This window comes from Choloepus didactylus, chromosome 5 (assembly GCF_015220235.1).
Source record: "Choloepus didactylus isolate mChoDid1 chromosome 5, mChoDid1.pri, whole genome shotgun sequence".
Classification (NCBI taxonomy): Eukaryota; Metazoa; Chordata; class Mammalia; order Pilosa; family Megalonychidae; genus Choloepus; species Choloepus didactylus.
Window position 1 is genome coordinate 118943833 of NC_051311.1, and position 72089 is coordinate 119015921.

Here is a 72089-nt window from a genome sequence, read left to right on the forward strand (position 1 = left end):
ACAGTAAGCTAAGCATTTAGAAGTTATATATCAGTCTATTTGACTATCTAGTTAACTAGATCTATATATTTCTGAAATACATGATTTACTCGTTTCACAAAGGCATCTAAAATATAGTTTGTACCAGTTGCTAACACTCCTCTAAAAATACTCCCCCCTTCCTCCCTTTGCCTCTAAAATTCATGCTCTTATTTACCATGCCAGAGCCTTATTCTGAAAGATTATACTCCCCGACAGCACAATCATTTGGGGGTTTCTTCTTGGCAGATGCCCAGAAATAATCTATTTTCCTTCTGTTTCGCTAGCCTGTTTCCTCTCTCCCTGTTCCTTTGTTAAAAGGAAAAGCTGAGAAGGTCATTTCTATGCCAGGGCATTGCTCTAGATCCAGGGATCAAGTGGGCCACTTGTACAGCACAAGTGACAGTTCTGATGGTGAGCAGAAGTACCATTTTGTAGTTGAAGCAGCCACCCCAGATGCATTTCAAGGCATGGCTATCATGAATGCAGATGCTGGCAAAATTAAAAGGAGCACCCATTCAAGGAACAGTCCAGATAATTGTTCTCCACAGTAGCATAATAGGTCCTGTAACAAGAGTCCAATCCCAATTAATAATTTTTGTGGTCCTACATTTTTACATAGTAAGCATATCAGCAAGCTACACCTCTCCTATGTAACTATACTGTTTTTTCTCCATATTGCATTCTATTATATCCAAGATCTCACTAAATACCAACATAAAAAGTTTTGCTTTTTTTTAATAGCATATAATGTGTTTAGGATTCAGAAAGCCTGTGAAAAATCACACTTTTCTCTGTAATTTCATGGATGCTTACAATACATAATGCTACAGTAATTCTCCAAGGTACTTTTCAAAGACTGCCAAGAATAAATGTGTTTTATGTATTGTTAACCATTCTACAGGCAGCAAGATCCTGGAGTGTGATATTGGCTTTTCATTGTTGCTCAAACCAGTAGCAACCCGCATATGATAAAACATCAGGAAAACAATAAGGAGTCTTTCAACAAATTATAACCTAACATAAATGCTACTGAGCCAGCTTTATGCATGAGGTAATTTGTTATTTTAACACAATAGAGCCACATAAGGAATCCTGACTAGATGAATACCAAATAATATTTATTTGAGAAACAATGGTAAATTTTCTGGATTATAAACAAATGGGATTCCCTTTGTAATTATCATTTCAGTCTAATATTATTCAATGGAAATGCTATAGGTCCTAGGAAAAATGTAGAAATATAATCTTGCCTTAAATATTGGAAGAAGGCTTTCTAGAGGAAAAATCACCATACCATTCATATTAAATTAATAAAATGAAATCATGATTATAGTGTTTAAATTTAAACAATTACAATCAAGGAATTAAAATGGAACTTTGTAAAGTCATTATATGAAACTTACCACCTTTTTGTCAGTGCCTATACCTAAAGCTATTAAAGTGTCTACTTTATTTCCTCTGAAAAATAGATGAATACTTGGGCCCCCAAGGCAGCATCCAGCTTTGCTAATTGTATGCATATGTTCTGGAAGCAGAACCATCATATAATATTGTCTACCATAACTTACAATGTAACCAATCAAGGCTATGTACCTAGAGTCATATGAAGAGAGATTAATGATTCTGGGTCTCTGGAAATCATGGTAATGTGGAAAAAGATAATAGCCCAAATGGTTTTATTGTCTTTCCTACAGCCAGCACAATTTCACATGAGCTCTGCTGAATAAGCTAGCCAAATTCACAGATGAGTCACATTTACAGATTGAATAGGCATGAAAATCTAAGGTACAATGAGACAATGACATACGTCATTTAATCATTTAAAATGTTCCTTATTCAAAGTAAAAGTGGTCTAACGAAGCCAAAGAGTGAGGTGCCATCTGGCTCTAAAGATGTAGGATCTTTTGGAAAAAAAAAAAAATATGAACATTGAAATAAGGTAGGACACATAGGAAAACAAAGGTGTTTAGAAGAATGAAACATAAATGATGCATGTAACTGACTGTAAATAAAATATAGTTAGTTATATTTTTATTTAAATTTTAGGGCCCCTAAAGTAGAATTCTATTTAGTTAATCTATCAGATGATTTGAAAATATGCACTAAATTTTGATATAATAAAAATAATATAATTAATATAGTTGATATTACTATAATATTAATATTATATAGAAATATTTAATGTTATATATACATGAAAAGTCTAGGGAAATACTAAGAACAAGAAAAACAACCCTACAAAATTTAGATCAATCTAAAAATATATATATAAACAAATTTGCTCCCTTCTCTCTTCCCCAATAAAATAAATTTATATTACAAATCCCTTATTAATAAATTTCAAATAATTAGTGATGTGTTCTGTCCAGTCTAATTTTCTTTCAAGGAATATTGTGCCAAATATTGGAAAATGGTATATTTTTAATATGGCAGAATTTCATGAAAGCACGATTTGTTGTCACATGGTTTAAACTATACTCCATAAATTTCTCATAACTTTTTAATATTATTTTAAGAAATATATAAGCAACTGGAAATAAAGCATAACCAAATATATTTTCTGAATACAGTTGCATTATTACAGGACTGATGGTATTTTCTACTGCAAAACAGCGCAGATGTTAAACTAAAATATCTTTTCCCTGTAAAAAGATCTACTCTACTCTGTCCTAATGAGACACAGCCGGATTGTATTACATTTTGTGAACTTATCCTGAAGTGTGCAGATACATCATCCAACCCACAAGAGAAATGTTAAAGCAATACTGGGAAATCACAAAACATAATTGCTAATCTTCACTTCTTTTAAAAGAATCTTTCGCTTAATACTGATTGAAAGGAATTCTCAAAGGGTACTAAATTTACTGAATATTGCAAAAGGTAATCATTCATATTCATTTTGAATACACTTGAATTCTCCAACAAGTGTTGGTGTCATTTTGTGAAAGTTTACTTTAGATGGATGTTTATTGCATTGTCAATTAAATTTCTGCCCTTCAATCCCTAAATCTCATTACCTCATTTATAGAAAGAAATAAAATCCAAACAAACAATTAGAATTGAAAGGCAGATTGGTAGATTATTGCCGCATCAGAGGAATATACTCCCCCAAACAATAATCATTCACACTTCTGAAATTTTCTTGAGTACACTTTCAAGATTGGCCTCTTCAAATTTAATGGCACATTTGGGAAAATTTAGTTTTTATGATAACTTTTCTTCCCATTTTTGGTAAAAATATATAGAGAGATATAAATATAGATATTGGTATATATGTCTGAGGGAAGAATTTAGAGAGAGAAAAATATACATAATATGAGCCCCAATGGGCCTTTAAAGCAGAAATCGACACTGAACTTCTTTAGACTCTTAGGATATGATATGCAATATCAAAACACTAACCAGCAATTGGGAGATTTAACCCTCATTGTATATTAAAAGGCACTAGTATGTACCTACCAAACACAAAAATGGGGAGAAATCATCAAGGGACAGACTAAGTGCATTCTAAGTATTATTAGCTAGAAGGAAAGAAACACTGTTACACAGAGAAGACAGAAAATACACTCAGTACAAAACATTGTTTGAGACCATGACACTTCTAATAATGTAAGAGATGGTTTATGCCTTTCTCTTCCAAAACCTGCCTCAGGGGAGTATAAAACCTCAGTGGACAAATATGTGAAAACAATTTGCTGTGAAAGCAATAACTAAACTTAAGTGTTAAACTTACACATATATAAAAGAAAAAACAACTCTAGCAACACTGATATCTGAGATACATTTAAAATGGTCTATAAAGTATTTCATATTTTCACATCTGATAGAAGCTGTTACCTCATAATCTCCATTTGTGGAGATCTCAAAAGAACTCTTTCTACTATCTCAGTTGTTGGCCAGAAGTTGGCACCACATTCATTCATCTTTTTCATTTATTCACTATTCAATATATATGTTTAGGGAATGCGCTATGTGCTTTATCTCAATGCTTGGTATTAAAAAACATGTATTTGTGTTTAATACAATCCCTGCCTTCAAAGATTTCAAAGCTTTGGGGAAATAGATAGATAAACCCATAAAATGTATTAAGGAAATTATATGACAATTGGTTTTTGGAACAAATTAGAAAGTAGGAAAGGATACCATATTCTTACCTATGAATCAGCAGCAGATTATTCTAAGAAAAGGACACTTGAGATAAGATCTGAATGATGAGGAAGAAGGAAAGCCATTAAAACCATGAGGAATATCCTATGCAAATATAGTAAGGGGGGCTGTTCATGAATTTCAAAGCATAATATACATGAGAAAAGTATGAATATCAAAATAGATAAACTATGAATTTTCAGAAAGTGAACACATCCAAGTTACTACCACACAAATCTTTTTTTCTTAATTTTTTTATTTTACTTTACTTTTTGGATTTGGGTAGACCATGTATTGTCTCTCCCTGGTTCTTGTCCCCTAGATCTCTTGCACTCTGTTTTCTACTCTTTATCATTTCCCTTCATACTTTATTCTAGAAATCCTCTAATAACCTATATTTCTGTCTCTTAAATTCTCCATCTACTTAATATTGAATTATAGTGTTTGTATTTTCATTTCTATAGCATATGATCTTGGGTAGATAAAGGTGCCTTAAAGAGAGCACAAGAAGCACCAATTGTGAATTGAAAAATGGACCACATTACATTTAATAACTTCTGCTAATCAAAAGACTATAAAATGAAAGTGAAATGGCAAACTATAGAAAGAAAGAAAATATTTGCTCTATATATCCAACAAAGAACTCTTATTCAGAACTCTAACAAATCAGGGAAATGCAAATTAAAAGCACAATAAGGTGCTGTTACTCATATATCAGAATAGCTAAACTTAAAAAGACAAACAATATCAAATTTTGGAAGGATATGAAGCTCATGCAATGTTGGTTTGAATGTAAATTTGTACAGTCGTACTAGAAAACTCTATCAACCATGAACATAGGAATATGACCCAACAATTAATTCTACTCCTAGGTACATATTTAGTATAAATATGTACATATATGTGCCAAAAGACATATAAAAGAATGTCTCCCATAGAACTGTTTTTTTGGCCAACTCTGACAAACCAGCCAATGGCCACTAATATTAGAATGGATATATAAACTTTTGATCATTATGCAGTGGAACGCTACAATAGTAATAAAAATGTTCCAAGCTACTGCTACATGGATACATATGGACTAATGTCACAAAATAATTTGGAGCAAAAGACAACATAGCAAAAAAGTAAAAACTACATGACTGTATTCATATAAATTTCAACAACAAACACATTTATGGTGTTATAGGTCAGAACAGTGATTATCATGAGATATGATTTGATTGGGAGGGAGCATGAGGGGTACTCCTAGGGTGCTGGTTAGATACTATTTCTTCATATGGGTGATCATTAGGTATGTATGTTTACTTTATGAATATTCATTGATCTGAGTACTGATGATGGGTGTACTCTACTGCATAGATAAGTATAGATACAGGTAATTTGTAGGGAAATTGGTCAGATGTTGAGGGAGATAATACCTCATTCCATATTCTTCTCTGAAGTAGCAGATTAGGTCATATATTGAAAAAGAAGGGGATAGAGTTTGAATGTTGAGTGCTTGAGCAATATAGTGACAATTTGCCATAAAGATTATGAAAAACAATATTTAAAAACTAATGCTAGAAACACTGAAATATTACTACCAATCTTTCCTGTTTATGTAAGTTTTTCAATTTTACATGGTTTTAAGGATTCTATTTTCAGTGGAAGGACTTTTCCAGAGCTCTCTGATCAATAAGAGGCAATCCAATACAAGAAGAATAAAAATTCAAGAAAGAATAATGAACAAAAAGATGACAAGAAATGGAGTGGAGATTTGAAGCAAATATTTTACTTTTATTTAGTGTTCAAAAATTAAAAGGCTGTAAAGCATGGATGCCAGTAAATGGCCTTAAATCTCTCAGTGTTGATAAGCATTCTTTTCTGCCGAAATTAGCTGAGGCCCCCCAGGAGTATCTGTTCTGGTATCATAGATGCAGAATTGGATGCCATGAGAGTTTTAAAATGGTGGGAAAGAACTCGCTCTGGGCAAAAGTTATTCAAAGTATCGTGAGTGTTGAGATTGAGAAAGGCCCTGCTTAAGGATCAGTTCCCAAAAATTTTGAGGACTGAGCATGTTGTTTAAAAAAGAGACACATGCTTTGGAATCAAAGCCAAACAGCTCTTGAAATAAAAATAAAAATATATGCATTGGCATTTTCCCCAGAAACCTATTACAAGCATTATAATAGTCTCATTCACAGACACTGATCCAATCATTTAATTAAATAATCTGAGTGCCTATTATATGTCAGCTACTATTCTATGTCTTTGAGATAGAGAAGTAAACTATATGTCAAGAATTCCTGCCTTCTTATGACTGATATTATAGTAAAGAAACAAACAATAAACAAAATAAGTAAGTAAAATATTCTATATGTTAGATAATGGTAATTACCATGGAAAAATCTTAAAGGTTAGAAATTCCAACTATTGGGGGATTGCAAATTTACATAGAGAAGGTTTCCTTGAGAAGGTGACATTTCAATAAAAGGAGTAGGGGTACTGTTCTGGTTTGCTAATGCTGCCATTGTATAAAATACCAGAAATGGATTGGCTTTTATAAAAGGGGTCTTATTTGGCTACAAAATTACAGACCCAAGGCCATAAAAGTGTCCAAACTAAGGCATCAATAATAGGGTACCTTCACTGAAGAACGGGCAATGGTGTCTGGAACACTTCTGTCAGCTGGGAAAGCACATGGCTGGCATCTTCTTCCTTTGCTCCCAGGTTGTGTCTCAAAATGGCGTTCTCCAAAATGTTGCTCTTGGGAATTTTGTCCTCTCTTAGCGTCTCTGGAGCAAATTCTAGGCTAGCAACTCCAAAGAGTCAGCAAAAGTCTGCTTTCAAAGACCATCTCCAAAATGTCTCTCTCAGCTGTTACACTGAGCTCCTTGTCTCTGAGCTCTAATAGGGCTCTAGTAAACTAATCAAGACCCACGCTGAATGGGCAGCACCACACCTCCATGGAAATAGTCTACTCAAAAGTATCATCTACAGTTAGGTGAATCACACCTCCATGGAAACAACCTAATCCAAATATCCCACAAGATTGGATTAAAAGATCACGGCTCTGTGGGGGACATAATATATACAAACTGGCATAGGAGCTAACAATGAAGGTATCTCCAGGAAAATGAATTCTGGGTAGAAAGAACAGCAAGATCACTTGCCCCAATGCAAGAGCGTTTCAGGCATTTTTGAAGAGGGAGGAAACCAGTGTGGCTTGCGTTGAATGACCAAGGGGAAGAACAGCCATAGATGAGGTCATAGAAGTATTGGAGTCTAATTCATGAGGGCCTCGTAGGACCTCATAAGCACTTTGGTTCTTACTCAGCATGATGGGAAACTGTTATAAGGGTTTGAGCAAGGAATGAAAATACTGATTTTTATTAGAACTTGCATGCAACAGGCTCAGTATTTGATGAATCAGACACAATAGTCTACCTGTTTTCAGTTCACTGTTTCCTTCAGAATATGAAAAACTAGAGTTTCTCCACCTTAGGTGTTTCAAACGCCTACTAAATTTTATTATATGTTTTTAAAATCCAAATACTGTTTATAGTGGGCATTGAATTGTCATCCCAGCATTCATTCCTCAAACCCTGATCAGAACCTAGATTTTGTTTAGGAATCCATCTTTCTCCCATGTCATAATGTGACTCAGGGAAAGAAAATGTAGCTACTGGGTAATTACCAAAATAGCCAAAACAATCATGATAAACCCATAAACCACACTACTCCTGAGTAATCCAGGAACCCAGGATTAAGCCAATAAATGCAAGACATTTTTCCTAATAAATTTTACTGATACAGAAGAATGGGCATGACCTATATTTACCCAATCAGAGCGAAGGGAATTACTTTTATGTCATGAGTAAAGACAAAAGTTTCTCTCCTTCTCCGTGGGCATGAAGAAGGAGGCTTGCAGCCCTAACTAAGCATTTAAGAAAAGACTGTAGGAGAAGAAGGCCAAAACAAAGAGAATAATACATTTGTGAGAGTAGCAGAAAAAGTCAAATTAGAAACCTGATTGTTCTACCTCTTGACACTTTGATGTCAAGTTTTCAGTTACAAGCAGAGGAAAATATCTTAAGAGATACATCCTTCTAATAGCGAGCAGAGCAAATCTATATAACAACAGGTAATATATGCATTAATCTTTCTTTTAAAAATTGTTTTATACACACACACACACACACACACACACACAGAAAGTGCTTATGTAAAAAATAACCTCATAAAGTTTTTAGACAAACATGCTCTGTTTGATTCAGGAAGCATTTAACTCTTAAATTCAATAACTATGCCATGGCATTTGCAATTAATTGCTTTATCAAAGAAGTGATTTCTCCTGCCTAAAAACTGTTAAACTCAATTTTAACTTTCAGTATAAAATATTAATACTGAAAACAAACATGCTGGATTCCATTGATCCAGCTAACAGTTTTGAGCATTATGTGGCTTCCAACATAGTAGAGATAAATGAGATATCATCTTTGCTCTCAAGGATCTCAAAGTCTAGTAAAGAATACAACCATGCAAACCTGTCAAATGAAAACTGAAAAATAAACTTTATTGCAGAACTAATAAGGGCTGACACAATGAAGGAAGTTGTAAATCCCCTTTCAAGGTACAGAAAACGTTTCAGAGGATTAATCACTTCATCTGTTTCTCAAAGTGTCATGTACGCCAGAAGTATGCAGTGGTAGAATATTTTAGATAAATAATATTTTTAAAGACAAGACATGGAGTTATAAAACAATAAGTAATAGAAGTCAAAAATAGTTCAAAGAGCTATTTTCATGATAGATCTGTAAAGGACTTAGTGACAAACGAATTATTTCCTATCTTGAATTCTCCAAATTTCAAAGACTATGATACCTATTTGCCCCTCCCCCACCACAAATCTAAGCCCTTTCATAAAATGTTAGTCAATACTCAATACTACAAATTTTTGCTATTCCAAAAAATCTGAATTAGAATAACAGGAGGTATAAAGCAGAAGATTATTGCAATGTTTTTCTTTTTTTATTTTAACAACCAATATTTTCACTTTGAAGCTAAATCTATCCTTTCACCTTGGAAAAGTTGAAGTGGCATATGTTATTTTATTTTATCCATGTCTAATTACCAAATCAAGACTAAAAAAAGAGAGACTAATAAGCAACCAGTGGCAGACTGAATTGTGTACTCCAGTTGGGACATGTTCATGTTATTGGTCTAAGTCTTCACTCCAGTAGGGGTGAGTCCACTGTAAATGAGATCTCTTCAGATGTTAAGGTGGGTCCAACTGAATCAAGTCCAGCATTAGGCCAGATTACTGGAGTCATTTATAAGCAAAGTAAAAGTCTGACTGAGAGAGAAGCCACAGGGAGCAATCAGAAGCTAGAAGTCAATGGCACCCAGAAGAGAAAGAAGATGCTGCCATGTGCATTGCCATGTGACAGAAAAACCAAGGACCAAAGATCACTGGCAGCCAGCCCTAGAATGCTGCAATCTTAAGGGAGAAAATATCTCCTTGCTGACGCCTCTATTTTAGACTTCTAGTCACAAAATCATGAGGCAATAAATTCCCACTGCTTGTTTAAGCCAACTCATTGTATGGTATTTGTTTTAACAACTAGGAAACCAAAACACAACCCCAACTCCACAAACTGTTTGCCATTTACACTGCATAGAATCAGTTCTGACCTCTCCCATCTGTGCTCAAATGCTGCTTCTCAAGAGGTATGTGATAATATGACCTGTGCTATACTACAATGGATTCATTATGTTTAAAATATATTATCCCCTTTTTTGCCCAAACTTTTTCCACCTTTTTTAAAGATCTCCCTGTAAATTTTCCTTGCTCCATAAATAAACTTGGTGTTTGGAAGAGGTACTTCCTCTGCTTTAGATTCACAAACACTGTCATTGTGGTTACAAAAATTTTATCTTAGTCCCTCAGCATTACTATTCAATTTTAACACATTTAAATGTGTTTCTAAAAATATGCTTTGAAATTCAGAATCAACCTCTAGAGAAATTTTTTTTTTCACTCTGCTTTAGATTCACAAACACTGTCATTGTGGTTACAAAAATTTTATCTTAGTCCCTCAGCATTACTATTCAATTTTAACACATTTAAATGTGTTTCTAAAAATATGCTTTGAAATTCAGAATCAACCTCTAGAGAAATTTTTTTTTTCAATTTTTAGAATTGTTATAAATTTTAATTAAGTAAAATCAATGTCATTGGAAGTAAACAAGGGTGACACAAATATTTGAACAAACAAAACATTTTATAACCTTTATTCTTGGCAAGACTTCCTCTTACAGAAACAAGTAAGGTTTGTAGAGCAAATGAATAAGCAGATAAGTGGGGGAAGAGTAGAAGCAACCTGGAAGGTTTTCAAAAGACTTTAAAAAGATTTCTTGACAAACGTTATTAAATTACTAAAGAAAGTGAATCACTATGGTATAGAGGTGCCTTGAATCAACTATAAGAATCTGATCTTGAGAAAAGAAATGAGTCAGAATTTAAAAAGATTAAATGTGGACAGAAAAGATAAAACAGCACAGCTATGTCAGAAAAACTGTAGGGTAGGACTTGTTCAGCATACTTATAAATTATTTTGAGTGATAAAAATGTGTGCAGTTAATATATATCACTAACATCTGGCATCAGTGCAATGCAAACTTGCTGTAATGAACTCCAGACCCCTTTTGGAAATTCACCCTTCACCTGCATGACTAGCTCATGATTCCTGGCTCCTACACTTAAACTCCTGATCCACATTTTTCCAAGTCCTCAGGGAATATTCTAAAGCCTTGGCATTTCATAGCAAAAAAAAAATGCCATAGGAAGAATACAGAATTATGAAATATTTGAGAATTATAAAATATACAAATAAAATAAATTTATATCCCAAATCTCTGAAGCAAGGAGTACAGGGACACTTGTTATAACTCAGAATGGGAATGGATCTATTTTTTTGGATTTTGTCTCTGAATCAAGTTCTTCCTGTAGTTCTAATAACTTAATCAACCTATTGAAAGATACACAGTTTCTCCATTTCCATTTAGAAGCTCTGCTTGCCAGGTTTCCTTCACCCGTTAATAAACAATAATGGTAGAAAATAACAATATAAGATGTGTTTGTTTTCTGGCATTTCTGAAATGGGTACCTTGGGTAATACCTTTTTCTAATACTCAGAATAAACCAAAACACAGAAATCAGCACGTCAAAGGGTCCTTTTAGGATTGAGTAACTGTGGTTGATGAGGAGGCAGTATACTTTTGATGCCACCCTTTATTTCTAAGAAGGATTATATTAAGAGTCAACAAAAGTGTGACTGAATGACTTTATTTGAAATAATAACCTCTGTTACTTCATCAAAAAAGGAAAGGAAATTCACTGCCCAATGCACAGTGAGAAAATTTAGCAATTATAGAAAAGAAAAGGAACTGCAACAATTTGTACCCAAAACCTGTATGGTCAAGTTAAATTAGTAACTTAAAGAAAATGTGTACTTGTAGCATGTGGAGATCCGCTCTTTTCACCAAGCTATGGACTGCAAGCTGTCACTGCCAGAGGAGAAACATAAAAATGATTTGCTGGGGGTTTCTTGCAGGTTATACTAACTGAAAACCTGAAGAACTCAAGGGAGAATCACTTTACCTTATATACAAGTGGCATCTATCCCTCTTGCTTGTTCTCAGCAGCGCTCACCCGGCCTCTTCCCACCCAGGTCCCACACAGGTGTTCGGGAGCAACCAGGACAAGATGGGGGAGACTGGAGCAATGTAAGTTGACAAGAGCAGGAACATCCCCAATTTAACATTGTCACCAGCAAGGTTTTTTATTCATTTGATAAAGTAGGTAACTATTCTTGATCTTACCAATTGGCTGGAGAGCAAAAAAAATGGCCATAGTAAAGTTCAAGCAAGATTGAGCTCATATCATTTTATCTTCTTCTGGAAACTGCCTCTTTCTTTCCCTTGGAGTTCAGGTGAAGGGCCCTAATATCAATCCAAATACCAATGTTTTGACTGCTGCTTCCCTCAAGTCGAAAGGCTGAGAGTTGCATGTCAGCCTCATGCTCCACTTAGAGGGAAGTAAACACAGATGTGTTTAGGGTCCTGAAATTAATGTAGGTGAGCAAATTAGATGGATATGAACATTAGGGAGTGGAACGTGTATGCTGCATGTTCCATGAACAAATAGATACAATTTTTAATAACAAATACACATACATACTTGGGTACCAGTTTGCAAATTCAATTTTATATAATGATTGCTAAGTTGCAGCTGGAAATATCTCATTTGCTCAATATTTGATTCAAATTCCTTACAGGGTGAAAGTAGCCAATAAACAGATTATGGCAGGGAACACCTTGAGTCACATGCCTATTCTTGTCATGTGATATTTAAAGTATCTACTTAACTGTTGCCCATTGAATCTGTCAAGGCATAGCCCCTTCAAGGGGGCTATGTGAGAGCCAGGCTTTCTGATGGTTGACCTCTCCAGTACAATGGACTCTCCTGTAGACCTAGGAGCAGAGACACTTAGAACTACAAGAGACCTTATGAATGGTGTAAATTGGTACTTCCCAAACGTAATCTGCAAAACACTGTTCTGTAGGATACAGTAAAAAGGTATTCTGGAACTTTAAGAAACCAGTGCCTAGTTTTGTGATTTCAATCAATGTCTGCTGAATAAATTTTAAGTGAATGAGGCAGTAGTTTTGAACCCTTGCTGTGAATCCATATCTCCCATAGCTATATATTTAAAAATTCATCCACTTAGGTGCACTCCAAAGTTACTAATAAGAATTTCTGAGGGTAACGGCCCCAAACTTTTAATTTTTAACAAGATCCAAAGGTTGAGAATCATTGATCTAAGAACACTCAATTCATTACTGGCACAGTCACTATTAAAACCAAAGATATTTAACTTCCAATTCAAAAAATGTGCCATGCAGAGTAGGGGCAATATGAGGAGGTGGGGGTTTAATATGGACTCAGAGTGGCTGAGAAACCCCAAACTAGACATAATGATAGACCTGTGGTAAGGACTTGGGACAGGATTCAACACTAGTCAATCAAAGGAAGGGCAGGCAGTCTAGGAATACATGTGGATATAACGTTATGGGAAGGGGCACACTACCATTCAAGTATGAGCCAGGAACCAAGGCAGAAAGGGATAATACTGAGGTTTGCCTTGAGGGTAAAGCGACAAAGGGACACAGTTCCTGGAAAAACCAGAGTGTTACTAATGTTTATGGAGCAGGAATAATATGCTAAGTAATATTTTATGTACTTTACATGGAATACCTCAGTTCTCACAACATTACTATGAAGTAGGAATCATCATAATCCTCATTTGAAAATAAGGATAATATAGTTTAGAGAGGTTAAGAAACATCTCAAGTAAATGCAGAGGCAGGGTGCCATGCAGAGCAGTCTGGAGTTAGGGCAGCAAGTCAGAAGGAGATCAGCAACAAAGAGATCATGCATCCCAGGGTCTTAAAGTATTGCTTGGAGTTTTCCCATTCCCAGGTCTTAACCCTTGGGAGTCATGGGCTGAACCTGTATGTGGGGTTCAAGAAACCTCAGCAACAATACGTGGAAGTTGAAAAGAAAAGAAATTCATCCTAGGCATAAAATAATTTTAAAAAAAGTTATATTTGTTAAAAACCTGAAAGAAAAAAAGAGGCTGTTGAAAGTGCTGCATGGTTAAGAGTCTGGATTATCTTTAAAACTCAAGGGAGATTAGGCACAGTCCTCAATCCCATCACTTACCAACTTCATATTTTCTTTTGTTCAACTCAAGTTCAAGATCTTTTAAAATTCTAAACACATTACTAAAATAATCCCTTCTAAAGTCAAGGGATAAAAGCTTACATGCAAAAACTGGTTATTTTCTTATCTGTATAGATTATTTCTATGAATATTTATCACTAGCTTTAAAGCAATCCAGTTCCTCTTCCATAGCACTGTGCATACCAAATTTTGTTTTCACTGAAGAATAAAATCCATAGCATCTCTATTTCTAATACAAGTTGCTCATTTTCAGTATATTGAATATTTCCCTTTGAAATAAAGTCCTTAATTGACAGGAAGTGCATGTTTTGGCATAAAGTCAACAATATACATGCTGAATATGTCCTTTTATCCCCATCCATTAGGTCAGTTGATACAATTCAGACAGTATGGATAAAGTATAAATTTATGTATACATATCATACATTTTATCCTGGGTTAATCTCACCATCAAAGTTCATTACTTATTTTTATTTTCTTTCTAGTCTCTTTATCTAATATGATCTCAAACCCTAGATCATACACTGCACTGGGAAATACAAAAACTCCTGGTAGGATAAATATAAAATTTGATGTGATAACAAAGTTCTTTAAGAAAGCATGTGGTATTAAAATCCAATCCATTCTCATTGTTTATTCGTGAGGATGGGGCAGTCATTTCGCAACAGGTTCTCAAAGGTATGCAGAGAATTATTTCTTCAAAATAAGAATTTACTGGGTACATTTGAATAAAATATCTTAAAACACTGCAGTCATATTTTGGTTCATATGCATCTCCTAAATCTAGATGGGAAGTGTGTTGGTTATCTATTGCTGCATGAAAAATTACCACAAACTTAGAGGATTCAAATGGCATGAATTTATTATCTCACAATTTCTGTGGGTCAGGAGTCCGGGCACAGTTTAGTCAGATCTTACACTTAGGGTATCACAAGGTTACAAACAAGGAGTCAGCTATACTGTGTTCTTATCTGGACGCTTAGTTGGGGAAGTATCAGCTTCTAAGGTCACTCAGATTGTTTGTAGAATCTGGTTATAGGACTAAGAGTTTCTTGCTAGCTACTGGCTAGAGGCTGCCCTTGCTCCTTGACACATGGACATGGCTGCTTGCTTCTTCAAAGCCAACTAGGGTAAAAAGAGTCTCTAGAACAAGTACGCTAGCAAGATGTAGTCATATAATGTAACATAACCATGGGACTGAATCCCTTCACATTTACCATATCCTATTGGTTATAAGCAAGTCACAGATTCTAACCACACTTAAGGGGAGGAGATTACACTAAGGCATCAATATCAGGAGGCTGAGCTCATAGGGCGTCAGTGATCCTAGAGTTGTCTGCCACACGGCGGGTGGGAAAAGGCAAGGTGAGCACAGCTTGGAAAGCCACACAACTGTAGGAAATATGTCCCTCTCTCCTTCAGAGAATCCCTGCCTTGATCTGCCATTGTTTTTCCTTAAAGTAAATTTTTTGGTTATTTACGTGAAAATCTCTTTTAAATAAATATGTGAAATCCACCCCAATCCCACGTAATGAGAATCTCTGAGGAGAGGTTCCTGGAATCTACCCCCACATAATTTTTAGACAAGGTAAAGTTTGAGAGAAACTTACTTACATCCTCTTATTAAAAGGATCAAAATCTCCAGCTTTTTGTAGTATCTTTTCAAAGTTTCTAACATAATTATTCTCTCTCTGTCAGTTTGAATGTATTGTGTCCCCCAAATGCCATTGTCTTTGTAGTCTTGTGGAGCAGACGATTTGGTGCTGGTTGGATTTGCTTGGAGTGTGTCCCACCCAGCTTGGGTGATGATTCTGACGAGATGTTCCCATGGAGTCATGGCCCCGCCCATTCAGGGTGGGCCTTGATCAGTGGAGCTATATAAATGAGCTGACTCAAAGAGAGGGAACTGAGTGCAGCTGTGAGTGATGTTTTGAAGAGGAGTAAGCTTGCTAGAGAGGAACATCCTGGGAGAAAGCCATTTTGAGGCCAGAGCTTTGGAGCAGACGCCAGCTGCCTTCCTAGCTAGCAGAGGTTTTCCGGACGCCACTGGCCATCCTCCGGTAAAGGTACCCGATTGCTGAGGTGTTACCTTGGATGCTTTGTGGCCTTAAGACTGTAACTGTGTAGTGAAATAAACCCCCGTTTTATAAAAGCCTATCCATCTCTGGTGTTTTGCATTCTGCAGCATTAGCAAACTAGAACAGATTTTGGTACCAGAGAAGTGGGGTGCTTTTGCTGCTGAGTTTGCAAATACCAAACATGTTGGAACGGCTTTTCAAATGGATAAGGGGAAGATTCTGGAAGAATTGTGAGGAGCTTGATAGAAAAGGCCAAAACTGCTTTAAAGAGACTGTTTATGGAAATATGGAGTCTAAAGATACTTCTGATGAGGACTTGAGCAGAAATAATGGATGTGTTGTTACAAACTGGAAGAAAGGCAATCCTTGTTTTAAAGTGGCACAGAATTTGGCAAAATTGAGTCCTGGTGTCAGATGGAAGGAAGAATTTGAAAGCGACAACCTGGAATACTTAGCTGAGGAGATCTCCAGAATACATGTGGAGGAGGTACCCTGGCTTCTTCTTGCAGTTTATAGTAAAATGCGAGCGGAAAGAGATAAACTTAGAACTGAACTCTTGGGTTCAAAGAGACCAGAAGCTGATCGCTTGGAAAATTACGAGCTTCCAGGGGGTGGAAACCCTGAAGCTATAGCCCAACATGAGGATGTAACCAAACACGGAACCCAGCCGCCATTTCAGTACAAGCCAAGATTGGAGATGGAATTATCCAGAAAGGATTTGTGGAAAGTCCTATTGTCTGATGGCTTTGATCCCTGTGTGCTTCATGCAAAGCCAACAGAATTTTTGCGAGATCTTTATAGACAGAGCCATTGCCAGTCTGGACTGGAGGAGACAGACAAGGAAAAAATTAAAGGAAAAATCTCTTCAAAGACAGAGCCATGGAGGTTGAGGTCTGGAGTCAAGAGGTCTCAGGCTGGGAGAGCGGAGCAGCCCACACACATGGAAAGGGTGAGTTTGCCCTGGAGGTCAAGGGTGGGCTTTCTGCCTCGATGCTCTGGAAGAGTTTTGCCATCTGAGGTCCCAAAGAGGGCGGAGCACATTCCCAGGGAATTGGGGAGAGCCTGGCTGCCACCACACTGTTCTGAAGGGGTTGAGCATGTGCCCCGGAGACAGAAGGGAATCTGGGAGCTGCCCTGATGTTTGAGGAGGGTGGGGCCGAGAAGGTGGTCTCCCCAATGTGTGGATATGTTGGAGCACTCACCCAAGCATTTGGAGAGAAAAGGGCTGCCACAAAGGCACTTAGGAAGTGTTAGACTCCCACTTTCTCAAGCCCCAAGGATGCAACATTGTTCTGTAAATGACTCTCAGACTTTGAAATCTAATGGAGTTTGTCCTGCGGGTTTTAGGAACTGTTTTGCTCCTGTTAACCCTGTTTTCTTTACTGTTTCTCCTTATGGCAGTGGAAATGTTTATCCTATGAATGTCTCTCCTTTGTATATTGGGAGCACATAACTTGCTCTAAGTTCACAGATCCACAGCTAAAGAAAAATTATGCCTTAGGACTGGCCATGCCTATAATTGATTTTGATGGGATCTTGTACTTAACTTTTGTTACTGAAATGATTTAAGCTTTTGTGATATTGTGATGGAATGAATGTATTTTGTATTTGGAAAGATAATGTCATTTTGGGGTCCAGGGGGTGGAATGTGCCAGTTTGAATGTATTGTGTCCCCCAAATGCCATTGTCTTTGTAGTCTTGTGGGGCAGACGATTTGGTGCTGGTTGGATTTGCTTGGAATGTGCCCCACCCAGCTGTGGGTGATGATTCTGATGAGATGTTCCCATGGAGGCATGGCCCCGCCCATTCAGGGTGGGCCTTAATCAGTGGAGCTATATAAATGAGCTGACTCAAAGAGAGGGAACTGAGTGCAGCTGTGAGTGATGTTTTGAAGAGGAGTAAGCTTGCTAGAGAGGAACGTCCTGGGAGAAAGCCATTTTGAGGCCAGAGCTTTGGAGCAGACGCCAGCTGCCTTCCTAGCTAGCAGAGGTTTTCCAGACGCCATTGGCCATCCTCTGCTAAAGGTACCCGATTGCTGAGGTGTTTTGTGGCCTTAAGACTGTAACTGTATAGCAAAATAAACCCCCGTTTTATAAAAGCCTATCCATCTCTGGTGTTTTGCATTCTGCAGCATTAGCAAACTAGAACACTCTCTAATGGTTTCCCTAATTTTTGGATTTTCATTAGAATAAAAACAATAGCAGCAATATTATAATAAAATGCATTTCAAAGGACACTAACAAATTAAGGGTCTTTCCAGGAAACTAAATCTTTAGAAACATGGACGTTCCTTCCCTTAGTCATTAATTCACTGCATTAAAACCTACAAGTTACAGTCATAATTCAGATGCTCAAAATATGAATATATGAGGCCATTTTTAACATGTAGAGAAACATTTTAAAGAATAAGGTGATGAAAGACAAGTTTAAGAATTTCACCAGGCAATACCCTTTTGAAAGAAAAGCCAGCACCAGGGAGAATCAAAGATTTTTTTACACATCAAACAAGGCCAAACAAGGTGTCTTCTTTTTACAAAAACCATGTGATAAAATGTAGCACTAGGTTCATAATTTTGTCAACTACTGACCTTTTTTCTTCTAACATCAAGCTTACAAATGATTTAAAGAACATTTTCCCCTTAAAGGTAAGTCCAATTGATTATTACTTTTTCAAAGTAACTGCTTTGAGCAATCTTTTAGGACTACAACTTAAAAGACATGTGTGATCTTTGACTACTTTCCTGATTCAAGTAACATTTTCACTATATAACTTTACCATATCTGTAGAAACTTGTTTTCATCTTATTATATGGAATTCCCTACATTACTAAGTAGAAAAGTCAGTAGTATCTTTTTCAGAAATTTATGCTTTCCTCTTATCTCATCAAATTCATCTCATCTTTTCAAGGGTGAGCTTTTCAAATCCCTGTCCTTACCATTTCCAAAAATGTTCCATTGGTAGACCAACAATAAAAAATCCAAACCTTCCTGAAATAATGTTATTTAAATTAATCTCTCTCTGATTTGAATATGTAAGCGGAGTTTATATGTGTGGAGGTTTGGAATCATTACCTAAGCTTGCAATGTGTTGGAAAGTGGAATACTGTTGCTAATTCCAAAGCACACAATGTAAGATGTTTGGTGTATCCAAGCAACCACCAAGTAGACCAGAAGGTGAGCAAACTTGGGAAAGTAAAAGAGGTCAAGGTGTGGAGAGGACAGGAAGGGATGAGTGAGCATGAGATAAGCCAACTCAGCCTTTATCACAGTTCTTGGATTGCAGTGTAATATTTATTTACTAAATCACTCAATTTTGTCCAGGTCAGCAAAGTAAGGGAAATGCTCTAGAGCCATCAGTGTGAATATTTTTAAGATGATTAAGAGTTTTCCCCCATGATTATAACAAAAGTCAGAATCATCTTTGGTCTCTTTTAATTTATATTCAATTGAGCAGATTTGCCACTCACCAAGAAATGATTTTAGCTCCTCTCTGGTTTTCTCTATACTTAACGTATGTACCTTGTACACGACACTACCATATTCAGCCTACAAAGACCTTTGGATGGGCATCTATACAGTGCTGAGTGAGATCTCAGTCATTTAGTTAAATTAATTTTTTAGCTAGACGGACAACAAAGGTCTATGGTTATGAGCTTCACTGGCTCATTTATTTTGGATGTTCTCAACGTTTTGTTCTTAAAAATTTTGAGAACCACAAAGAGCTTCTTCTTTTTTCTTAATGTGGGTAATATCTATTGAAATTTACTACTTTAGAAATTGACACAGAATTTTGAAAATATTTATGGATTCATTCATTTAAAACAAGCTAAAATCATATATCAACAAAAATTTCATGAGATACAACTATATTCTTCAAAACAAAGGCACATTTAATGAGAAGAATGTTATTTTGCATATTTTTCAAATATCTTTAATGCCTGGCTTAATAGAAGATAGCTGAATTTTCATATCTATTTCTGCATTCAGTCTGATGTGATATCATACATCATTTAGCCTCTCAAAAACTCCACTGTACACTAGTAGGTGAATGAGTCTAAAACAGGCAAATGGAAGCTTAGTATCATCATGACTTTGCAGACCTCTTAAAAGGCTCTTGGGGACCACCCTCCCCACATAGTTTCTATACCACACCTTTCCAATTTCTAATATAGGATGAAAAGATGAAGCACATCCTTTACTCAGAGAAGATAAACATATGACATTCCATAAACAACCTAAACAAAAATAGTAGACTCTGCCCTCCAACGCACATTCACACAAAAATGCCACAAGTTTAGCACTAAAATTTACTCTTTATATCATTTATGGCTGACAAGTCCAGAGGTATTGAAAAAAGAAAATAATTTTCAAAGATATCTTTTAAGAAAGGAAAAATATATGTAAGATTTTTGAAGATAATTGTATTACTCAGGGTTCACCAGAGAAACAAACTGACAATAAACATAAATAATGAGATTTATTATAGGAATTCGCTCAAATGACTGTGGAGATTGGCAAATACAAATTCTGCTGGCCAGGCCACAAGCTGGAAACTCCAATAATGGTTTCAATGAATTCTTGAGAAGCTGGCTGACTGAAGCAGAAACAGAAATTCTTTCTGATGGCTGAAATCATCAGTCCTCTCTTTAAGGCCATCAGAGGATGAGACTTCTCTCATTGCTGAGGGTAATTTCCTTTGTTGATTGTACATGTAATCAGCCATAGATGGCAACTAACTGACAAATAATTTAAATCCTTGAAGTACCATCACAACAATCAGGCCAGTGCTTATTTGACCAAACAACTGAACACCATTACCTAACCAATTTGACACATGAGCTTCACCATCACAGTCTACCCCTTGTTAATTTGGCACCCATACACATCTCCTTAAACTATATTTAATCTCTAAATCTCTAAACAAAAGCCATACTTTTGCCTAACATAATTCAACTTTTCTGTGTACAATTGGAAACACACTAATTCTTTCTCTAGAAGATGATATAAGCTCTTGGGTAATATTAACTTAATTTAACTTAATTAATTAAATATAATTAACTTAATATTATCCTGTAACTTAAGTACTATGACCTAAAATTAATACAACTTATACTATATGATAAGGGGATAAGACAGGGGAGAAAACAAAGATATTTGCTTTCTGTACATATATGAAGATATTCATAACAAAACAAGGAAGAAATACTCATAACCATTACAGTTCTCATTTCTGCAAGTGGTCACCTGGTCATAGCTCATATTTATAACTACCTTCTTCCACTACCCATTCCATATTCCCTTTACCCACAACAAGTACCTTAGCCAACTGTGGTTCTTTCTTGGTGGGGTGACCCAAACCTTCATTCCTGAAGGTACTGGACCATTGTTAGTCCTGCTTGGATTGACTTTAATCACAGGGCATGGTAGCACTAAGAGATGCCTTAAGGGATCACCTGTATTCCAGGTAAACTCATCTTTACCTCCATTGTGTGGTAGCACAATGATAACCTGGATAACCAGAATTAATCACTCCAGCCAGCATGGTGATTTCCTTCTTTGCCTGTTTAGTCAGAGGCATGCAGAGCCCAAAGTGGTCTGGTAGTAATCTTAACTTTCAGTTCAATGGAATCATTATTGTGTTTCTTGATAGAAGCATTCCTTCTTTTAGAACTATGACATGTAGACCAACAGAGCTTAAGGTTGCAGTGACAGGAAGCAAACACTTGTGTAGTGAATCACTATGGGTAATAGTGAGTAGTACCACTACCATACCCACACCTTGATTCTTGGACCTGTGAATCCTGTTATGAGAGAAACAGCAACATAGTGTGGACACTAATTTAGAGCTTATATTGCCTCCTGGAGAATACTGCCCCAGGCCTATAAGGTTTTGCTATCCAATTGGAACCATAATTAAGACTTCAAAAGATAGACATTCTACCATTCTATCAATCCAGCTGCTTCAGGATTATGGGACATATGGCAAGACCAGTGAATTCCATGAGCATGTACCCATTCCCACACATCATTTGCTGTGAAGTTCCTTGATCAGAAGCAATGCAGTGTGATATCATGATGGTGAAAAGAGCATTCTGTAAGTCCACAGATGGTAGTTTTGGCAGAAGCACTGCATGCAGGGAAGGCAAATCTGTATCCAGAGTATGTATCTATTCCATTAAGGATAAAATCCTTCCCTTTCCACAAGGTAGGAGGCTGATCCTCAGGCAATGGTGACATATGGGTGACTAAGTGTTGGTTTCTGCTTCTGGCAGACTGGGCACTCAGCAGTGGTTGTAGCCAGGTTGGCCTTGGCGAGTGGAAGTACATGTTGCTAAGCCCAGTCATAACTTCCATCCCTACCACCATGACCACTTTGTTCATGAGACCATTGGAAATGACAGGAGTTGCTAGGGAGTGAGGCCAACTGGTATTCACAGAACAAGTCATCCTATCCACTAGATTATTAAAATGTTCCTCAGCTGAAGTCACCCTCTGGTGAGCACTCACATGGGACACAAATATTTTCATGTTTTTCACCCACTCAGAAAGGTCTACCTAGAAAACCTCTCCCCCAGATGTTTTTGTCACCAATTTTCCAATCATGTAACTTCCATATCCCAGACCACTCAGTCAAAACTATTGGCCACAGCCCAAGCATCAGTTTACAAATGCATCACTGGCCATTTTTCCTTCCAAGTAAAATGAACAAGCAGGTGCACTGTTCAAAGGTGTGCACATTGGGAGAATTTTCCTTTACCATTGTCCAGAGATGTTCCAGAAAGAGGCTATAGGGCTGCAGATGTTCACTTTCAGGTGGTACCTGTATATTGTGCAAAACCATCTGTAAACCAGGTCCAAGTTTTCTCTTCTTCAGTCGACAAATTGTAGGAAACTCCCTAAGAGGCCTTGACTGTGGGCTGGAAAAGAAGGTAATATGGAAGAAGTGGGGACATTTGGGTCCCTTCCTCAGGTAACTTACTTGTGCCTTCAGGACCTGCTTGAGCCTGATCTTGTGTATACCACTTTTATTTGATGATGGAATTCTGCTGTGCATGCACAATTTTATGGCTTGGTGGGTCAGACAACACCCACTTCATGAGAGGCTACTCAGATCTCATGGCTTAAGCATGCAGTCCTTACTAAGACCCAATAGCTGTTTCTGAAAGGAGAGTAGATAACTGCAGAGGATGGTGGGGCTTTGTTGCAAATTCCTAAGGATCTGTGGAGTGATTTTCTGATAAGGACTTGCCAGAGGCTCCAAACAACAACTCTATTTGCCACTGAAGCTTCCAGTGCCATTGAATCTGCTGGTTCATGTGGCCCAAGTGGCACAGCAGCCTGCATGGTGGCCAGAACCTGTCACAGCTTTCTTGTTTCACTCCCACACAAAACTAGAAGTTTTTGGAGCCACTCAGTAAATGGGTTGGAGCAGCACATCCACATGAGGAATACGTTGTCTCCAAAATCCAAAGAGACCAGTTAGGATACAGTTGTTTATCTTTCCTCTTAGAAGGGATATATTAACAAGCCCCACACTAGAGGATGCCTAGAAATTTCACTGAGGTGGAAGGACCCCAGATTTTTTGTGGGATTTATCTCCCACCCTGACATACAAATGCCTTACCCATAACTCTAGAGTAGTTGGTACTTCCTGTTAACTAGGTCCAATCGGCATAATGTCGTCAATATACTGGACCAGTGTGATGTCTTGCAGATGGGAAAGGCAATCAGATTCCTTGCAGTCTAGATCATGCCATAAGGCTAGAGAGTCGATATACCCCTGAGGTAGCACAGTGACGGTATATTGCTAGCTTTGCCAGCTGCAAGAAAACTGGTTCTGGTGGTCTTTGCTAATAAGTAACAAAAAATATGTATTTTTTTCATGGTATGGTGGGAGCATATTGGAAGCAATGAAGTTATATCAGTTATATCAATGAAGTTAAATCGGGACATTTGTTCTTCCTGTTCCTTTGTTTTATCTGGAAATGCTTTTTTTTAATTTTTTCTTTATTTTTTGATAAATAAAGTTAATTAAATAAAAAATGTATTTTCCAGATCAAGAGCTGCATACCAGGTAGCAGGGCATGTATCAATTTGTTCAAGTAATGATACCCCATCTGGAAAAGCAGCTGCAATTGGAGTCACCACCTGGATAAGTTTATGATAATCCACTGTCATCCTCCAAGACCCATCAGTTCTCTGCACAGGCCAAATAGGCAAGTTGAATGGTGATGTCGTGGAAATCACCACCCCTGCATCCTTCAAGACCTTGATGGTGGCATCAAATCTCTGACATCCCTCCAGGAAGGTGGTATTGTTTTTGATTTACTATTTTGTTAGTTAGAGGTAGTTCTAGTGGCCTCAACTTGGTCTTTCTGACTCTAATAGCCCTTACCCCTCCACAAGTCAGGAAACCAATGCAGGGATTCTACCAGTTGCTGAGCATGTTTATTCCAATTATGCATTCCAGAACTGGGGAAATAGGAACAGAATGGGTTTGGGGATCCACTGGACCACTGTGAATGGATCTGAGCTAAAACTTCAGTGGCTACCTGACCTCCCTATTCTGACTGGTGGGCAACAGTGACGCTTTGGGTCTCTTGGAATTAATGTCAGTTCAGAGCCAGTGTTAAATAATCCCTGAAATATCTGATCATTTCCTTTTCCCTATGGCACAGACCCTGGTAAAAGACCATGGGTCCCTTTGAAGAAGGCTGAGAGGGATAGTAACAGCATAAATTTTTGGCAGGTTAGCAGGGTCCTTCCCCAAGTGGACCTGGCTTTCCCTCTGTTCAAGGGATTCTGGGTCTATAAATTGTCTCAAATCTGGGAATTTATTGAGAGGCTATGACTTTCTGTTTTTGTGATTCAAATTAGACTTTTGTTTGCTTGACCTAGAACTCTTCTGCTTATACAATCAAGTAAGAATTTAGTACATTGTACATCTACTTCATTTCTATGCACCCATGTTCAACTCATCAATGCCATAGATCTCTGTGAGTCAGTCTATTCTGATTACTGCTTTGACTTTGCTGTCCATTATGGTAAGCCACACCTACCTTATTTTGAGCAACTAATTGCTGCCACTTGGCTCCTGACAACCCAGCATGTGATCACGTTTAAGGGTCCAAGTTCAGGGGCAGCAGTTCCTATAGTAATGTCTGACATACAGAGAAGAGTGACAAGAGAGCTCTTCAGGGATGATGGAGCGGCTCTCACAAATTTATTCCTCACAGTCCTAGTGAAAGGGATGTCCTCTGGACATTCCTGGGGTAGGTGAGCAGGTCTTACCTAGAAATCCACACTAGCATTCCAGTCTCTCTAAGCTTTTGGATCCCCTCATCTACATTATACCAGGATGGTTCTGGTATTTCAACTTCAGGTAATGCAGACCAACTTTTGGTCCATGTATTAGCCAACCACCCAGACAAAGTGTTAGAGCCCCTTCTAATCACTGCCTAGTGAGCCAATATCAATAAATTCAACCGGATCCAACTGTATGTTCCCTCCACCATTACCCCACACTCATAATATCCATTCCCACACATATTCCCCTGATTTCTGTCTATATAAATTGGGAAAAAATCATGCAGTTCTTTTGGAATTTAGTGCATCTCCTCATTGGTCACGCTTTGTGTACCTCACCGTTGGGGGCCTGTTGGGACTTCAGTCTAGTTACAGGTATGAAAAAAAAAAAAAAGAAGTGTGGTGGGGGTGAGTCATGAGAAGAATTAGCAACGTCTTGGAAGCCCACTACTTCAGGGTGTTTCATTACAGTTTCATATAGTAAAACAGGGTAAATCTCTTTAGATGGAGGTGTGAGGGCTGTTTCCTCAGGGAAGGAAGTTAAATGTTTATCAAGAAAAACAGGGTTATTCTGTTCAGATGGAGGAGGTATGGCAAATCCTCAGGGTGGGCAGGAGGTTGTGTGGCTAATTTCTGAGAGCAGACTGGGGGTCCAGTGGCTGATTCCTCAGGGAAGACCATTATCTGGTGAAGAAAACTCAGCAGAATCTAGGGTTTCAATGTCCCCACTATCAAAATTATCAGGATCCAGTTCCTTCTCAATCAATTGCTCTCACTTTAAGAATAGACACTCTGAAAGGTTGAGAATTCAATTTACATTGTAATTCTGCCACTCACATAATGAGACCCTGGGCCTGATTTTTAGTAAGCTCAAGTCTGCAGCTACAAGAAATAAGAATTTCTTTCAGGACACACATAGAAACATTCATGCCCTTCATTTGTTGTTTGAACTGGGAATTTGAAGGCCTGTGCTCATCCCTTTCTTTAACAATTGTATGTAGCTTATTTAGGAACAGCCAGTCAACATCATCATACTTTTTAACTCCACAAAACTCTGTTACCGTATCAAATACACTGTCAGCAGACACTTGCCTATTATAAGCATTCAAGTAGCCATATGGTCATATTTTGTGAATATCTATTGCCAATTCATGTCATGGACTATCAGTGCCATCTTGATCACTGGAAAGAGAATAATTAGTGCCTTTTAATCTAATCAGATTAGAGAATCAATTCTAAAATTTCCAGAACCAATTCAGAAATCTCAACCTTGAGATTATGCTTCTCAGAACCAGTCTTAGTACCCAAATAAGTATTAGTCTGGGTTCTCCAGAGAGAGAGATTTATTATAGGAATTGATCCATGTCACCATGGGGATTATCAAATCCAAATTCATTAGAGCAGGCCACAAGTTAGGAACTCCAGTGAAAGTTTTGATGAATGCCCCATGAGAAGGTGACTAAGTGAAACAGAGATAGAAATTCTTCTTTTGGATTGCTGAAATCATCAGTTCTCCCTTTAAGGCTATCAGTTGATTGAATGAGACTTTGCTCATTGCTGAATTAATCTCCTTTGTTGACTGTAGATGTAATCTGCCACAGATGCAATCAACTGACTAAACATTTAAATCCAGAGATGCTCTCACAGTAACAATCGGTCCAGTGCATACTTGGCCAAACAACTGGGGACCATGATCTAGTCAAGTTGACACATGAACTTAAACATCACAGGCATTAAATTAGATAGATAGATAGATAGATAGATAGATAGACAGACAGATGGATAGATGATAGGGATATATATATAGATATAAATGTAAAATTTCTTTCTCAACTAAAGCAAACATAAATTTCTTATTACTATTAATAAACAGGTATTTTTATCTCATGTGAGAAAATAGAAGGTATTTAGACTGTTTATAGAAACATTAAAAATGTATATTACGAAAGGTTTTCAAAAGAGTTAAAGCCAGCTTTTCGTGTTAATATTATAGCTATTTTATAATAAATCATAATGGGAGACCCATTTTGAAGTGATAAAAATCATTTTACTTGAATCTCAAGCTAATCTGGTGTTTCAAATTTAAGAACTAATTTAGGGGAACAGGAATTCTGACTTTTGTTGAAAATCATCACATATCTTTTATCAGAGCACTGTTTTAGATAATAGAGAAAGTTAATAAAGACTGGTTTTATTTAATAAAGAAACAGAAAAGAAGATTGTCTGGTTTTGCTTGACTTAAAGAAATAGGTAGGTAGCTAGTTTATAACAGATTGGTATTCAAAACGTCTGCAATTGAGCTTCATTTTACTTGAGGAATAGAATTCAGTGATAGGAAAAATATGTGATATTGCACACAAACAGAGAAAATAGTTAAAATATTAGATTAGCCTTAATATTACAGAACATTAAAGAATAAAAGTGTGATTATGAACACATTAGAATTTGAAGTATTAGAAAACAACTTATTGCACACATACAGCTCAATCTTAATTTTTAGCCAGACCCAGCATTCTCTACAGAGCTAGTTACTTAATTTATTCTCATTTAGTTTCTCAGTATTTAAAATGGAGTATATAATAGTACTTACTTCATAATAATTGAATGTGTTAATAATTGTAGAGGGCTTATAGGAATTCTAAGCATATATTAAGTGCACATTGAGTTCTTTATAAATAAATAAATCTGATTATGTGGTTTCCTAAACTTCAGTGTTTCACAAAAAATTTCAAACCTGTCACAGAAACTAAAGGGATTGACTAAAATATTCACACAGTATGAAGGCCAAGAGGCTAAACCAATGGAGGATGATGAAAGTTGAATGACAAACAAAGCAGGTGAAAGGGAGATGATGGAGAAAACAATTTCTATATCCCATATGCTGTTAATATCCAATATGTAAAGAAAATTGTTTACCTTTCAATAATCTGCATGAGCAATTGATGTTTGTAACTTCTTTTATGGCATAAAATTTTCAGCTGCTCTAAGAAGAAACATAGGAGGCTTTTTGAAAAGGAAAATAAATAAATATTACTGTGTTCCAAATGAAATATCAAGTAAAATGTTGAAAAGGCTTCCTATCAAATTATTTGTGCTAAATTTTACAGCTAGGCAAAAATAAAGAAGTGTCTTGGTGTTTGGAACACTAAGAAATTTAGGTTTGCATTGAAGTAGGATAATTTTACAACAGTACAAAATGCCAGCTTGGACAGTTTGCCACCTACTATAATTACTTTTAAAAGAACATGCTGGAGAGAAACTAAGATGGCACCTAGCTGAGACAGGGCGAAAAAACGCCTCCATGAAAAACACTAGCTAAAAATCAGAAAGTGACCTAGAATACCGGTTACAGTGATGTATCAGCTGGACAAGGGCTCCTAGCTCCAGAGGGGCTGTATACTTGGTGCAACTGGGAGTCGGCATTCTGAAACGAGTGAGTAAGCTGGCTGGAAGACCCGCAGCCGTGCAGCAGGCTGGGGAAGCCAGGGTTTAGCGTTTGGAGACCAGCTGGCTCTTTTAAAAAAAAGGGAAAAACCCAGGAGCGGCTCCAGCAGCAATTGTGGGAACCATACAGTAAAACACAGCAATAGGGGGCTGGGCTGGCCTCTTGGTGTCTGGCCAGAAAGATAGCCTGCTGCAGATACCCTTGGGTTTGGGGGAACAGAGGGGAGAGCTGGAAGCAGAAAGAAACCCTGCAGCTAGCAGCTCACTCCCGGGAGGGCTGGATAAACTTCTGCCCGGGGCCGTGCCCACAGCCCAGAGCCCCACCAGTTATCCTGGAGCTGGGAAGTAGGAACTGTGTGAGGAGGAGGGAGCTGAGACGCACTGTTTGGACATTTTTGCTTCGGGCGGGGAGTGCGCCCTCACACGGCCCGGCGGCCGGGGGCTTCCCTTGTGGGATGGCACGCACCGGTGACGTAGCACAGCATTCCCTCGGCTGAGTTCCTGGAGGAGCGTGGCTGGGAGGGGGGATCCGCTCAGAGAACCCAGGGACACTACGCCAAGTCCGGTGGTTTATGGTTCAGTGAGAGAGAGGGTCTGGGGCTGAACTGAAATGAAGGCTTAGACTCTTGTGGCGGCCTTGAATCTCCGGGATCCTGGGGGATTTGAACATTAAAACTGCCCTTCCTCCCTGGTCACGCGTACACACACCCCACATTCAGGGCAGACGGCTCCAGCAACACACCCAAACTGAGTTCTCCAACTGTACCCACAAGAATCATTTCCCCACACAACGCGGAAACAAGGTTGAGAACTGACTCGAGGGATATAGGTGACTCACAGACACCATCTGCTGGTTAGTTAGAGAAAGTGTACATCACCAAACTGTGTTCCTGAAAAATTAGATCGATATTCCTTTTTCTTTACAACTTGAAAGAACCCTATCAAGCAAAACAAATGCCAAGAGGCCAAAAACAATAGAAAATCTTAATGCATATGATAAAACCAGAAGATATGGAGAATCCAAGTCCAAACACACAAATCAAAATATAGGAAGATACATTATACCTCGCAAAATTAATCAAAGAACTACAATCGAGGAACAAAAACATGGCAAAGGATTTAAAGGACATCAAGAAGACTATGGCCCAGGATATAAGTGACATAAAGAAGACCCTAGAAGAACATAAAGAAGACATTGCAAGAGTAAATAAAAAAATAGAAGATCTTATGAAAATAAAAGAAACTGTTGGCCAAATTAAAAAGACACTGGATATTCACAATACAAGACTAGAGAAAGCTGAACAACATCTCAGTGTCCTAGAAGCCCACAGAACAGAAAATGAAAGAACAAAAGAAAGAATGGAGAAAAAAATAAAAAAATTCGAAATGGATCTCAGGGATACGATACATAAAATAAAATGTCCAAACTTAAGACTCATTGGTGTCCCAGAAGGGGAAGAGAAGGGTAAAGGTCTAGAAAGAGTATTCAAATAAATTGTTGGGGAAAACTTCCCAAACCTTCTACACAATATAAATACACAAAGCATAAATGCCCAGCGAACTCCAAATAGAATAAATCCAAATAAACACACTCCAAGACATATTCTCATCAGACTGTCAAATATGGAAGAGAAGGAGCAAGTTCTGAAAGCAGCAAGAGAAAAGCAATTCACCACAGACAAAGGAAACAACATAAGACTAAGTTGTGACTACTCAGTGGCCACCATGGAGGTGAGAAGGCAGTGGCATGACATATTTAAAATTCTGAGAGAGAAAAATTTCCAACCAAGAATACTTTATCAAGCACAACTCTCCTTCAAATTTGAGGGAGAGCTTAAATTTTTCACAGACAAAGAAATGCTGAGAGACTTTGCCAATGAAAGACCTGCCCTACTTCAGATTCTGAGGGGAGCCCTGCTGGCGGAGAGACAGGGAAAAGAGAAAGAGATATAGAGAATTTTAACAGACATATATAGTACCTTACATCCCAAATCACCAGGACACTCACTTTTCTCTAGTGATCACAGATCTTTCTCCAGAAGGGACCATAAGCTGGGACATAAAACAAGCCTCAAGAAATTAAAAAAAAAAAAAAAAAATGAATATACTCAAAGCACATTCTCCAACCACAATGGAATACAAATAGAAGTCAATAATTTTTGAACTGTAATTCCACTAGTTACTTCCTACATGATATAAAATACACAAACTCTAAGGACAAATCAGTGGTTTTGAACTCAATGTAAATATGTAATTTTAGACAACTATATAAAGGTGGGGGAATCAAGGAGTATAGGAACATAGTTTATGTATCCTATTGAAGTGAAGGTGGTATCAAAGAAAAACAAGATTGAAAGGGATTTAAGAGGTTAATTTTAAGCCCCACAGTAAACACAAAGAAATTATCAGAGAATATAACCATAGAGATGAAAAGTAGAGTTTGGGTTAAGAGAAATGGGGGAAGGGGCAATGGGGAGTTAAGAAATGAGTGAAGGGTTGCTGTTTGAGGTGAAGGGAAATTTCTAGTAATGGACAGTGGGAAAGAGCATTACAACATTCTAAACGTGATTAATCCCACTAATGAAAGGCTAGGGAGGGGCTGGAATGGGATGATTTAGGCTGTATATATGTTTCCACAATTTAAAAAAAAAAAAAGACAGTCTAACTAGATGACAATTGAATGCTAAGGATGAACTTGGATGGGACTGGAGGATAGAGGGCAGGTGGCTCAAAGGGACACAGTTGAGACATAAGGAAAAGGAAATATAGAATGTAAGCTTTGTATCATTGTTGAATCTATTGTACTTCTTAGCTGCGCTTAATGTGATTGCATAAAAGAATGTTCTTGTTCATGGGAAGTGTATAAGTGAATTATAGGGTATGCTCAAGGATGTGTGCAGCTAACTCTCATATGTTCAGAAGACAGAGCAATAGATGATGGATGACAGATAGGGAGGGAAAGAAATAGCGATGTGACAGCATGTTAAAGTTGGTGGATTGAGCTTTTGGGGGAGGAGGGTCAGGGTATGATGGAATTCTGTGTATGGGGCTAGTATTGTTTTTGCAACTGTTCATATAACTTTGAATTTATTTCAAAATAAAAAAAACAAAAAAACAAACAAAAAAAAAAAACTAAATGACAAAAAGGTGGGATGGGGGGATGGTTTGGGTGTTCTTTTTTCACTTTTATTTTTTACTTTTATTCTGATTCTTTCTGACATAAGGAAAATGTTCAGAAATAGATTGTAGTGATGTATGCATAACTATATGATCATACTGTGAACAGTTGATTGTATACCATGGATGACTGTATGGTATGTGAATATTTTTCAATAAAACTGAATTAAAAAAAAAAAGAACATGCTAAAAAAAATCTTGATAAACACAATTCCAGACAAAAGAAAATACACATAGACCAAGTATTCAAAAAGAAAATGAGGGGAAAATGGTACTGAAGAGAGAGAGAGAGACATATAGCAAGACTGGCAGAAAAGAGATCCAGAGGGTTTTGAAGCTATACACAGGAAGTTCTCAGGACCAGGGAGGTCTCAGATTCTGGAAGAAAAAAGGGAAAGTTGAGCACATTAAGATATCACAGCTTCACCACATGTAGTAAAGAGAGTTTGGGAGAAGGGACATATGCACAAATGTCACAGAAATAAGCCATGTATGTGTTATTACAAAGGCATAATAATAGATTACAGGGAAATGTGCACAGGACATAAATTCACGCTCATTTTTAGAGAGATTTTAATTATTTTTAAAATAGAAGAACTATACCACCAAGAAAAGTTAAATATAGAATATTAAAACTGGAAGAAACATAAACTATTGCTCAATTCAATCTTAGCATTTTAGGGATCATGAAAATGAGCCTCAGAGAAGTTTAATGACTTAGTTAGGGTTGCAGAACTAGTTAGTAGCAGAGTTAGAACTTGGATAAAATCTCTTGATTCACAGGCCCAGTGACCATGCCAATATTCTCCTGACCTCTCATAGCAGAGGTTTGATATTTTCCTCACTCAATTACCCTGAATAATGTTATTCCCAATAATCCAGTGCAATTAACAGATTCAAAACCATTGTTAACATATGTATCCAGCAAAAAAAAACAGCCTCTGTAATATAAAGTATTAAAATATTTATTAAAATAAAGGATATATTTTTCAAGTATAAACACTGTGTTGTTTAACTGTTTATTGTTAAACAAAAATTAACAGTCACTGAACTTGACAAATGAGATTCACAAACACTAAAGAAAAATATGCCACAGCTAAAAATAATTGTAGGCCCTCAATTTGCTGTTCATTTATTCCACAAATATTTATTGAGCATTACTATACACCAGTCACTGTGCTAGGAAACAAGAATGCAATAATTAACACAGACCCAGTCCTTACCAGTGGTGTGCTCTTTTAGGGAAAATAAAGTCTTGCTTTGTAGTTCTTGTTGATTTCTGTGGTATAAATACTTCCAATATGACTAATTTCATGTTAACTACATAACATTATAAACATGAAGTTGGGAAGAGCTGTGCAGTAACACACCATTAGGTGGTGTTTCCAGTGTAATAGTCGGTGTTGACAAGCCTGCATGAGCTGGCTCCACCTTACCCCTGGATCCGCATGGACCGGTTTCTGTTAGGAGAGGCAGATAATAAAACTAACGGTTAAACATGATCTTACAGATTGTGATTCAAGGGTTGTGAAGGAAAGAGGCAGTGCAAAAGTTCACTGAGAGAGTATTTCTTGAGGTGGAATGGATGTGGAGAGCTCTGTGAGGAGATGACATGGGCACTAAAGGAAGAAAATAAGTATGAGTAAGTCCTAACTTACTGTCTACATTAATATGGGTTTACTATTCAACTGTCTTCATTAACATAACTTTACTATTCTAGGAAATGTTTTCACAGGAAGATGAAGTTCTTAATTAAGTTTGTTATTTGTTTCAGGAGTTTCCTGAAATACATTTACCTAAACCATGGACTATGCACTTTGCCCTCTTCAGGATAAAATGGCTGCTTCTGTGGGGAACAGATCCCTCAACTAGGCTTATCAAATGACTGATTACTGTTTAAAGACTCCCTTCAAAACATCACCCTGCTGTCTAACAATCCTGCATTAATGTATCAGAAGTTTTGCTCCATCTCATTCAGTAATCCACAGAGATTCATACACCTTTAAACTAGGCCCTCCAAATGTTGTAAATACGTATATTTGAACTTCTCTGGAGATGCTACTAAGATTCTATTGAAGTAACATCCTGCCTTTCTGCCGTAAGCAACAAACTTGGCTTTGCTTGGGTAAAGAGTTATTTTGTGATTTTCCCCCCTCAGGAAGTCAGTAATCAACAATAGGGAAAACTCATATAGGCAATAACTTTGACTCCTTTGCTAAATGGGCTCATCCAGCCCCCACCCCTGATGCCTGCTTCCCATCACCATTAGTACTATAGGTGGCTTTAGTTTCCAGTCACACACACCAGTTCACATTCTCTCTAGAGATTTAATATAAACCTTCACCCCTTATTACTTTCAAGCCACTATGCCCTGAAATTATGCAAATAAGAACAAAACAAGGGTTGTATTCCTACTGTGAAAGGTAATCATGTCAGTTAAATTACAGTGGCCATTAACTATTATTTCATTCTTAAAATGATACAGTATACTTGTGCAGGGATACACAAATACTAAAAGAACAAGGAAACAGAAGGTGAAAAGAGGACACTTTAAATTGCTATTCATCTAGAAGTAGACATGGGAAAATCATAACTAATTATTAAATCAAATCATGTTAAATCAGCACTAGATTGTAGTAACTGCTTAGTAATTTGATAGCCTAGCAAAGCAGACATTACCTAATGATGACAGCTATTTACACAGATGGAAAGTCACAGGGAATTGACTACTGCTGCACAGCATTAATCAGTATAGCCTTCAGTAATGGCCCCTTCAGAGGATGAAATCAGTCATGATTAATTGGGGTGGTTCAAGTTCAAAGGGTTGAGAAGTTAGCCAGCCTGCCTCCTGGTCCCAGGACCAAGACTCTGCTGTTCACTCCTTTGTTTGCCTCAGAGTTTTATGAGCTGGTTAGAACATGGTTCGAGGGTTGCAAAGCCCTGTATGGGCTAGGTAGCCTTGTCCTATTCAGCCATCTTTAAGTGAAAATACAAAATATTGAAATGGCAATGTTTTAACTCAGCCAAGTCCAAATGCCCAGCTCAAATGTAAAACACTTCACCCTTCACTGTCTCCTCACCATTTACCCCAGTCCTAACCCTCAGTTCATCCCTGAGCCTCAAGACTTTTCTATCATTCCATCCCTGAACTTCATAGCAACCAAGAATTCAATACATTTCTTACCCCACTTCTCACCTCCTGGTGTAAGTCTCAGAGATTGAGAGATAATACTGTTACACATATTAATAAATCATAGAAATAAAAATTTTAAGCCTAATGTTTTATTTTTAAGTTCATGTCAAAATATCTATGATTGGTTAAGCAAATTGACTCATCATTAATGTACTGAATCATTGTTTATAAAGGATCAAGTGAAATACACATTAAAATAGTACAAAATACAAAAAACAGCCTCTACTCTTAGTGCTTCAAAACTATTTTAGTCTATGAAGAATAGCACCTTTTCTTTTTAATTAGAACAGGGCTCTAAACAGGTTGCTATGACTACGGAAGTGCTCCAGCGGCCTGCAGCATAGGCGGATAGCATGAATTAGTATTCATAATCTCTCATCCAGAAGGCCAGGAGTCCCTGCTGAGTGAAACGGGAAAAGGTATATAAAACAGGCCAGTTAGAAATGGCTCATTGATTCTTTTCAATGAGAAGAAATCCCAATAGATGGACTAACTCTTGAAGATGGAGGTGGGGAAACAATTTTACTCAAAAGAGTAAAATTTTTAGAAGTGTTTGTTCTAAGTAACAAATAATCCATAGCTGCAGTTGAGCTATATATAAGTAAGGAAGCAGAGAACCAAAACAACTTAAAGCACATTAATCCAAGAACAGAAATCAAGAAAGCTCTACTCATTCATTTATATTACAAAAAGCTTTATACTTTTTAAAAGCAAGTTATACTCATCACAGAAAGATTGGAAAATAAAAATATGAAGAAATGAGCATATAAAAATTGTCCACAATCCAATCACTAGATATAAACATGTTGATTTATATCCTTTCTATATCATGTACTATATATAATGACTATTTATTTAAATATCCAAATGGAAATTTCATTTCTGTTGTAAAGGACATTAGATACTCTGAGAGACCCTCCCACTTGAGAACATCTTGTAGACAGATCAAATTTTTCATGCAATTTAGAGAAAAAGTTATCATTAACTGGTTTGATTTTTAGTCAGACAGAAGCGTGCAGGTCACCCTGTTGGATTTTAAAAGCAGCAGTATGAAAAGGATACTGAATCTTAACATGGTATCAAAGTGTTGTTGATATATCTATAACACTTAAGTCAGGCCCTTCAAAGGTACCTGAAGTTTTCCCAAGTTAGAGGTAACACCTGGATCTCAAGTAGACAACAACCACTCTACAAGAAAAGTCCCTGAACTTAAGCCCGTATGACTTGCATCTTAAATGAAGACCAAGTACTGAACTCACAACTAAAGATAATCTAACATATTAGGAAGCAAGCCAGCCTGAGTGAAAATCAGGAGAAACAAAACAAAACAAAACAATAGACGGAGATCCCCAAGCAGAGCTGTTTGACACTAAATATAATTTGCCATCTAAGCCTTTGCTGTTTAAGTCAAAATAAACTAAAATTAAATAAAATAAAAAATTTAGCTCCTTTGTCGCACTAGTTATATTTCAAGTGCTCTATAAAACCACATGTGAGTAGTGGCTACCAGATTGGGCAGCACAGATACAAAGAATTTCCATTTAACATAAAGTTGTATTGGACAGTGCTGGTTTGGAAAGTTCATAGCCATAAAGACAGAACCAAAAAGTTGAGCAAACAATAATAGATTAGCAGGAATGACTAAGCTTCAGTTCACTTTAAGTGTACAGTTCAATGTGATTTGGCAAATATATGTCATGTTACCCACACAAAAATCAGTACATAAACATTTTTATCTCCTGCACAATTGCCCTAATTTGTGAAGTTCATCCCTTCCACCCACCATGCCATCCCCACACCCCAGCATGGCAAACAATGATTTCCATGATCTATTTTCTATCACTGTAATTTTGCTTTTCTTAAGAAATTCACATTAATGGAGTCACACAGTATAATGCCTTTTGGTCTGGCTGCTTTCATTTACTATAATGCTTTTGAAATGTTTCTATATTGCTTTACATATCAGCACTTTATTCTGTTTAGCTGTTGAATGATATTCTGTTGTATGCATACACCATAATTTGTTTATTCATTCACTAATTGATGGAAATTTAGGTTGTTTCTAGTTTGGGGAAATTATTAATATATCTACTATGAATATTCATGTAGCATCTCTGTATGAACATATATATTCATTTCTCTTGTGTAAATACGTAGCAGTGGAATTGCTGAGGAGGTAAGTGTTCTAGTTTGCTAATGCTGCCAGAATGCAAAACACCAGAGATGGATTGGCTTTTATAAAAGGGGGTTTATTTGGTTACACAGTTACAGTCTTAAGGCCATAAAGTGTCCAGGGTAACACATCAGCAATCAGGCACCTTCACTAGGAGGATGGCCAATGGTGTCCGGAAAACCTCTGTTAGCTGGGAAGGCACGTGGCTGGCGTCTGCTCCAAAGTTCTGGTTTCAAAATGACTTTCTCCCAGGACATTCCTCTCTAGGCCGCAGTTCCTCAAAAATGTCACTCTTAGTTGCTCTTGGAGTGTTTTTCCTCTCTTAGCTTCTCTGGAGCAAAAGTCTGCTTCCAACATCCATCCTCAAACTGTCTCTCATCTGTAGCTCCTGTGCATTCTTCAAAGAGTCCCTCTTGGCTGTGGCTCCTCTTCAAAATGTCACTTACAGCTGCACTCAATTCCTTCTGTTTGTCAGCCCATTTATATGGCTCCACTGATCAAGGCCCACCCTGAATGGGTGGGGCCACACCTCCATGGAAATTATCTCATCAGAGTTACCACCCACAGTTGGGTGGGGCACATTCCATGGAAACACTCAAAGAATTACAATCTAATTAACACTGATAGTTCTGCCCACACAAGATTACATCAAAGATAATGGCATTTGGGGGACATAATGCATTCAAACTGGCACAGTAAGTGTATGTGTAACTTAATAAGAAACTGCCAAACTGTTTTCCAAAGCGGCTGCATCATTTTGCACTCCCACCAGTAGCAGCAACATATGATATTTCCAGTTGCTCCACATCCTTGTCAACCTTGGTATTGACAGTCTTTTTGTTTTAGTTTTTTTAATACAAATGTGTAGTAACTTGTTGTGGTATTAATTTGCATTTCCCTAATGAATAATGATGTCGAGAATTTTTGTGTGTGTAGCTTATTTGCCATTCATATATCTTCTTTGGGAAAGTGTCTATTCAAATATTTTGCCTGCTTTTTTTTAAACTGGGTTGTTGTTTTGTATTGTTTTATTCAGTAGTAGGAGTCTTCATGTGTTCTAGATTCAAGTCCTTTTACAAATCTATGTTTTGAAAGTTTTTTCTCCCAATATGTGTGTCTTCTATGATTCACACTTTTATAGTCCTCTCTAAAGAATCTTTGCCTAACTAAAAGTTGAAAATATATTTCCCCATATTTTCTTCATGAAGTTCTAGTTTTCTATCTTTTGTTTACATATATGATATATTTTGAATTAATTTTTATATATGGAATAAAATAAATAACCAGGCTCATTTTTTCCCCATAGATATTGGTTTCAGTGACATTGTTTGAAAATATTACCCTCCCAACTCAATTGTCTCTTGCTGTCTAGACCCACATATTCTTTCTATTGTGGACACTGAACCATATAAAGGTCTTTGATTCAAAGTATATACTGTATCTAGAGGATGGCACCCTATCCTTTAGTATTATTTCTGATCTTGTGCTTCACTGTGCCTTAATCTGGCTGTTCTAATGTTTTATCACAATGATGGTATGGTATTCTATAAGACCAGAGGATATCATGGTAGGGCTCAGTTATACACTTCTCTATCAATAAAGTGGGTCCCTTGGTCTGATGCAATTTGAGATCCTACACTAGTGGAGTAAATACTCCATAACTGCTTGAACGCTGGTTAAGGCCCTACAAACAGGAAGGGTAAACCCACATTTGGAATATATGGCTTCTCCTTTCAGAATGAATTGCTAGTTATCCAAGGGTGGAAGGGGTCCAACTGTCACCAAGAGGGCAGCTGGTGTGTTCAAGAAACAGTGCCATATCAGGTGCTCAACACTGGTCTTTGTTGCCATTAGGTCGGGCAATGTGAGGCAGCAATATTTGATATTGCTATGTGGAAGTCCATGATTTTGGGCTTAGGCATAGCTTCATCTCTGCCTCCAGGGCTGCAGCATTTTTGTGCCTATAATGGTGGCACTGAGATGGACATTGACAAAGACTGGCTAATATCAATGGTCAAGTCATTTTGTCTACTTGGTTGTTTAGTGTCTCCATGCTGCCAGGTGGGCATTAATGTGAACTTCGCTCTTGGCACCCACTCTGTGTGTCTATCTACATATTTTCAGCCCAGATTTCCTTATCATTGATAGTCCTGTCTTTTTCTTTCCAGTTTTCTGGCCATGATGTCAGGCTATTCAGCACTGCCCAACAGTCCATATGTAGGTTTACTTCAATTTACCTCTTTGTCCACACAAAATAGATGACCAGGGCACTGCCTGAAATTCTGTCTATTGGGAGGATTTCCATTCGCCACTGTCTTTCAACGCCACACTTGAATGAAGCTGTAATGGAACTGCCATACATTTTCAGCTTGAACCTACATACCAAGCACACACAACCCATTCATAAACCAAGCTCAAGCTTTATCTTCCTCCATTATCTGTTCATAAAGGATCCCTCAGATGGGCATGAGTGTGTTATGATGGAGTAGTGCTGGTACAACAGCTGACAGATGTCACGCAGGTCTCTGATCCCTGCTCATGCAACTTGCTCTTGCTCTTTAGACATGCTTATACTCAATCCCAGATACTATTTTCATACTATGATGGGTTACTGCTGGGCCAGACCAACCTTATGATTTACCCAGCTCAGAAAGGACAGTTCAAAGTGCATAGTCACTTGATTTCCCATGGTTAGGTACTCTGTCTTTATACCAGTGCTAGTATTATGAGCTTGTTAAATGGTGTATCCTCTGGATAGAACTTAATAATATGGTGGGTTTTCCAACATAACATAGTATATCCACCCCAGCATGCATATTTTCCTGAGTTTTGAATGCCTTCTTCCAGTGTCTTCCATAGCAAATTGGTTATTGACCTCACTTAGCATAGCTATAGCATGCTTTCCCTATCCCCTGTGGTCTTTGCCAGGTTGTTAAATCCTGTATCTCAGGAGAATGCTCCCAAATCAATAACTTCTCTCTAATTCAATCTTATGCCCTGACCCTTTTGATGAAGCATCCTCAGAATCCAGTCCTATGTGTAATCCTAGCTCCTTAGGTTAGGTCTTGTAGTACCTTTAGGTTAGACCTTTCCTTCCGACTATCCTTTTCAACCCTTGCTCAGTTACGCTATGATTTAGTCCTAGTTATAGTACTAAGCGATTTTGAGATATATCCTGAGAAAGGCACAATTTTCTTGCTGGGTGGAGGCATTTGCATGACTTTTTGAAATGCTACTACAATGCTAGATTTCTTTCAACAATTTAGATCAACTACTATACGGCTTATGCCTTATTTATGCTGCTTTTGACAGTCTTTACAAATAAGGAATTTTGTCTATTTTTCATTCTTCTTTTTGCTTCTGAATATTTTCCAAGGAGAAAAGTTGAAGATGCTGGTTTATGCAAACACATTCAATTCAAAGTTCAACATACTGTTAATATATTAACTTGGTTTCAAGCTATTTGATAGGCTTTGAAAAATATGCTTTTGTATGGATACTTGCATGCTTCCATGTACTGCCCATGATTGCTGATATCAAGAATTTTTTTATATTTAAAAATATTGCTGAATCATCTGAAATTCCCAATAAAACAATAGAAAGCCCAGGGACATCTAGACACTATTGGTGATATTAAAGGGAGATAAATATTTTATTTTACAATCTTTTTGGAAAATCATATCTCATTATCTTTTAAAATTAGAAGTATAGAAAGCTTTTGATTTAGTAATCCCACTTTTGAGAATCCACTCTACAGAAATAAAGTAAATATGTATGAGGTATTTTCTAAAGCTTTTCTTGCAATGGCAACTATAATATCCATCAATACAAGAATGGTTTAATAAATAACAGTATATCCATGAGTATAGCATGCAGCTTTTAAAAGGAGATAGTTTTATAGCCATTGATTAGAAGGATCATAACATATCATTAAGTGAAAAAAGCAAATTGTAGGGTAATATGCATAGTATAATTCAAGTTTTGTAAATATATGTTCACATTTTTATTTAAGAACATGGAAAACAGTAAGAGAGAAACATAATAGGTTATATCATAGAATGATATTGTAGTATAAGTGAATAAAATAAAGCATGCATTATTTCTGTAATTAAAAAAACAATAAAGAAAATGTAATAGATAAAAAAATAATTATGGGAAATATTCCAGGAACATTCTGGGGTATATTCAAGTACTCACTTCCAGGATTTTAACAAAGTACTAGTGAAATTAGAGGAAGAAAATAATTAGTTGGCCTTAAACATCAAACTATTTTTCTGTCATTTTCTACATCATTAATAGCCATCTATTAACCTCTTCAGCAAGCAGTCATAATTACCTGGGATGGCTCAAAACCATAGAGAATATGGTGAAACTGGCACACTTGATTCTGTGGCTAGGCTGGGATATAAGAATTATCTCTTTTTCTTCTTACAGGTCAGTTAGGGCAGGAACAATAGTTCAGTCAGGATTTGATGTGAATGAAGTTTCCCCTCTCCTTTAGAACTCTTGAGAGACATTCCAATTCTAATAGCCTCTCTTTGATGTGGCATCAATGTACACAATCAATCCCTCCCCACCCTCATGTGAAAGGAACCAGAACATGGATTAAGAATTAGCTCCTCCTAGCTAGTGAACTGGATTGCCTCATCCGAGTCCACTTCCAGATTCACCACTCATGGTTCAAATATTTTGTGTGCATAACATATCATAATGCATTAGCCTTATTTTAACTGAACTGGAGGGATGCAGAACCATTTCCAGAAGGAAAATTCAATGAGGTTTAGTTTTATATGATTTTGTGTTCTAGGTAATATACTAGCTATGTATTAGATAATACATCATGACTAATTTAGATGATTGCAAACTTCAGCTTCCCCAAAGTCCACTTCATCTCCCCCAGTCCAGTTCAGTTTCTCTCTTTAATCCCATTTGTGTTCTCATTTAAGGAACAGGATTGTGTGGATACCAAGTGTGTAGGCTCATTATTCAAATCCCATTTTCACCACTTGTTCCAGTTTGCTAAAGCTGCTGTTACACAAAATACCAGAAATGGATTGGCTTTTATAAAGAGACTTTATTTGGTTACAAATTTACATTTCTAAGGCCATAAAAGTGTCCAAACTAAGGCATCAACAAGAGGATACCTTCACTGCAGAAAGGCAGATGGCGTCCGAAATACCTCTGTCAGCTGGGAAGGCATGTAGCGTTGTCTTCTTGTCCTTTGCTCCTGGATTCTGGTTTCAAAATGGCCTTCTCCAAAATATCTCTGGGCTTCTGTCTCTCTTAGCTTCCTTCCCTCAGCCTCTGTGCATCCTTAGTTGTTCTCCTAGGGCATTTCTCTCTAAGTATCTAGGGCTCCTCTCTTAGCTTCTTTGGAGCAAACACTGGGCATCATGTCTTAGCTTAGCATCTCCAAACATCTTTCTGTCTACGTCTCCAAGCATCTGGGTCTGTGTCAGCTCTTAGCTTCTCCCAGGGGAAAACTCTGGATTACATATCTTACTTCTCTCCAAGATGTCTCTCTCAGCTTCTCTGAGCTCCTTCTCTCTGTGAACTCTCTTAAAGGACTCCAGTGACCTAATTAAGACTCACCCTGAATGGGCAGGGTCACATCTCCATGGAAGTAATTTAATCAGAGGTCTCACTTGTAGCTGGGTGGGTCACATCTCCATGGAAACAACCTAATCAAATGTCCCACCCTAATCAAAAGACTAATAAGTCTGCCCCCACAAGATTGCATTAAAGAATATAGCTTTTGTGGGAGACATAATAGATTCAAACCAGCATACCACTCATAAACTGTTTGACCTTGGCCAATCATTTAGCCTTTCTGTGGCTTAATTCCATCATATGTAAAATAGGAAGGATACTATTATATAACTCATAAGGTTGTTTTAAGGATCAAAGACTATACGTTAAACACTTATGTCAGGGTCTGGCACCTAGAAAATGCTATGCAAGACTTTAACTATTAATATTCTCAACTTAAAAAATACTTATTGAGCATCTATCTTGAGATAGGTGTTAAGTAAAGAAAAAGAAGAGATTCCTATCAGGAAGAAACTTACAACCTCCTTCTACTCTCTTCATTTCTGAAAGAGAGTTTGAGGGGAAAGCTTCCAAATTAAAAGAAAACAAGAGATAATTAAAAGGGGGATTGATATGCTCTTTCTTATTAAATTAATCCCTTTTTTTCATGTTGGTCCTGAAACAGGGATGCATTATTGGTTCTACAAAATTTTACTTCGGTATTTTAAAGATGAGTATCTTCAGTGAAATCCCCAAACTCGTTATACATTCCTGTCTCTAGTGCTCAGCCTCAGCTCTGCTACATCTTTCTGAAATTTGATGGGGATATTTTAAGAATTTCAGTCCCACTCAGACCCCAATAATAAACTTTACTTTTACTTCAGTGCATCATCCCACAGATGTATTGCCTTTTGCTTATTTTTACATACATTACATATTTAGTTATTTTTACGTTTTGGTTAATGTCTGCCTCTTGGTCCACTCCAAATACTCTGACTTTAGACCTGTATTTTAGTTTCATTGGCTGCTCAAAGCAAATACCATGAATTGGTTCAGGTAAAACAATGGGAATTTATTTGCTCATGATTTTGAGGTTGAGAAAATGTCCAAATCAAGGCATAATCAAGGTGATTAATGCTTTCTTCCTGAAGACCGGCTTCTGGGGCTGGCTGCTGGCTATTCTGGCTCCTCTATCTCATGGCAAGGTCCTTGGCAGTATCTGCTGGTCTGTCCCTTCTCTTCCAGGATTTGTTGCTTTCAGCTTGTTTCCTTGGCTTTCTCTCCTTATCTGAATTTCATTCACTTATAAAGGACTATAATAATAGGATTAAGACCCATTAAGACCCATCCTGACTGAGGTGGGCCACATCTTAACTGGATTAAATTTAAGAGCATGTTTTTCTGAGGTACATACAGTTCCAAACCACCACACTCTACATGCCATGTTTCTGCAGAACACAGTTTTAGTGTGCCAGTCATGTTACTTTTAAGAAAGTGGCCATCATAGTGATGACTTTTAAAGCTCCGTCATTCTTCAAGTTATAATAATAATAATGAGATTTTTACATAATTCAATTCACTGAATGCCCTGAACTTAAACTTACCTAACCCAGGACTCATCACAGACTCAAATACTTGCTGAATGGAATTAGTTTGTTTTCAGGCTCAGGATATGATGGAACTGAAGACTTCCTACCTTTTCTCAAGGACACTTAAAAACATCTCACTATTTCTTAATGGCATAAAAACACATTCCATATAAGTTTGGCCCACATTTCAAATGAAACCTATCTAACTTTAGTGTTTGAACATGTCTCCTTTCACCCACAAGTCTCCTCTTTCTCCAACACCATATTAAATGTGTGAAAATACTTCCTAAATATACTGTTCCTTTCTGATTAAGCCTTTGTGAATGTACTTTCTTCAAATTGGAGTGTCTTCCTCTCTCTTTTGTTGATCTGACATATTCCTAATCATGCAACAAGACCAATCCAGATACCATCTCCTCCAAGTAGGCAGCTCTGTATTCTCCAGAAAAAAGGCAGCCTGAAGCCCTCCCATGGAAATTCATGCCACTTTGAACCTTAAATACAGAGCTTATCACATGGTCATAATTTCTTGTTTACCCATGGAATCCCCCTTTCAAACTTGTAGATCCTGAAGAGATAACTGTATTCGATTCATTTTTATTTCCCTGCAAATAAAATTTATAGTTTCTGGCATAAGCATGACACTTAGCAAAGATTTTTTTTTCTCATTATCAAAATATCCATTGAGCACTTAATATGTATATTGCAATAAGTTTTATGAAATGTAAACTGAGAGAAGCAAATTTAAGAATGAGTAGAAGAATAACAATTGCATCACAGGGCCATTTCCTTTGAGCAAGAAGAGTTTTTGTCTTTTTCTAATTTCAGTGAATCACAAGGTTTCCTAATGGGTGATAGGGCTCCTAGATTTAAAGAGCTGGTAGGACACTTCACAGAGCAGAAACACTAACAGCTTTGATTATTTTGCTAATTTCATCAATGAACACAGTGCTCATTTTCTCCCAGGCACAAATTCCTTTATATTTCCAGTCTCTTTGTTTCCAAGTGTTTCCTCTTTGTCATCAGAGGAAAAAATCTAGCTAAAGCACTGGCTCTTAAAATTTAGAGATGTTTATATTTGAGCTAGATTAAGTTAAGAAAGCAATTTCTTGATGCATGTAATCAAAGTAAAAGAATGGAAAGAATTGGGATAACAATGGAAACCCCCCACCCCCCCATCCCCAATCTCTCACTCTTTCAATCGCTCTTGCTTCTGCATGTGTGCAGCTTCAGCTCTCAAGTCAGCTATCTCCCTAAGGCTAACATCATGACCAAAGAAATTTCTGGGCTCACATAACCTTACATTTGAACCCTGAAAGAAAAGAGTCCTTTCTTTCTTCAGTTTGGAAGATTGCTATAGAGACTGTTATTTGGTCCATCATAGGATATATCCCTATCTCTTTGGAAGCAGGGGGAACACTTGTGATTGTGATTACATCCCCTATTAGTACCATTTAGAGAAGAAGAAGAGGAGAATTTTCCAAAAGAAGGATGGGTGGCACTGACATGTCCAATATGAGTATTGTTGTAAATTGAGGAACCGTCTCCAAAGTTTATGAGCCAGTGCTTGAGCTAGATGTCCTTTCTCCCTTTCTGCCTCCTGTGGACAAAGAATAGATCATAATGACAGAGAACAGTGTCCAACAGGAGTCAGCATAAATCCATTAAGTGAGATTGTGAATCATTAGCATAAATGGCTTTTTTACCTCATAAAAATTTTTTGAAGATGTGAACGCCAAATCCATGGCTTTAAAAATAAATAGAATAGAAAAGTCCTTGGCATTGAGACTGCATTTTTATGTTTCAGCAATAAAAGGTTCTACTTCTAATACCAATGCTAATCAAAATACTAATTCAGATTAACTCATACCTACTACATCATGGTGACTATTACTCTGTAAGCATGAGAGCCTCCAGAGGAATTCAAACGTTGATATTTCATCAGCACCGAGACCAGAAAAAAGTACTTGAAACACTCCCTTGTCATTGGGTGTTACTTGTCTATTCACAGGTCATTAGAGCCCTGGGGCTTTAGCATAAGAGTGAGATTGCTTCATTAATTATAAGGAAAACATATATGTACCAGGCTCTGTACTACACTCTCTATAACTAACTCTTTCCTCACAAAACTTTGAGAAGAAAATATTACTAGCTCTATTTTAGAGATATGGAAAAGGTAATCTTCTTCAGGTCACATAACTGCTACATGACAAAAGCAGGATTGAAACCGAGACTTGTTTGATACTTGTATTTAGCCTCTGCAATACTGTCTCACATAGATGCAAGAATGCTATAAATGGTACTCATAAACCACACTAAGAAAAATAGGAAACTCAAGTCAGCTTCTCCTAGGTCAGTGCTTAGTTAAAATTCCTTTCTAAGACTCTTTTCCAAACTTGAAGTCATATTTCATTTCTTTCTGTCACGAAAATCACCCAGGTTATGCTGTTGGAGGCTGTGTTGTGAAGACAAGATACAGCCATTTTAAAGAAATGTGTACACATCCTCTAAAGAGGGACAGGATGTAAACCTCCAGAGAAGGAACTGGTTCACCGCATTACAAATGACTACCCAACACATTCACATTAATAAAAGTGCCTAACTATGAAAAGTTGCTGTCTACTCTTTATCGGTTCCTTTAAGCTCTCCCAGAATGCCCATATCTCTATCCAGAGAATTTGGATACAAGGATCCCAGAATTGTTTGTCCTTCAATCTAGGATATTTTTGAAAGGCCTGTTCACACTCTCCAATTCAAACCTTTCTTAATGTTATTCCATCAGTTGCTAGTTCACTTGTTTTCAATTAGGTAGATCTTTTAGATTGAAGGCATTGTCTATAAGTAGATGACTTTTGCATCTGTACCTTCAGTTCCAATCTATCTCCAAATTCTAGTCCTATATGTTTAATAGTTTTCTGGTCATTGTCTACCAGGTGTGCCATTAGCTTCCTAATATTACACATCTAAAACTGAAGCCTTCATTTTTCCCTAATGTACTTTCTTCGCAATGTCTTTCCTTTGGATTATAACTGAAGCTTGAAATCTCAGAATTTTTACTCCCCCTATATCAATCATTGTCCATAATTTCACTGTTTATAACCTCACTCATATCCAGCTCTTCCTTTTCCAATTTCCACTGTCAGCTTTATTCATACGAATCTTTATTAATGGATTGTCTTTAATAGCTCTCAAGTAGGTATCCTTATATCCAAGCATTCTTTCATGTATATCATCCTGTAAATCACTGCTAGATTAATTTCCCAAGCAACTCTTTGATCATAACACTCTAGGGCTTAAAACTTTTTGCTGGCTTCTCATTGCTGATGCAAAACAAGAAAAGCTATTTACCATTCACAACCAAGCCCAAAACTATCACTTAGTTTTTTATCACCTTTTTCCTCATGTTATCCTTCATGCAAATTGAGCTGTTCACTATCCCATAAACATGCATTTTATATAACACCTTATAGAGTGGCTAGCATTATCCAAAAATATTCTGTGATCTCCAAGTTGCCTAGTAATAAGCTGACATGAACTGAAGTTTTTCCCCCTTCCACCATAAGATGTTGCACCAAAGCAAACACCAACTTCCCATGGCAGAGTCACTTCCTTTTATCAGCAGGAGGGACTGCAATATTCTACAGTTCCCAAGGTCTCCAGAGGTTACACAAATAGCTTTTCCAGTACTCACAAAAATCACCATCACCTAAGCTCAGATTCTTTGATGGCTGAGTCCAAAATATTTATTCCCCCACTAATGAGACGTTTTTTGTACTTATACTAAAAGAACCTGTGAAAGTGATTCTCCCTTGGAGCACAGCCATGGTGTATCTAGCATTGTCTGACTGACACAAGAATCCCTTTCAATATGATGCCAAGAAATTAGGAGTCCACATGCTTCCCCCTCAGACTTCTGGTGTAAGCTCCTCCAATAACTACTTTCTCAGCAAATATTTTGTGAAAGTTGTCCTCACACACTCTTCACACTCCTCCCTTGCTTTTACAGTGTCCTGAAGCTTGTATGTGGATCCTCCTAGTAACTTACCAAAGTTCTGCCTTGTCTTACTCCAAGCTCAAAAGCTACTTTCTCTATAATGTCTTGTTTCCTTGTTCTCCAATCAGAAGCCTCTCTTCCTTGAATTCCAATGTATTTCTGCTTTTCAAAAAGCACTTACCCCAAACCGCCTATTATTATTATGGTGGTAGTATTGTTTCTTAACAGATTCTGAGATACTGGGAGGAATTTACTGTCTTTCCTAAATTCATATGTGTCAGTATACTATCTTTTGCAGAAGCTTGAGTACAGTTTATTCTTGATGTTTCAAAGGCTAATTAAAGAAAATAGCAGGAATAACTTCCTTCCTGAAAGAATGAAATTGATTTCTACTGGTCCACAATGACTGGATTAGGGATAGTTCTTCCACAAAGAGTTGATTGATGATTTCTTACAATCTTAATTAACCCAGATGCTTTGGCTCTGCCTGGGTTGGTCAAGAAAGTAAAACTAATACAAATGCTGTTTTTACGCTCCTGAGACTAAAAGGCCATTTTATCAAAGGCTCACTTCAATATAGTATTCTTATTATTCTTTAAATTTTGGGACATTTAGGATGGAATTTTACAACTCAGAAGCCTAAACATATAAAGAAATATTGACTGGGATTTAAAAATATAATATAACAAATTATCTCCATATTACTTTTGTGATTATGTTCATTTAAATGAAAACAGAAATTGACTTCCAAAGCCTTTGATTGTTTTAATGGAATATGGTGAATTTTCATCCCATTTGTTTCTACACATGGAAGAATCACCATAAAATTCAAGAGCTGACCATTTTTGCAGAGAGAAGAGCATAAAAGATAGTTTCTTATGATCTTTCTGGAGGAAATGCACTTGAAATACGGTGAGAAAGGCAGTCTTGTGATATTTCTCGTTATAAAAGGTCACTGCTTGACTCATTTATCACTATTTTATGGAAGAAGTGGAGTGGATTGTGTCTAGGTGGGAGCAGTGTTTCTGAGAAGAGTTTTAAAAATTACCTGGTGTTAAGAGGAACAGAGAAATTACTTGGTGTATTGCAAAGATTGGAAGTATATTGCTAATGCTAAAAATCAGAAATATTGTAAGATGAGAGGAGAAAGAGAAATCTACACTGAAGAGTCTATTTTTCTCTCTTGTAAATAACTCCTCTTCACATAAAGAGGACTTATTCATAAGTTTAAAAATAAAAAGGATACCATACCCATGGGTACATTTAGATTTCAATTCTCCATTAGGGATCACTGGGGGATAATACCAAGTCATAATATAGAAAAAACAAAACAAAACAAAAAAACCATGCATCCATGCATATATATCTTTCAACACTTCAGACCAAGTGAAAGAGAGTTTATTTACTCTACATAAAGGATAACGTATCTAATATTGTGAAATGTCGTTGTTGCATCCTTATGAAAATCCATTACAAATTGAATCAGTGTATAATACTATGGCATGTCCGCTATGAGACAGGTGTTATTATGAGGACTTTACATGGTATATCTCATTTATTCCCTTAATCTCCTTAACAAACCCACATGGAAAATACTGATATTTTCTCCATTTAGCAGATGCAAAACTTGAGGCAGTTCCCATGGATACTCGATTAATAAATGAAAGAGTTGGAATGCAAATCAAGGCAGTGAGTATCACTAAGCCATGCTGTGTTTTCTTACTTAGTACAGTCTTCTTTATATAAACAAACAATGAAGAGGCTGGTGAGAGGCCGGTGGCAGCTGTTTCTTAAACTGAGAGAAAGAAAAAAAGTAGAGGTGGGGCTAGAGCCCGGCTGCTCTGAAATCTCTGATGAACAGATTTGTGAGATAACACGACAGATACCAGTCAGGTATCACAAGAGAAAGAAACTCTTTAGGAACAGATGTTGAAATTTGTACTCCTGTAAAAGAAAGAAGATGTGTTTTCAGCATTCAAAGTTTGTGCAATAGACTATTTATATGAGAACATAGAAGTTTTGCAGAGACACTTGATTACTTTGATTCCCTTCATGTTTGTATCAAGATGAAAATTTTCATGCGGGAGTTACTGATGATAAATTTCAGAAGCCATGGACAAGAGGAAGTTGTTCCAAGTTCAAACCAAACTCCCAAATTGAAGTAGAAGAAGCCAGCTTATACACCCAAAAGGACTATAGTGAAGTCTTTACACCTACCAGCTGTTTAGAAAAGTGTCCAGTATTTCAAGCACAGAACCAAGATTTGTCTATTGATGAAGAAATAATTTTTGTAAATAATTTGATGGCCTATAGAAGTCAGCTACCAACTTTGCATACTCTCTTGAGTAGACTAAAACTATTTTTGTAAAGACCCCCTTTTAGATTTCAAAGGACAGATCTTCACAGAAGCTAAATTTTCAGGGAATGTTTTTCTTATCAAGAGGATTTGGAATTTTACGAGAAAGATTTTTACATGGATAAAGAGAAATTTTGTCAAGAGAAATGAGAGGATACGATCTTACTACCAAGCACAGAATTGGCACTGAGTATATAAAATGCAAATCCACAGAAACTGTGACCATTCAAAGCCAGTGTGAAGCAGAGGGCAGTGAACCAGTTTTCAGCAGCCTTTATATTTCAAGAGAGTTAGAAATGCCATTAAGTCATCTATACCTAAGAAGCCAACATTTTTCAGTGGATTCATTATGTTCAGGACTTCAGGCATTTCCATTTTCTCCTGTTTGCAAAATAGTATCTTTAGAAGGACACACAAGAAACAAATAATGATGGTTGCGTCCAAAGGGAATTGGGAACTGCGATCATGGGAATTTGCTTACAGCTGAAGAATCAGCTATCAAATACTGGATGGCATGGCAATTAGAAAGTTGCAGAGGCTCTTTGAAACCATTTTGGCTTACAGTGCCAAGAACTCAAGAGTCTAACAGTCATTATTCAGTTACAGATTTCTAAAAGAAGCTTTCTATTGAAGAAGAAAGCCTTGTGATTAATCTATTAAAGGCAGAGTGGTGGAAACAAGCAGAACTAACCCCAATAATGACAAACTTCAGAACATCTAAATACAGATTTGTGTCATGATGATCTACCTTTTAATGATACTAAAATGGAAATATTTTCACCTACAAAAAAAAAAAAAAAAAAAAAACAAACAATGAACATCACCAGAAAAGTAATTCTGGGTACAATTTAAATTGGAAAGTTGGAGTTCTAAAGGAGAAATTGAAAGGAAATTCCATGGGTTCAAAAAGCATGGGTTACTAAAGCTATTATTTCATTACTTTCTTTGATTTTCATTATTACCAAATTGTTAACTGCATGGACTACAAACTCAGATAAATTTAACAGCAGTCTTAAGAACAAAATATAGAAAACTGTTCTCAATTCCCACTTGCTTCTCAGAAGAAAATATGTTGTATAAGCTATGCAGCTTCTCTGTGTGTCAAAAGGTTGCATACATATGAAGAAGGAAAAATACTGTAATGTAAACCTATCCTAAGTGATTGGTTCTAGAAAAAGAGCTACAACATTCTATGCACAATTGCAAGGTAGGTATCAATAATATTTCAAGAAAAATTATCCATAATGATAATGAACTAAGCCCAAAACATTTTGTTTTACCAATAAAGAGAAGCAATTTCCCATTATTATTTATACTGGTTAATTTGACAGGAAAAGAAAGGGAAAAATATAATCCAATCAACTGTTTCGTATTAGCGTATGAACAACAATATTGGCTGAGTTCAATTTTAACAAAACTGAATTCCATGTAAACATTAAAATAAAATAGTTGTATTATTGTCAATTTTATAAAAATTAGCTTGGTAAAATGACAGTATGAAGTTTTTGTGAAGAGTAAATTGATCTTTCCTCCACTTAGATGAGGTTTCTAAACATAAACTTTCATTAATATAAGCTGGATTCTGTTATGAAAAGAAAAACAGTCCTGACAATGTCCACATTTAGTGCATGTGGCAAGAGAGCAGTAAATTTAACTTCTGAGTTTTCTAAGGCAAGGCTATTTATGATAGTCTTTTTCTGGACCACAGAACCAGCCATAATAACATTCAATCATTACTTTTACTTCTTCCATAGCTAGGAAGTAAAATAGACAAAACATGAAATAAAATTATATTTTTTTATTTTCATATATTTACATACATATATTCCTACTAGTATTTTAATTTGAAATTTCTACTGTGATGTAGATGTGTATTCTATGTACTAGTGATTTAAATCTATTGAGAATTCATGTATTAGAAAAAGGTTTATAGTGATTTTGCAAAGTTTTAATTTCTTTATTTATTAAAGCTATTTATACACAAGGATCCCCTCTCTTTTTTCACTATTCTGCTTGATTTACTTCATTTTCTGCTAATTATAATTACAAATCAGTAAATCTGGTATGAGGTACCTTGCCTGTGAAGTAGAATTTGATAATTTTCCAAGATATTCCTAAACTGAGTAATTTTTTTTCCAAAATTATATCATTTTAATATTTCTGCTTTTAGTATGGCTCTGTAGCTCCTATTAGACCGAGACCACATAAAATAACTATGGGTTATGATCAAAATACACAATTAGAGAGTTACTACAAGGAGTCAGATAACGGAAGGGATTTGATTTTAGAAGAAGGGAACAATACTGGATGAATTTTTCATTTTTAAGAATTTTAGCTTGAGGATAGTTTTCAAGAGAAATATACCAACCTCAAGTTGATCAACAGAGACAAACCCCCAAGATCAACCAGAGGTTGGAATTAGGAGACAAGGATTTTAATGCAGTCATAAGAGCTATGTCCAAGATATAAAGGAAAGTATGCTTGAAATTCATGAACAAATAGGAAATCTCATTAAAGAAAAACACAAACTATAAAAATGAACTAATTAGAAATCTGAAAAAGTCTCTGAATGAAGTCTGACCAAATCTCTGGTAGAAAAGGACTTAACAACACAACGGAAATGACAGAAGAAAGAATCAGAATCAGAACACTTTAAGGCAGATGAATACAAATTATCCAATATGAAAAACAATGAGAAAAAATTTGATAGTAATGAACAGCATCCAGTGTCCAGACCTTGGTTTCTAAATACCATTCTCCAATGAAAGGAACCAGAGCTACTTGGAGAAATGTCTGTGTGGTAGTTTGAAGCTGTATTTTACCCCAGAAGAGATCATGTTCTTTTAATGCATTCTTGTGGGTGTAGACCTATTATGAGTGGGGCCTTTTGATTAGATTATTTCAGTTGATGTATGACCCTTGTGGGTCTTAGTCCTCTTACTGGAGTCCTTTATAAGAAGATAAGACAGACAGAAGCTAAGACAGAAAAAATGCCCCAGAGAAGCTGAAAGAGGAAGTCACTGAAGCAAGAAGCTGGATCCGATGAAAACCAGGAGAGAAAGGAGAGACCAATAGACATCGCCATGTGCCTGGCCATGTGACAAAGGAGATGAGAATCGCTGGTAGTCAGTCTTTGGGGAGAAAGCTTCACCTGTTGATTCGTTGACTTGGACATTTTAACAACCTAAGAACTGTAAGCTTTTAAGTTAATAAATCTCATTGTAAAAACCAACCCTTTTCTGGGATATTGTATTTCATCAGCTTTAGCAAACAAAAACAGTCTGATTCTAGGATTGTGCCAGAGAAAATACAAGATAAGTCTGGAACATCTTATAATCTATACAGTAAGAAAGTGATTAAAAAAAAAAAAGATTGAGGACATGTTAAAGTGACACAGGAACCAACTTGACTGTATCCAAATGGCCAATACTAGAACAATTTAAGCAACAATATAAAATAATATGGCATTGGATTATAACCTCAAACCTGTCTATCTATCCATCTATCTACCTACCTATCTATCCATAACTATATAAATAGGTGCAAGAGAAGAGACAAATCTTTCTCAGAGAAGAATTCTGAGTAATATAGGTAGCCGCTTTCCACTCCAGGAGATGAAGATTAATCTCCCAACATTTGAAGGTAGGCTAGAGTTAGTATTTTACTTTCAGAGAATAGAGTATGGAAAATGAAAAATTGGGCTTTACAATGGAGAAACATGGTAAACATGACTTTAACAATTGATAAAGTTAACCTCACCACTGATATTGTATGGATATCATGTAACCTTGATACAATGTGATGAGAAGGGCACTTCAACCCTGCAGTATTCTCTTCAAAACCCCAAAACCCCAGTGTTATCTTGAGAAAAACAACAGACAAACCCAAATTGAAGGGCATTCTACAAAATTGAGGTCCATTCTACAAAAAGTACTCTTCAAAACTATCAATGTCATGCAAAACTGAGAAACTATCATAGACCAAAGGAGTTAAGAGACAAGACAACTAAATGCAATATGCTACCCTCAACTGGATTCTGAAACAGAAAAACACTGCTAATGAAAAAACAGTGAAATATAAATAAAATCTGCAGCTTATTTAACAGTCATGTACCAATGTTGGCTCCTTAGTTTTGACGAATGAACAATCATAATGTAAGATGTTAGCAATGGGAGAAACTGGGTGAGGGGTATATGAAAACTATTAGTACTGCCTTACAACTTTTCTGTAAGCCAGAAATTACTGTCAAAGCCCCCCCCCTTTTTTTTTAGTTTATTTTTAAATGAGCAGAGCCTCACAGATCTCAGGGAAAATATTTTAAGGTATAATATGCACATAATTAGTTTGTAAAAAGAGAGAATGAAGAGACATGGGCAAAAAATATATACTTAACATAATAGCTGAAATTTCCCAATTTTGTGGAAGAACATTAATTTACAAATTCAAGAAACTCAGCAAACTCCAAGCAGGAACAAAACACAGAAAACCACATGTAGGTGCATTGTACTCACTGACAAAAATCAAAGTATAATTGAAAAATCTCAAAAGCAGCCAGAGAAAAACCATCTAGTATACATGGATAACAACAATCTGAATTATTACTGTGTTCTCATTAGAAACATTGCTGGCCAGAAGGCAGCAGAAAAACATCTTTAAATTTCTGGAAAAATAAAATAAATTGTAAACCTACAATTCTATATCCATGGAAACTATTCTTTAGGAATAAAGAGAAAAATAAAGACATTTTTAGAAAAAGACAACTAGGATAATTCATTGCCAGAAGTCCTTCACTACAGAAAAACTCAAGGATTTTTTTTCTAGCTAAAGGGAAATGATACCAGATGGTAATTCACATCTATGGGAAGGAATGAAGAGCATCAGAAATAGTAAATAAATATGTAAATGTAAAAGAGTATATTTTTTTCTTTTAATTTCTTTGAATTATATATGATAGTTCAAAGAAAGCATTTTCACATACTGTGGGGTTTGTATCATATGCAGATATGACATATGTGATAATAGCAAAAAGGATAGGGATGGAGGTTAATGGACATATGTTGTTGGCAAAGTTTCCCCAGCCTTTCCAAAGATTCCATAAAATATTTAATTCTGAGTTTAATTTCCTTTCTGCTTAAACTAGTTAGACTGGATTATATTGGCTGCAACTGAATCCTGAATGATAGACCTCTAAAATTTATCTCTAACCTACCCACAGGACCATATCTGTTGTTAGAGCTTAACTTTTTTTTTTTTTTTTCCAATTTCCATATATTCAAAATGTGTTCATGCTACAAAGCTTAAATCTAACCTCCTCCATAAAGCCTTACTAATATCGCCAGCCAGAAGGAGTACTGCCCATTCTAGTTTCTACAGCATTTTGTTTATATATTATTTTACCCTTTCTTTTAAGCATTTATCTTATCTGCTACTAACTATGAATGTTTTAAAGGCATAAACCATCTAATTACTGTATATTACTGTACATATATACATGAAGTCAACGAACAAATCATATCATCTCCTTTACCAAACAATGTTCCAAATGTCCCTGGCCAAACTAAACCTTTCTCTGCTGTCTGAGGTCCAAACAATAAGTGATTTTGCTCTCCCTTTTTTCGCTTGGTAACAATTGGAAGAACCATTGTAGCATATATTTGGACCACCTAATGAATAATTAGCTCAAGTCATTTTGAATAATGCCTTTCAACTCTGTATAAAATACAAGATGACTTAAATAAAGAAACAGCATCATAGAGACTGGATATCGAGGACACTTTGGCTCACCAACCACTTTTAGCTCTTTCTTGGTATTGGATGCCACACCCTTTGATAATCATGCAGCAAACATCATGAAAATGGCAGCTTAATTGGAATACTGACAATCTGAAAAAAACTGCAATTCATTTCTGCTGAGGAGAGTACAGTATTTCTGGAATAATAAATATATCTTTGCTTAAGCAGTATCTTCTCTCGTTTAAATGACAGATGGCTGGGTTTGTTACTTTTGCTTCCAGTTGGAGCTTCAGAGAAATAGTGAATCCTCTGCATGTGCTACAGCATCAAATACTAAGATTTGGACCCAATACTGTAGCTATTCCATGATTGGAAATGCAGTTAGTTTCAACAAATTAGTCCTCAATAAATATTTTAAGAATGAATGCATGAATGATTTTTTTTTTTTTAAATGAAAGATGTGGAAATTTTAGATAAGAAATAAAACAGTGAGGGAGATTTTAGGAAGCAAACGGATCCTTGCAAAGCACAACATTGAAGAGATTATTTGAACTACCTGGATTTTGAGTTGATCCTGTATCAGGATCAATACATAAAAAGTACATGTCAATGCTTTTTAATCTGGACCAGTTTTGACATGCTGGAAACAAAATAGAGAAAATCAAGGGAGATAAAGTCTCTGAAAGTACTCTGAACATTACCTAATATCACACAAATGCAAAGAAGTCTATAACTGAAATAAAGTAGACATGCCAGGGAAACAATTGCCAATTAGTTTCACTTTGTCAACAGCCAATATGATTCAATGTTGGGTAAGATTGCATGGCAAATATCACCTTCTTTTGGAATCTAAATTTCACTGAATAATTTGATCAAGTTTTTAATATGTTCCTTGTTGAAAAACTGTCCCCATTTATCAGTACATTTAAGAAATTCTCCTTATAGCAAGTTTCTGTTCATTTGAAAATTCTTGTTTTGAAAAACCTTGGTTCAAATAGCAAAAGTACCAACGCTTTCTAAAAAAATAGTATTAGTACCTGGGGCAGTATAAGTTATGCAAAGTATTCGCTTTACCAGCCAAAATGAGAATCCTCATTTTAATATAGTTTTGAGGCTTAGACCTTGGTTTGAACTGTAATCACCTGCAGGGATAAATTTAAAGATCAAAAATATCCATTTGCTTCCTTAACCAAAATCTGACATTTTCTCTGCTGGAAACTGACTTTGATTTCCCCTGAAAAATATTTAAATTTCAGTGTATTGCTTAGCAATGCCAAAGAAAATATGATAATATAAAATTTTTTAAATATGCAATTTCATCTAAACAATAGCTTCCATATAGACAGAACTTGCAGTTCTTATGAATTAATGAATCATTTGTTATTTACAAAATGTGTGAGGCTGAGACTCTCTGGTTATTGCTAGCATTGGTATACATTGATAGCATTCTACTCTGACTTGTTTTAGAAGTGTTTCTGTGAACCCAAAATATCTAATATATAGCTTGATAGACAAAATTTTCATATCTGAGCATATGTGTTACTGTATATATAATCTGGGTGGCTATAAGCTATTTGACAGAAAAGTAACTTCCTCTAAATCTGATTCTTAGTCTCATACTGAATAAACTCCATCTCTAACTGAAACTGTGATAGAGGTAATAGAATGATGGAAATTAAATAAATCCATCTTGAAAAACATTACTCTCCTTGATTAAACATGTCTTGCTTCTCCATTTACCTTGGCTTCTTGGTCTTTGCTGGGTTAATCTTTTTCTTTTTGTAAATCCTTCAGTTAACTTTCCAATCCAATATAAAAATGTCTAGATGTAAGATACTAAGAACAATATAGCATTAATATTTATATGCTGCATTTACACATTTCTTATGCTAAGCCTTTACAAAATCTTTTGATTCTAAAATAGTTTTTCACTATTAACAAATGAAATAATTACATTATTAATGTTTAGTTTTAGCTTCCTAAGCCATCTGATAAAAAAACAAACCTTTGAGAGATACACCTCATGTTACTATGTGGAATGGAAATCAATTATATGTCATGACATAGGTATTATGGTCAGTAAATTATTAAAAACTATAAAATAATTATTAATTAAGCTGGTAATGAAATAAATAATTATGTCCTAGTGAAAACTGTAAGTTAGTAATAACTAGACAACAATCTGTGGAAAAACAGACTAATACCAAAAAAGAGGAACAAAATTACAACGGTGGCAAAAAAAAAAGAGCTAGGTTGATTTTACACTTACTGATGTCCACAAGATATAGCAAAAAACAGAAGATTCTTTGCATAGATATATAAAATTGTCTGCAACTGTAGGTTATGGCTCAGAAGTACTTTGCATGTGATAAAGTGATATTATGAGATACCAAAATATACCCCATATTGTGATAATCAAAGATTTCTAGGTTCAGACTGAAAATGGCCTCAAATACCTGGCATTATAAGGCCACTTAACATGAGGAACCCAGGTGCAGCCAAGAGACAAAATAAAGAAACTAGTATCTTTTGACTTTGTGTACATTTATAAATCCAAGGATGCATGTCTGAGATGGAGTAGGCCTGTGAATTCCCCTGCTGATTCTGACAGTGTGGGAGTAAATCAAGAAGCTCTAGATCCAAATTATCCCTCTGGTTTCACTTCCTAATCTAATCTCTGCCTGAAGGAAACATGCACCAGAAAAAAGGCAGAGGACTGGGCCCATAGTCTTCCAGGCAGCACCTTGCTGAGAAGGCCCTCTCTGCCCTTACTATTGCCAGGAGGGTTGGGCTCACTGCCCAGGAGTAAATCAGGAGTCACCAACAACCCAACCTAAATTTCACCCCCTAAAAAAACTGGCATGTAGCTTAAAGACCATCCTTTTCTGCCTATTACAATATTGGACAGAAGAAGTTGAAAGTGAAATAATTATCAAACCAAATTAGGAAATCAAATAAAAAAACATTTTTTTTTCTAGTGATGAACATTTCAAAGCCCTAGACAAACTGATAATAGTATGGAAGGAGAGAATTAGGTGATTTCAAATGCAATATTAAAATGAACTCAAAACTCATGACCTTACAGAAAGAGAAGAAAACCTAGGCATAAAAAAGCATAGAGCTGTGAAAAGTCATAGTATCTTTCGTAAAATAACTACTAGATGATCATATTTGTGTATCAGTTTATTAGCATTAGGAATGTCTAGCATACTATGGAAAATGATTGGATGGGAAGAGCTGGAATCAGAAAAACAAATAGGAGTCTAGTTCAGAAAAGTGGTGAGGAAATCTAGAGCAAAGCTGTGGTGGAGAAGATGGATTCAAGCAGTAATTCATGGATGATGAGAACTGGTAGCCATTTGGATATGGTGAGTAAAAAGCATAGATATAGAAATAAGATTCCAAAAGTTGCTAGTTTGGTGTGCAGGGTCGATAGTGGTGCTAATAAATAATAGCAAAGAAACACAAGAATAAATCAGTTATGGGTTTGGGAAGAAGATAAATTTTATTTCAGACAAATTGATATAAGCAACCTAATTTTCATAAGGAAAAGTCATCTTAGGCATTAATATTAGAATAAAAAACATGGGAGAGATTGAAATCACTAAATAGAGATTATTGGGAAAAAATGAGAGGAAGGAAAACACTGAGACAGATTAATGGATGCATTGCTAACAGGAAACAGTTCAGGAAGAAAGACATTCAACAATACATCACATCAGAAAATAAAGAATATGAAGTCTGAGAGGAAGTTATTTGATTTGTCACTTTGGCAATTATTGGTAACTTTTCAAAAAATGTGTTCAATTTGTTATAGGGATTGTCAGATTGTTATGAATCAGGAAGTGAATTGGTGATGAAAAATTGAGACAGATTGTGTTGACTGTTCCTTCAAGACACGAGAAGGAGAAGGGATGATAGAAGACATGACTTTGGGGTAGTTGGGATCAAAGAAAGTAGGATTTGGGGGATTGTTTCCTTTTGCTTTTCTTGTTTAGGACTGGCTCAAGTTTGTTTAAAGCTGATAAGAAACCAGCAAAGAAAAGGATGATCATAGTGGTAGCAATGCTTGAAAATAGAAGGGGGGACAAAAACCACAAAGAATAGTAAAAAGGCTGATTTAAGAGAAAGAAAGCACATTCTTTTTTTTTTTTTTTTTTTTTTTTTTTGGAGAAAGAAAAGTAAAGAAAAGCCTGGGTAAATACAGAGATACATTTTAGATCAGTGTTATAGCTTAGGTTCCTGGAAAGCAGACACTGAGGAAGAATTTAGCTGCAGAAAACACAAGTGTGGAATGCAGAAGGTAAGCCAGGAAAGCATGTGTTTAAGACCATGCTGCTGCCATGGGCATCCAGAGCTTCACCTCGCTGGGGCCACTCTGAGGAATCAAGTGAAAGACCTCTTGGAACTGCTTCACCACAAGTGCAAGATGGGACACTTGGCTACCAACTGCTGTCTTGTGCTTCTCCAGTTGCCTGATTTTGGATTGAGTAAGCTCCTCTGGCTCCTGAGAAAGCCTTCAGACAAGAGAAAGTCTGACTTAACTTTTAGGATGTTTCATTCTGGAGAACTGGAAAGATTTAAAGCCTCCTCAGCATGAAGGCTGGCCTCAAGTATCTGAGACCTTTGTCTCTCCATTTTGCAGGAGGGGAACTGGAGAGAGGGCAGAAAGACACAAGGGATCTTAGGAAAGAAGAGAGAGAGATCCCAGGGTGTGAAGAGGACTCAGGGATGCTTATCTGAATGGACTCTGCATAATTACTGGGAACTTAAAAATGAAGGAAGGATACATTTTGCAATAAAATCTGGACTTTGTGTAGATGAGTGATTGATTTAAAAACTTTATTTTGGATAAGAGAGTACACCTATTCGCTTTCCTAGACTTACGGACAGACATAATGAGTTACCTTTTCATTTAGCTCAATTTATCTGGCATGTGTCTTATGGTTCAGACACTACTGTAGGCTGGGGACATAATGGTAAATAAGCAGATAATGTCCCTGTCTTCATGCCCTTTACAGTAAAAAACAATTAGAGGATACCCCTTCTGGGATACCTTCTTCAGCTTCTTATATTTTACCTCATTCTTGTTTTGCCCCCTGGGTTGCCTTTTACATCCTGCTTTATAACTATTTGTGTGCAAATCTGGTCTCATCTAACAAATGAAGAGCTCCCTGAAGACAAAGACTTTTTTCTCACACATAATGACTGACAGACAGACACACTGATTGACTAACTGAATGCATGCATAAATGAATGAGGATTAAAGGCAGGAGAGAAATGTTTAAGCAAGAGTAGCATTTTAAGTATGCTGTAGACATCTAGATATGAGCATTTTAAGCTTATACTGTGTTTGACCCAATCTGCACAGATATGTCCCAAGCGTGGAAAAAGGTTCTTTGCCTAAAGGAGGCATTCCTCTTCTTACTTTATATTTTCAAAGAAATATATTTGATGATCAAAGCCATATATGTCCCACTTATTCTGGGAACAGCAATACATTGAAGTTTAAGCTTTAAAAATGGTGGGACAAAGTTAATCTTTAGGCCACTGCTACTAAGTTTGTAAGAATGAATATTCAAAGGAACATTCTTCAGCAGAGCATTTCTGATGTTCCAAAACTGTGATTCTACAAGCAGTTATAGTATCAAGGAGTTACTTAAGAACTGAAGCTGAGCAGAATGGAGAAAAGGAAAAGTGCTTTGGACTCAGACAGAATTGGCACACTCACTGTGTGAGTTTGAATAAGTTAAGTTAGTCTACCTGGGTCTCAGTTTCATCTTTAAAATGGGAATGTTAACACCTTTTTCTAATAGTCAAAAGGGGAGAAGCCAGAAGAGGTTGTCATGTGCATTATCATGTGACAGAAAAGCTGAGGACAAAAGATCAGCAGCCAGCCCAGAACACCACATTCTTCTGGGAGAAAGCATGTCCTTGATGACATCTTGATTTGGGATTTCTCCTAGCCTCAAAACCAGCATTGGAGCAGAAAATGGATGCACACAAGCCTTTATGGAATTTCACATTCTCTCTGTCATGAAGGTCTAGTACCACAGAATTCTAACCTCAAAGACATATTTTAAAAACAAATCCAGAGGAACTTTCAGAGAAGATGGCAGAATAGGGAGCACCAGGACACATAGCTCCTCCAAAAACAGGTATTGGACAAGCATAAACTGTCTGAAACAATTGTTCTGGGCTCTGGAGGCCAGGAGAGTACCATACAGAATCCAGGGAAGAGCAGGATGAAAAGACTGAGAAGCTACAGATAAAAACTGTGAGTAACTCACTCCACAGAGGCTGCCAATGACTATCCCCTACCCTTGAGGTGAGCCACCCCGGGGTCAGTCCCTGGTTGGGTGCAGTGGACAGAGAGGGATGTGGAAACCCTTCTCCCTAAGAACAAGAGTATGGAGGCATGGCTGAGTACTGATAATCGCTTTTGAGCAGCAAATTGTGATTGCTGAGTCCCAACTCTGAGCCACTGCTTAGCCTGCCCCAGAGAGGGACACCTGTGGCCACTGTTTCAACCACCCCCTGATAGTGGTGAAGGTAGTGGTGATTTAAAGATGCAGGGCCTCCTTAGGGCTGTGGGGGAAAATTTGATGAAGAACACCATCTGCTGGGCAGGCCAGGAAAGCACAGTATGGTGGAGCCATAAAAAGGTATTGGACAAGTATTTGGCATCTTTCCTGACCCTTTCCCCAGGACTCTTTGGAACTGGTCTGCACCCCCTTTAGATGTCCCTGGCCATGTTTAGGCTGGGAAATACCAACTTGGGAAAGTGCTGTCTGGTAAGACCCTCTGCCCAGAATATGCTCTCCAGACAAAATCAGCTAGAGGGCAAAGAAAGGAGAGGAAAAAAAAAAAGCCATAGAGGCAAAACAAAAACAAATAGAACAGAACAAGATTCCCAGAGAATGAACAGAGAAAAGGAAGCTCTCTACTAGGGGTGAACAACTGTACAAATAGGGCAATCTTAAAAACTGTACCACATACCAAGGGCAAGAATCAGAAGAGGAAGAGCTGAATAAACCTGATCATTTAAGCATGGACAATTCTAAAGGTCTAGAATAAGTTGAGCCAACTGTCAAAGAACATCCTTAACACAAAGCTGATCAACAATAAAACCCTTGACAAGAGAGAGAAACTGACATTCAGAGTAAACTTATCAAGATAATCAGATGCCTAGACATCAGCAGAATTTACAAGCCATACTAAGAAACAGAAAGATATGGTCTAATAAAAGGAATTAATTAAAACTACAGTGGAGACACAGAATTTGGAATAACTAATCAAAAATGTTCAACAAATATCCTAAATCAATTCAAAGACATGAAGGAAAGTATGGCTAAAGAGAAAAAGGATATTAAGAAGACACTAGATGAGAACAAAGAAGAATTTGAAAGTATGAAAAGAAACAGAACTTAGCAGAATGAAAAGCACAATAGAACAGATTAAAAATACACTAGAGGCATACAACAGAAGATATGAATAGGCAGAAGAAAGAACCAGCAAACAATAATATATGACAATTGAAATCTTACAGACAGAAGAACAGAAAAAAGGAAAATAACTGAGCAGTGTCTTGAATGACAGCATGAAGCAGACAAACATACATGTGATGGGTGTCCCAGAAGGAGATGAGAAGGGAAAGGGGGCAGAAAGAATATTTGAAGAAATAATGTCTGAAATTTCCCCTATTCTTATGAAAATAATAAAATATATGTCCAAGAAATACAATGTAATCCAAACAGAATAGATCCCAATAATCCTACTCTGAGACACATACTAATCAGAATGTCAAAAGCCAAAGATACAGAGAGAATCCTGAAAGCAGCAAGGGAAAAGTGATTAGTCACATACAAGGGAACTGCAATAAGATTAAGTGCCAATTTCTCATCAGAAACCACAGAGGTGAGAATGTAGTGGCATAATATATTTAAGGTACTGAGAGAGAAAAACTGCCAGCCAAGAATTCTTTATCTGGCAAAACTGACCTTCAAAAAATTAGGGTGAGTTTGAAATATTCACAGATAAACAGAGACTGAGAGTGTTTATCAACAACAGACCTGCCCTACATGAAATACTAAAGGGAGTTCTGCAGGCCAAAAGAAAAAGACGAGAGAGAGAGGTTGGGAGGAAAGTGTAGAAAGATTATCAGTAAGGGTAAATAAAAAGGTAAAAAGAGAGACAAAAATAAGTTACGACATACAAAAATCAAAGGATAAAATGGTTGAAGTAAGTACTGAATTCACAATAATAACATTGAGTGTTAATGGACTAACCGCCCCCCAATCTAAAGATGCAGATTGGCAGAATGGATACAAAAGTATGATCCATCTCTATGCTATCTTCAGGAGACTTGCCTTAGACCTAAGGAAACAAATAGGTTGAAAGTGTAAGGTTGGAGAATGATATTCCATGCAAACAGCAACCAAAAAAGAGCTGAGGTAGCTATACCAATATCAGACAAAATAGATTTCAAATGCAAAATGATTAAAGAAGACAAAGAGGGATATTATATGTTAATAAAAGGGGCAATACACCAAGAAGAAATAAATCATAAATATACATGCACAAGCCATGGTACCCCAAAATACATGAGGAAGACACTGGAAAAATTGAAGGGATAAATAGATGCCTATACAATAATATTTGGAGACTTCAATACATCACACTTATCAATAGATAGAACATCTAGACAGAGGATCAATAAGGATCAATAAGGAAACGGAGAATGTGAGCAATGTGATAAATTAACTAGACCTAACAGAACATTGCAGATCCAAATGGCAGGATATACATTTTATTAAGTGCTCATAGATCATTCTCTATGATAGAAGGCATGTTAGGTAACAAAACAAGTCTCAATAAATTTAAAAAGATCGAAATTATACACTGCGCTTTCTCTGATCATAATGGAATGAAGCTGTAAATCAATAACAGCCAGAGAACTGGAAAAGTCACAAATATATGGAGGTTAAGCAACACATTTTGTTAAACAATCAGGGGGTCCAAGAAGAAATTGCAAGAGAAATCAGTAAATTATCTCCAGACAAATGAAAATGAGAACACAGCATTTCAAAACATATGGAATGCAATGAATGCAGTGCTGAGAGGGAAATTAATAGTCCTAAATTCCTACATTAAAAAAAAAAAAGAGCTAAAATCAAAGACCTAACTTCACACTTGGAGGAACTAGAATAAGAAGAGTAAACTAATCCCAAAGCAAGCAGAAGGAAAGAAAGAACAATGATTTGAACAGAAATAAATGAAATTAAGAATAAAAAAGCAATAGAGATAATTAACAAAACCAAAAGTTGGTTCTTTGAGAAGATCAATAAAATTGACTAACCCTTAGCTAGACTGACAAAGAACAAAATATTGAAGATACAAATAAATAAAATCAGAAATGAGAGGGAGGTATTACTACTGACCCCACAGAAACAAAAGGATCAAAAGATGAAACTACAAACAACTGCCTGCCAGCAAGCTAGACAAATTAGATAAAATGGACAAATTCCTACAAACACACCAACAGTCTAAACTGACTCTAGAAGAAATGGAAGACCTCAACAGACCAATTACAAATAAAGGGATTGAACCAGTCATCAAACGTCTTCCCACAAACAAAAACCCAAGTCCAGATGGCTTCACAGGTGAATTCTACCAATCATTCCAAGAAGAATAAAACCAATCCTTCTCAAACTCTTCCAAAAAATTGAAAAGGATGGAACACCACCTAACTCATTCTATGAAGCCTACATCACCCTAACACCAAAGCCAGATAAAGATAATAAAGAAAAGAAAATTACAGACCAATTTCTCTAATGATATAGATGCAAAAATCCTCAACAAAATACTTGCAAATCAAATCCAGCAGCACGTTAAAAGAATTATTCACCATGATCCAGAGGGTTTTTTTTCCCAAGTATGCAAGGTTGGTTCAACAAAAGAACATCAATTAATGTAATACACCACGTTAACAAATTGAAGGGGAAAGGAAGCATGATCATCTCAATTGACACAGAAAAGGCATTTGCCTAATCCAGCATCATTTCTTGATAAAAACCCTTTGAAAGATAGGAACAGAAGGAAACTTCCTCAACATGATAAAGGGCATATATGAAAAACCCAGTTAACATTGTACTCAACGGTGAAAGACCAAAAATTTTCCCTCTAAGATCTGGAACAAAAAAAGGATGCCCACTGTCACCACTGTTATACAACACTGTGCTAGAAGCTCAGGCTACAGTAGTTAGGCAAGGAAAAGAAATAAAAGGCATCCAAATTGAAAGAGAAGATGACATGGTCCCATATGCACAAAATCCCAAAAAATCTACAACAAAGCTATTAAAGCTAATAAATGAGTTCAGCAATATAGTGGGATACAAGACCACATACAAAACTCAGTAGTGTTTCTATATACTAGTAATGAGCAATCTGAGGAGGAAATCAAGAAAAAATGCCATTTACAATGGCAACTAAAATAATCAAATATCAAAGAATAAATATAACCCAAGGATATAAAGGACTTGTACACAGAACTACAAAACATTACTAAAAGAAATCAAAGAAGACCTAAGTAAATGGAAAGATGGTCCATGTTCATGGATTGGAAGACTAAATATCATGAAGTTGTCAGTTCTACCCAATATGACTTATAGATTCAATGCAATCCCAATCAAAATTCTAAAAGTCTACTTTGCAGAAATGGAAAGGCCAATTATCAAATTTATTTGGAAGGGTAAGGGGCCCCAAATTCCCAAAAAACATCTCAAAAAAGAAGAACAAAGTTGGAGGACTCAAACCTTCTGATTTTAAAGCATCTTACAGAGCTACAGTGGTCCAAACAGTATGGTACTACTATAAGGATAGGCATATTGACTACTAGAATTGAATTGAGAGTTCAGAAATACACCTGCACATCTACAGACTAACAATATTCAACAAGGCTGCCAAGTCCACTCAACTGGGACAGAGTAGTCTCTTCAACAAGTGGTGCTGGGAGAATTGGATATTCATAACTGAAAGAATGAAAGAGGACTCCAATCTCACACCTTATAAAAAAATTAACTCAAAATGAATCAACAACCTAATATAAGAGCCAGAACCTTAAAACCCTAGAAGAAAATGTAAGGAAGTACCTTCAAGATCTTGGGTTAGGTAATGGTTTCTTAGACTTTACACCCATAGCACAAGCAACAAAAGAAAATATAGATAAGTGGAACCTCCACAAAATTAAAAACTTTTGTGCCTCAAAGAACTTTGTCAAGAAAGTGAAAAGGTACACTACCAATGGGAGAAACTGGAAACCACAAATGCAATAATGATTTAATATCCAGAATATACAAAGAAATCCTACAACTCAACAGTAAAAATACAAGCAACACAAAAAATGGGCAAAAGACTTCAACAGACATTTGTCCAAAGAGGAAAGACAAATGGTTAAAAAGTACATAAAATGATGCTCAACATCACTAGCTATCAGGGAAATGCAAATCAAAACCACAAGGAGATATCATTTTTCACCTACTAGAATGGCCACTATTAAAAAAAAAAATTACATGTGTTGGAAAGGATGTTGAGAAATAGGAACACTCATTCACTGCTAGTAATGCATAATGATGCAGCTGCTGTGGAAGACAGTTTGACAGTTCCTCAGGAAGGTAAGTATAGAATTGCCATAGGATCCAACAATCCCGCTGTAGGTATATACCCAGAAGAACTGAAAGCAGGGACTCAAATAGACATTTGCACATCAGTGTTCATAGTGGCATTATTCACAATTGCCAAAAGATGGAAACAACCCAAGTATCCATCAATCTATGAAGGATGAACAAAGTGTGGTATATACATACAATGGAATTTGATTCAACTGTAAGAAGGAATAAAGTCCTGATGCATGCGACAATATGAATGAACCCTGAGGACATTATGCTGAGTGAAATAAGCCAGACACAGAAGGACAGACATTATATGATCTCACTGATATGAACTAATTATAATAAGCAAATTCATAGACTCTAGAATATAGGTTACCAGGGGATAGAAGGGGGCAGAGAATGGGAGGCTGATGCTTAATTTGTGCAGAATTTCTAATTAGGTTGATTGTAAATGTTTGGAAATGGATAGAGGTGATTGTATCACATTACTGTGAGTGTAATTAATGGTGCTGAATTATGTTTGTGAATGTGCTTGAAAGGGGAAGTTTTGGCTCATGTATGATACTAGAAGGAAATTTAAAAGATAAAACATGGGACTGTATAACACCTCTGAATAATCAAAATATCAATCAAACCATGTTCATTGTCAGATTTTTCAGAGCAAGCAGAGACAAATCAACTCCAATGTAGGGTGTATGTCAGAAAGTATCATGAATACCTTAGAAAAGATGCAGAATTGGTACCTGCAAGCCCAGAAGGGTATCTGTGCAAAAACTGCAAAATGAACATGCCGGGGTGGTACAAATGGAAACACACGCACACTTATGCAAATACACACATGCACATATTCACATACAAATTTTTAAGCCCTTATAGCACTTTTTTGGAGCCCTCTGATGACACTCAATATAGACTATATTACAATTAATTGGGCAGTTTTTCATCTCCCTTTCAGACTGTGCTTAGTTGATCTACTTACAGTTATTTCAACATCAGGAATCAGTCCTTAGCAAAGCCTCAAGAAAAAAAAAGAAAATCAACTATTTTTGAGTATTTAATATACACTAGTTATAAGTTTGGGGGTTCTCATAAAACAACACATTAAGATCATTATTGAATTCAATTTTTTGAAGTATGGCAAGTATCTTTGGCCTCTTACAAAAGCCAAGACAATGCCATCTCTGCTTCACCCAAACCCAAGCACAAGCAATTCCTCATAAGCTGCAAGTTACTTCACAGTGCAGTTTTAACATACAGCCTTCAATGATATAATCCCATCTTCTCCAAGTAAAATATGCACTGCAGAATGACTTGTGAGTAAAAGAATTCACTCTAATTGGAGAAGTTTCTGTTATAAGTTACAAACTAGGATATTTAGTATAAAGGAAATGTTAAGAAATAAATCTTATTAAGATAATGAGACTATAAGTGCATCATGTACCATTCACCAAATTCCATTTTCCTTTGTAACTCATATGCTATGGGTGATTATGAAAAAGTAACTGGTGCAATCCTCAGGAATAATAAGGAAATAAACTTGAAGTTAGAGACTTACATGTGTGCAAAAGTATAATATAATCCACAAATAAAAAGCAACTTCTCTTCACTGTTCTCTGCTCTTCCTTCCCAAAAGATCATAGTTAATCAAAAGAATATACCCTTTGAATAAGATTCACTGTAACAGTTGTCTCGTGTTTGCAAATGTTTGAGAAACCATTTTTAAAGGACTCAGAAAAGTTCTCCTTTGTAATTTTACCCTCAGTCTCAGAAGGTGAAAAAGTGGCTTCATTTTAATCCAGGAGATGACTCACATAGAAACTTAGACTGGAAGGGTAAAATTGACACAGGGAAAGGAAAAGTTAAATGCGGGATTCTGAGTTCTGTTCAAACTGGAGAACACCAATGAGGAGACTAAAGTGCCTCTCTTTACTGAAGCAGCAGTTTGAAGTACTCTTGTGTAGTATAATAGAATACTTGACCCAATTAGAGCCCTATTCATCAGAAATTAGTTTTCTTCAGGTGCCAAGCACAAAGGCTTTTAAGGGCCTTCTCAGCTTCTCACTAGCAACATTGGGAAACTGTAGGCACAACAAAACTGCAAAATCTGCAATTTAATATCTTTCCTCAAGGTATCTGCTGAACTTCGCTTTAATTTCAAAAAATGGATGAAAGGGGCACAGTTTACGATCTGTTCCTTTGCAGAAACAGCCCTATTCCTATTAGCCTACAGCTGGCCATCCTCTTTAATCCAGCTTTAAAGAAACATTTTCAAAAGCAACAACTGAAGCCTGTGATTGAATATTCACCTTTCACAGAGCATTTCATTCCAAAGTCTGTCCAACTCAGGTCATCTTTTTGGTATTAATATTTTATTCTCCATTTAAGATCATAGAACTCAATGGCCTCAACCATGTCCTTTAGATGCTATTTCTTCAGATGCAATTCATATTACATGGTTAAAGAATATTTAATAGCTCAAAATCCCTAGGTCAGAGATCCTCAAAGAGCACTCTAAGGTTACTTCAAATTTTCCTTGGAGTGTAGGATAGGAAGGGGTAAGGAAAAGCCTTTTCTTTGTAGATCAAGGGATTGTTGAATGATCTTCAGCCCTTCCATTTCTCTGATAAAATGTTTGCCATCTTTCCAATTAAAAACAAACACATAATTACTCTTCTTATTCATCTATATTTTCTTTATTACCTATTATTATTTGCGTTATACTATCTATGTGTTTGCTTACTTTGATTTCTGTATCATCCACTAATATGCATGTTACAGAGGAACAAAGACCTTGACTGTTTCATTTACTGCTCTATCCCATATCTCCAGTGCCTAGAAAAGTGCATGGTACATAGTAGATAATCCTTATTTCTCAAATGAGTAAATAAAAGGGAATTCCTTAGAGAAATCTAAAATCGGTATATTAAATGTGTGCTGATACTAAGGGAGACAACACCTTTGCTCTGCTCCAATTGCCAGAGAAAAACAACTCAAACTGGCTTTATGTTCAAAAGGAATTCATCAGATCATGTAACTAAAGCCTAAAGGGTTGAGCTTGCTTAAAGCTGGCTTGATCCAGGCCTCAAACAATGCAACCCGGTTGGGGCTTCCCTTATTTCTCAAGTTGGCATCCTCACTGTTTGTCCCCTCAGCATTGGCCCCATTCCCAGGATGACCATGGTCACAAAATGGCACTCCAGCTCCTGCATCTACTCTTATTCACACCTACTTAGAAAGAACAAATTTGCTTTTCTGATAGTTTAAGGGAAAAAAAACAAGAAGTCCAACAAATGTTATCCTGTTGGCCTTCATTAGGCTAACTCATGTTGCGTGACTTCTCTGAACCAGTCACTGAGACACAGAGGCTAGAATATATTGTTGACTTGGTTTAGGTCACATGTTTCACTCCTGGATCCTGGGATAGAGATTTACCAAAAGTACACAAAATAGAAGTTGGGCAGGGGAGGTTTCCCCAAAGCATAATCAGAGTGCTAATGCTGCAAAGGAGTAGTGGCTGAAAGCAAAACTAAAAATGCCAATCTTAACCTTTAAAATCCAAATCAGTGGAACCCCTTTAGTCCTTACCTTAATCAAACTCTCTTCCTCATTTTGGAATTGTCTCTTTTTTTACTTCTTTGTCATGACCCTTACATGTTTCTGATGGCAGCTATTGGCTTTATGCTACCCTCTCTTTAAATATTGGTACACTCCAGGATTTTTTCCTTATACCTTTTCTTTCTTTACTCTAAACACTCTCTCACATTGATTTAATCCACACCCATGGCATCAACCATACAGAAACCTGATGACTCTGAAATCTTCATCTCTATGTCAGGCACTTCTCCAAAACTACAGGTGCAATATGTCAAACTGTCTGTTAGATCTCAACAC

The 72089-nt window shown here is 36.6% G+C and overlaps 1 pseudogene; it reads left to right on the top strand.

Moving 5' to 3' along the window:
- The first annotated feature begins 14602 nt into the window (after nucleotides 1-14602).
- Nucleotides 14603-50994, top strand: LOC119535414 (annotated as a pseudogene).
- Nucleotides 50995-72089: the final 21095 nt, after the last annotated feature.